Source organism: Octodon degus, unplaced genomic scaffold (genome assembly GCF_000260255.1).
Source record: "Octodon degus isolate 3935 unplaced genomic scaffold, OctDeg1.0 scaffold00090, whole genome shotgun sequence".
Classification (NCBI taxonomy): Eukaryota; Metazoa; Chordata; class Mammalia; order Rodentia; family Octodontidae; genus Octodon; species Octodon degus.
The window spans coordinates 5,198,887-5,256,219 of NW_004524666.1; the positions used below are offsets into that span (position 1 = coordinate 5,198,887).

The 57,333-nt window shown below is 42.7% G+C and overlaps 1 protein-coding gene across 3 annotated transcripts; it reads left to right on the plus strand.

Annotated features, from left to right (window-relative positions):
* Window positions 1–20,931: 20,931 nt before the first annotated feature.
* Prdm1 (PR/SET domain 1) lies at window positions 20,932–41,288 on the plus strand. 3 transcript variants are annotated; one of them, XM_004637462.2, is made up of 7 exons: window positions 20,932–21,189; window positions 22,710–22,958; window positions 29,382–29,501; window positions 32,558–32,819; window positions 37,862–38,964; window positions 39,434–39,562; window positions 39,915–41,288. In XM_004637462.2, exons 1-7 carry the CDS (start codon window positions 21,148–21,150, stop codon window positions 40,488–40,490), a joined length of 2,481 nt encoding a protein of 826 aa, XP_004637519.1. In that variant the 5' UTR covers window positions 20,932–21,147; the 3' UTR covers window positions 40,491–41,288. The 3 variants fall into 3 exon arrangements, with proteins under 3 accessions (XP_004637519.1, XP_023578118.1, XP_023578117.1); XM_023722349.1 differs by lacking the exon at window positions 20,932–21,189 and adding an exon at window positions 22,378–22,451; XM_023722350.1 differs by lacking the exon at window positions 39,434–39,562.
* Window positions 41,289–57,333: the final 16,045 nt, after the last annotated feature.

Here is a 57,333-nt window from a genome sequence, read left to right on the forward strand (position 1 = left end):
CATTCTCTCAGGCTTTCATAGAGAGCACATTAGCCAAGCAATGGCTGTGACTCATCCACATGGCTGACACTGACAAGGATCTACAATCTGAGGTACAGGGTCTCAGGATGAATCCTGAGGGGATTTGACTGACCTTATCAGATCCAAAAGCTACAACTCTTGTTGCATAGGTCTTGCTTTATCTTGGTCTTAGCCATCCAGCAGAAAAGTATAAAAACGAAGTACAAGAAGTAAAGCCATGCTGTTATGTTGAGCTGTAGGAGACTCAGGTCAACAATTTCTGACACTGCCAGTCAAGCGGAAGACTCAATACCATTATGGATTACTGGACTCTTTTGGAATATTTTGCTGAGTTTACACACCTATAATATTCAAATGACGGAACTAAAGAAAAAAAAGGGGATAAATGAATGTCCATTTTGTATCTGTGTATTAAAATAGTTAGGATGGATATATAGTTACATTCTCTTAATGAATAAAGGGATTTGTTGTAATAGTGTTTGTAGCTAGGATATCATGTCTGCATCTTGTACAGCAAATAGCCACTAGAAAGACAGTATGCAATGTGTTGATTATTGGAACTGTCCTACCAGTTTGATTTGAAACTGTCTCATTGCTATTTGTCTCTCAATAAAATTATGGGGAAAAAACCAAACAAGATAGTTAGGATAGATATACAGCTACTTTCTCTTAGTTCAATGAGTGTAAGGTTTGTACTAATAGTGTTTGGACAAAGTTTCATGTCTACATCTTGTCCTCTGAATGACAACTAGAAAGACAACAATATGAAATGTATTAATTATTATAACTGTCCTACTAACCTGTTTTTGAAACTGTTTTATTGCTCTTTTATCTTTTTTTCTCATTAAAATGAATAAAAATTTAAATAAAAAAATTTAAAAAAGAATAAAGAGGCAAGGTGTCACCAAGTTTCTCAGGCTGGGTTCAAACTTCCAAGCCTCTTGCCTCAGACTCCCAGAATGCTGGTCATTTTGCCTCTCTTATAAAATGAAGAGATCTATAGGATCCCTTCTGACATCTGGAGTCTACAGTGTTCAGTACCTTAGCATAAGATGAAATTAATTTAAAAACTTACACAGGTCTGAGAACAGGTTCAAGAGTTTCATTACATACAACTTCCAGTAGCTCAGTGGTAGAGTGTTTGCCTTAGCAAGTGTGAGGACCTGGGTTTAACGCCCAGCACCACAAAATAATTTAAAATTTGAAAATAAATGAGCAAATAAATAAAAGATTTAAAACCATAAGTGAAGATGCTAAAACTTCCATATGTTGCAAAAGTTTGTGTTTTTAGTTTATTTTTTACAACCAAGGGTTCTTTCCCTCCCTTTCAACTCTTTTTAATTTTTTCTTCCCACGTTTTTTATTAGAGCATATTGATTATACAGTTCAATAGGCTTCATTTGGACGAATTTGTACATGTACTAACATATTTTAATCATCACCCCTGTCATCACCTTCACTCTACCCTCCCCAAGTTTTACATATTTGGGTGGTGTTCAATGTGTATTATGTATTTTGATCACATTCATGGTAGATTGTTACAATTTCTAAGTGGTGTTGAGTATTAAAAAAAAAAGCATCTTTAGAATTTAGGGGACATGGACTTTTTCCTTCCAGTAGCAACAGATACCTAGACTGTCCCTACATACATAGTTGTATCAATTGTGGAAGGCAAGCTAGCTAGGAACTGTGAAAAACACTGAGCTTGTAAAGTTGGGAGATACTGTAGCTTATTACAGCGGGGAGTTTCCCTTTCCCATACTGTCAGCTCCACTGCTTGGATGGCATGGAGAAAGAGGCATCTCAGATCCTTCTAATGACACATGCCAAGCACGTGGAAAGTAAGTCCCCCAGTTCAGTGGTTCTTCCAGCATTCCCTGGCAGACAGCCAAGTGCAATGTTTCTGCTGGATAAAAAATGAAGAGCTTGCTACATCCTTCACTGGTTGCCCGACTTCAGCAGAAGGGGTTGCCTCAGTAAGAAAGGGAGTTCAGAGTGGGCTTCTCGTGCGTTATGTATATTTTTCACCTTAAAACATTTCTCTAAACTAGTTATGGGCTGTGATCAAGTTAACTTACACTAGAAGAAAGGAGAAAATTTAGAAAATAGATTTCATTCTTCCCTCTGTCCATCTACTACCTCTACATCAATTTGGCTGTAGTGATTGTCTTTTCAGATTTCCTAAGTGGTTGTCATTGTTTGTGTGCTGCATGTCTTTTAGCTAAACCAATTTCCAAAGGGTGAACTAGTTGGTCATTGGAAAGACGCAGCATAAGGACCAAGGCGTGTGTGTCAGATGGGGATTACAGTCATCTGAAGTTTATGACAGAAATGCTGACTTCATTAAGACTAATTAAAGGAATAGAATTGAGTATCAGTATTCAGATACTTCCTCTTAATTATTTCAGATTTTTTTTATTATATAAAAAGTAAGGCATTTTAGGAGTTGCAAAAAATATATATAGTATTGTAATATTTTTTAGCTCTGCTTTTCTCATGAGCATTTTCATATTACTTTTACTTCAAAACTTTCTTAACGGCTGAATAATAGTTATATCATGTGGCAATAAAATAATCTATCAAGTCTGTCTTTAGTAAATTTTAATATTAATATCATTCTTTGTTATAATTTATATAACATTGTAATAAAATATGCTAATAGAACTTAGCTCAAATTATTTTCCTATGGATATAGTTCCATCAATATAATCATGTGTGGGGCCGGGGAGATGGCTCAGTGGAATAAGTGCTTCCCTGGCAAGTGCAAGGGCTTGAGTTCAACCCCAGTTCTGGGAAAAAAAAAAATCATGTGACCCAAGGTTATGAATTATTAAGGCTTTTGAAAAGAGATAGCTAAATTTCTCTCCACAAAAATTATACCAACAAAGAATAATTTATAAATATCTGGAAATTTAAGTTAATCTTAAAATGTTAAAGAGTTAACATCTTTTTCTATGCAAATATTGATAGCATCCTTAGTCTATGGATATAATTACTGTGTAGCATTGATGGTGAACAATTAGAGCTTCCAGTGATACAAACAGCCCACTTGTGTTTTGTTTTGTTTTGTTTTGTTTTTTGCTTTTTTTGCGGAACTGGGGATTGAACTCAGGCCCCTGCACTTGCTAGGTGAGCACTTATTCTATTGAGCCATCTCCCGGGCCCCAAACAGCCCACTTGTGCCCCAGGTTCACCATCACTGCCTTATCCCATGGTGCTATCTATTGTTCATTCGAAAACATACTAGGTTCTGACCCTGTGCTAGGCATTATACCATACTCCACGGAACAGTTTTTGCTACCCTCAAATATTTTGTTCTTTTGCAGTGCTGGGGATCAAATCCATCATCTTGCATGTAAAAGGCAAGTGATCTATGCCATCCCTTTTTATTTTATGAGACAGATTCTTACCAAATTGCTAGGCTGGCCTCAAACTTGTGATCTTCCTTACTTACCTCAGCCTTTCTACTGGCTGGAATTATAGGTGCACATCTATGCTCAAAAACTTAAACACTCTTCCAGGCTGTTTCTCTGAGCAATCTATGATTTATAATGACGTGTTTGGACCATTTATATTAAAAATGCATCTTGCCAGTCAGAAAGCTCAGCAAACTAAAGCGGCTATTTAGGCAGAGCACAAGGGCCTGGTTCGATCCCCTACATGCTGTGCTGGCCCTGCCCCTGGGGCGCGCTGAGACAGTAATTGAGACTGGGCGTGGTGGCGCGCACGCCTGTAATCCTAGCACTTGGGAGGCTGAAAATAGGAGAACTATGAGTCCGATCTGTGTAACAAGACCCTGGAGACCCTGTACTAAATACAAAAAACAAAACAAAAGAATGCATCTTTTTTTTTTTTTGTATTTTAGTGAAGGGCCTACAGGGTGTTCAAGGTCTCATTACTAGATCGGACTCGTAGTGATCCGCCTGTTTACAGCCTCCCACGAGCTGAGATTACAAGTGCGCCACCATGCCCAGTCTCAATTGCTGTCTCAGCGCGCTCTGGGGGCGGGGCTGGCATGGCAGGCCCAGGGATCCCATCCCCAGCCCCTGTACCTGCTTGCAGGCGCTTTATTCTGCTGAGCTATTTGGCTGGCCCTACCCAATGTATCTTGTCATTCAGATAAAGATCAGAGTTTAAAAATGATGGCTCTATGTGTGTGTATATCTAACAAAAAAAATAATAATACATGAAGATGAAAATGCTGACCCCCTTTCAGTATCATGGAGAAGTCCAAGTTGGTTTTCTTATTTGTCCATCTGCATTTTTGGTGGTGGCTTCCTTTTCATGCCACAGTATTCGCTCACAAAAACTGAAATGAGGGGGCTGGGGAGATGGCTCAGTGGTCTAAAGCACCTACTTAGAACAAGCTTAGCAAAGCACAGGGACTGCGGTTCAATCCCCCAGCACCCCCTGGTGGGCTGAGCTGGCCACACACACACACACACACACACACACACACACACACATATAAATAAATAAAATTTTAAAAAAACAAAAAAACTGAAATGAGGAATACAGGCCATGGCCACAGACTGAGGCAAACTAAGCCTTTGAGCACAGATCCTGTGTCCTTGGTCTTATTGTCCAGTTCTCTGTTAATCTAAGAGACCGATTGTCTGCTATCAATCCAACCCATCCATTCAAGAGCTGTTCCTGTCGGTATTCCACGACCACCGTCCATTGATGGGAAGCATTTGGGAAAGGAATACTTTAAGTGTGGATGGGCATATGCTCAAGCAACACAGCGGTCCTCAAATTTGACGGCACAATAGAATCACCCAAGGATGCTTGTGTCCATATCAGGTTGGGGATTTTAGCCTTCTTAATGCTTCTTTGTGGGCAGAAAAAGAGAAGTAGGGAGTAAATTCACTTTCTAAGAGGTAGCAACTAGTTCAACCTGGAAATTATTCTGCAGGGATATTTGGGAAGTAATATGTAGGTCTTAAACAAGACTCTCAGCTGTGAATGAGTTAGCTTTGGGAATTGTGACTTTTCTTGTCTTCTGTATATTGAAGTGCAGCACATGGCATTTCATCATGAGACTAAGTCTCACCTGGAATAATATTTCTCAAACACAGTTCTCCTATTCTTTGTTACAGAAAAGAGGAGAGAGAAGGAGGGTGAAGGAGGGCTGGAGGGAGAGAAAAGAGAGGGTTTCCCTCAAGATATCTCACAGTCAGTATTTCTCTCTGACCCAGTTCTAATAAAGCCACCACCAGATAACCGGATTTCAGCATATCCCATTTAGGAGGCTTTGCCCAGGGGTGTGTGTGTGTGTGTGTGTGTGTGTGTGTGTGTGTGTGTGTTTCTCCCACCATGCATGGAGCTGGCTGTGTGAGGAGCTACAAGACAACCTTCCAAACATTTGTCTTGAGCCCCTGGTAAATGAGAACAGAAATATAGGGGGGTGGATTTAGCGCTTCTCTGGAAAGAGGATGGTTTCAATACTTCTCATCCCACACAGCCTTCCAGGGGTGCTTTGAAGGGAACCTTATGCCAGCAGGCCTTTGAGCTTTCCCGGAAGCCACAGCCTGTGTTGTGTGCAGACTTGACTCTGGTGGCTCCTGGAGAGGAAGTGATGAGGTTGCAGGGGAGGGTGAGAAGGGGGAACTTCTGCCTGCCAGCCCGTTACCAGGAGACAACCAAAGGAGACAGAATCCTGTGATAAGTGAATGCGTGTCCGTGTGCATGGAGGTTCTACACCCAGTGTCAGATGAGTTGGGTTATGGTGTTAAGTAACACAATATGGTGTAACACTCTATTATATCATATTATTTCTTCAGTTTCAAAAAGTGTTCCGAAAGGATTTTGCAGTTTTGTTGTCTGTATCCCCTGGTCAGCTTAACAATATTAAAGGAACTATTATTTCCATTTCTTGTTTTGCCTAGACAGCATGCGGCCAGGGGTTTAGACCATGTTCTTGTTCCTCGCCTACTCTGGTAGGGACAGAACCCAGATCCTTGTGCCTACTAGGCTAGGGCTGAACCTTTCCGCTCCACCCTAAGTATTTTGTTATTTAAAAGTTATCGGAAATTTTTAAGTTTGTATGAAAACAGAAGAGATTACAACTGACAGACTGACTTCAATAGGTCCTGGTCCTTGTTAGGACCAGGATCAGTCATTGTGCAGGGAACCACAGGACCCATGACCAACTGAGAAAGGAGATTTGGCACTGTGGTTGACCCTGATGCAGGTCCCAAGCCCTCAGCTGCATTCTTCAGGGTCTAGGTGTGACTCTTTGAGTTCAGAGTTTTCAGATTTTGGAAAGGGTACTGTCAGGAAGATGCCGCTCTTAGGGCTGGCCAAATAGCTCAGCAGATTAAAGTGCCTGCAAGCAGGCTCAGGGACCAGTGCCGGTCCTGCCACTAGGGCGCACTGAGAAGGCCAGTGAGACTGGGCATGGTGGTGTGCCTATAATCCCAGCACTTGCGAGGTTGTAAACAAGAGAATCACTATGAGTCCGATCTAGTGGTGAGACCCTGAACACCCTGTAGACCCTTCCCTAAAATACAGAGGAAAAAAAAAAAAAGATCAAGGAAAGCACTCTTAGCCAAACACCAGTGTTCATGCAGCAGAAGACAGTGTAAAAATGGATAGTACATAACTGAGCAGAGGCCAGGCAGCCTGGAGGAAGGAGGGAAGGGGGGGGGGGGGAACTAATTCACAGCAGCAAGTCTGGTGGCATTTGAGGGTGTTGCAAATTGCACAGAGCTTAAACTAGAATCAGAGAAAGTGATTACAAAGCCAACATATTATATTAGTATGGGACTCAATCTATGGTAATGGGAATAGAAAGTCAAACTTTCAATCTTTAAACCTTTTTCAGATTTGCAGATAAATTTACTATGAATCTATACTAGGAAGTGAGCAAGCAAAAGAAAAATTACTGTCTAGGAGTATGTTCCTCCATGAAATTAGAAAAGCAGCTACAATTTCTAGAGATTATAATTTTCCATGAGCGGAGCATTCCTGACCTTCAGACTTGGATGGCCAATTTCTCACAACCTTCTGTATAATAGTTTGTGAATACACTGGAGCTGGGGATGTAGCTTAGAGGTCAAGTGAGAGCTTCGCATGAGCAAGCCCCTGGGTTTGATCCTTAACACCATAAAAAAAAACAGTAATGTATGTTTGATCATTGATTACATAAAATATGATATATTTTACACACTTTGAAATAATTGTGGCAATTAATAATGCAGATGAGAAGATGTTCACAGTAGTGAGAAAAGTGAGTTATAAAACGTTATTTATAATGATTCCATATTATGTTATGCTACGTTACGTTGTTATATCATTAAAATACAGTCCTGCTTTATAGTTCAGGCTGGCCTAGACTGGCCTTGAAATCACACACATGCCTGGCTTTATGATTCCTCTTTAAAAATGATGTTTAGATGCTAGGACCTGTACCAGCGGTTTATAATGGCTGTTTTAAAGCTCACTTGCTAGCAAGAACTAATACCTAAATCGTCTCGGGTATGAAGCCTTCTTCTGTTGGGGATTTATGGATGGCACACATAAGATCATCTTGTAGCTATGGAAACTAGATGGAACAGAGCTGAGGTCTGAAGAGGAGTGGGAAAACCAAGAGCTGTGACATTTTTCTCTCCTACTCCAGGGCCATTGTTTGATTTTCTTTTTCTGCTTATTTCTGCCTGCCATCAGCCCTAACCCTTCTGTGGTTGAGAACTCTGAGCTCCAGGACCCCCTATAGTAGATGCTAATAGACTGCTTCTTAGTCCCAGTTCTTAGGGATCTGCAGCACCATTGCTGGCCTGAGTCTATCCAGGTGGGAATATATGAAGAAGTATTAATGAATTTCTTATTTAAATAAATTTAAATAAATTTTAGCATGAGTACCAGTTACCTGTGTTAAAGAGTAATTTATTTTCATTTAGTTAAGTTTTTGTTTTGTTTTAAATAGTGTGTTTCACTATGTAGTACAGGTTGGTCTTGAACTGAGTTATGTACCCTAGACTATCCTCAAATTCAAGGGATCCCCCTGCCTCAGCCTTCCAAGTACTGGGATTACAGTCATATGCCACTATGCCCAGTGAATAATTTATTTTTAAATGTAAGTTTTAAAACATTATAACTGTGAGCTACAACATCAACATCAACACTGATTCACCTCCCAGAGTAGAGCTTTGAAAACCTCTTGCTTGGGACCTGAGGTCGTAGCTATTTTCAATGAACGTGTCTCAGAAAATTCCATGAATGCCAAAGTCCATGTTTTTACATAATGCCCTTCTAAAGTATAGAAGTTTGTTACACCCCTTTGCCTTTCAGATAAGAATGTTTATTAATTACTGAAAATCATATTTCATAGTTCAGAAGTAATGTGTACAATAAGAAAAAATTAAACGATATTTTAAAAATCATAGTTCTTTTTGATTCTTTACATTGTCAGGTACTTCAGGACAACTTACTAACCTCCATGGAATAGCTTCTGTCACCTAGAAGAGTTTTTATTCAGCCTCTGCCTGACCAGCCTGCTGCGTATTTGCATATTTCCCAGGCCTTCCACAACATAGTGGTGATTTTTGTAAGCAAAATGCCCTCCAGTAGACACCACCTTGAGCACCTGAACGTTTCTACTTCATACTTTCTGATTCATATGTTTAACAAAAGTTGTTTATATTTGCTCCCAAATTTAGGAATGCTGATTGTAATTATATAATTGCATTAAATATTATAGAATCCAATGAAATATCAGTTAAAAATTGTTTCCAATAAAAACAAGTAGAACTCCTTTGAAAAACGTGGTGAGTACTGGTAGAAAAAAAATCTTTGAAGTTGCCAGGTATGGTGATATACACCTGTTATCCTAGCTACTTAGGGAATTAAATATTTCAGGCCAGTCTGGGCAACTTTTTTTTTCTTTCTTTTTAATTTATTTTGTACAGGGTCTCAGTTTGGACTCGTAGTGATCCTCCTGTTTCAGCCTCCCTAGCACTGGGATTATAGGTGTGTGCCACCACACCTGGTCTCAGAGGCTGGCTCAGCACATGGGGCTGGGGGGGACATGCATATGGCACCAGGTATCAAACCCTTATCCCTGTGCTTGCCTAATCAGGCATTTAGTCCGCTGAGCTGTCTTGCCCTCCCAAGTCTGGGTAACTCAATGAGACCCTATCTCAATAAAAATGGCTAGAGGGTCAGGGTTATACCTCAGTGGTACAGCACCTGCCTGGCAAACACAAGGCTGTGAGTTTGATTCCTAGTATCTAAAAAAAAAAGGGCTAAGGGTATGAGGGTTTGGTCCATTGATGTAGAGCTTAGCATGCTTAGCATGTTCAATTCTCAGTACTGAAAATATAAACTTCTAATGTAACAGTAATTGGTACAAGATGTCCTGTCTAAGATATTGGGAGACGACAAAAATACAGGAGGATTTTGTACTCAAGTTCCTGCTACTGAGTTGCAGGGCACCCTGTGTGGAGGAGGGAAGTACACTGGCTAGGCAAAGCTCCAGCCCTGTGTTAAAGGTGGGCAAATTAATATACACTGATATATAGTACAAATTTCAAGCACAGTGTTTAATGTTGGTTTGTTATAGTTAAGTCTCTGGTTTAATGATTTGTATAATTTTAAAACGATTAGTTCCAATTGAGCATGAAAGTACTGCCCATATTAATTATCAACGGGGCTGGGGAGATGGCTCAGTGGAATAAGTGCTTCCCTGGCAAGTGCAAGGACCTGAGTTCAATGCCCGGTTCTGCAAAAAAAAAAAAAAAAAAAAAAAAAAACAACGGAATTAGGAAAAAGAGTTCATTTTGACCATTGTAATGAAACTTGATTCGTGTTATCAGCATTTAAAGTATCAATATTGATACATTAAGAACTTTAAATTTTTATAAATAGTGTTATGTATTTAAAACAAAAACAGTTTGCTATTAGCTGGGTATAATTGTATGTGCCCATGAGGTCAACATTTGGGAGGTGGAGGCAGGAGGGTCACCTCAAATTTGAGACCAACATGGGCTACATAAGAATTCAAGGCCAGCCTGAACTGCATTGCAAGATGCTGTCTCTTGAAAACAAAGAATAGTTTGCTATTAAACATCAGTGGCTTCATTTCCAAAGCAATTAACATTAAAAAAAATCTTTATTTCCCTATACTAAATGAGATTTCTAAATCATGCTTTTAGCTCTCACTATTACCAGTTTTATATATTTTGAGACTATTGAGTTTCTAGTGATCAGTGTCATTCAGAATAAGATTTATAATACTTACAATAATGATTTCTTGTGATATCCAAGATATATGACCGACCAAATAGCTCAGCGGACTAAAGTGCCTGCTTAGGCAGAGGCAGGAGCCCGGGGTTCCATCCCCAGGTCTGCCGCACCGGCCAGGGCCCCACGGCACGCTGAGACTGCGACTGAGCCTGGGCGTGGTGGCACGCGTCTGTAATCCCAGCTCTTGGGAGGCTGTAAACAGACGGATCACTAGGAGTCTGATCTGGTAGTGAGACCTGTACACCCTGTAGACCTTGTCCTAAAATACAAAACAAAAAATAAAGAGCCTTATGTTAACCACAAAATGCCCCTGATTCTGATAAATCTCTTCCCTGAAACTTCAGAGGCTATTGGGGTTTTTTTTGTTGTTTTTTGGGGTTTTTTGTTTTTTTTTTCCGGAACTGGGGATTGAACTCAGGCCCTTGCGCTTGCCAGGCAAGCACTTATTCTACTGAGCTATCTCCCCGGCCCTGCTATTGTGTTTTTGTGCCAATCTGAACACACTGAGATGCCGTTCCAATGAGCTGCTCATCAAGATTTCTAGTGGAAAGGAGCCCATGCTCTTAATGAAGTGGGGCTACTCCCTTTTGAGGTGGTGGTTAGTCACTGTTTCACCCCTGGAACAAAATATTTGACACTTGCAACTTGGAGAAGAGGTGTATTTTAGCACACAGTTTCAGCGCACTCATGGGATCAGCAGGATTCATGGCCGAAGGGCAAAGAGGCCGGGAAGCAGACAGACAGGACAGAAGCCGGAGGAAGAGCACAGCCTGCCAGGCCCCGCCCCTGCCAGGCCCCGCCCCTGCCAGGCCCCGCCCCTGCCCCCACCTCCAACCTGTCTCAGCCTCCTGCAGGCAGCTCAGCTCCTAAACTCTTCAGTGATGGAGCCACTGATGAGCGTGGCACCCCAACGTTCCCATCACTGTCCAAACACATGAGTGAGACTTTTCAGCGACATTCAGACCCAAACTCAAGGTGGTGGGGTGTAATAGAACGCTGCTTTCATTCATCACTTTTTCACCAAAAGTCAAAATAAGCTGGTACAAAGCAATCATAAAACCACAACAGGGAAACACCAAATTAAAGTATTTCATCCCCAGATACCCTGTTGAAATCCTATGTGGCACTGCTATTGAATAATACACAAATGTTTAAATAGTGCAAAAACAATTTACAGTGGGAGAGACAGTGAAACATTTAGACAAATTTAGACATAGATTTATTTTTATTTATTTATTTATTTATTTATTTATTTATTTAGCAGAACCAGGGATTGAACTCAGGCCCTTGCACTTGCCAGGCAAGCACTTATTCTACTGAACCATCTCCCTGCCCCTAGACATAAATTTAGACATGACATAATAGTATTTCGTGTGGAAGGCCATCAGGAAATTAGGTGGTGGTGATAATGTTTACATCAATCTTTTGTTTAAGAAATCACATAAAAAGCTGTTACTTCACTTATTAGCATAATAAAGATATTATTATGCTAAAAGTACCTCTGAACAGCTTAACACTATGATTACAAACAGTAATCTTAGATTCATTAGATCTGAATTAATATTCTGTGAGGAAGCTTTAGTGTTTAATAAATGTAATTTTAGAATGGACCTTGTTTTCTCATCCTCAATATTGGGGATTGAACCCAGGACCACTGAACTACACCCAACCCTTTAAATTTACATATTTATTTTGAGGTTGGATCTTGGTAAGTCACCAAATTGCCAAGGCTAGGCTTAAATTTAGAATCCTTCTATCACAGCGTCCTACCATTGCATTGCTTAAGTTGTGGAACTCTGTTTCATACACATAAACAAAAGTATTATATGCAAAGTAGTTGCATAACTTATTTACCTTTGTTTAAGCTGCTCTGTACATTCTAAAACAATTTTGCAATCAGAATTATCAGCCTACTAAGCAGCAAGGAGTTTGTTTTGTTAATTGCTCCAGTTAAACCTAATTACTGTGGGGTGGAGTGGCTGTAAAGAGGGGCCACTCCACTTCTAAGACTGGCAGGTGAGATTTTTTAGAAAGAAGTCCGGAGCAGGGGTGTGCGTGTAGGTAAGTGGACAAAAGCAGATCTTATAAAAACAGTGTAAATCACTTTCGTTTGGAACGTCTGTGAGATTTTTGTTTTTAGTGAATAAACTTGTTTCCAAGTGTGCTAGTCTCCGAATTAGGCTCTTCCCTTCTGTGTAGATGCGCACATTTTTATCTGGTGACTTCTGCCCTGAACCATTTAGCCATACAGAAGGGATGAGCAGCGGTAAGAGGTCTCCGCAGAGGCTGCAGCAGCATCTCGTTCACAGGTGGGGCCAGAGACCTACTTGTAATCCATCCACTCGGGAGGCACTGACCTGATGCAGACCAGGCACTCTGCCACTCAGCAATGGCCCACAGCCCAGTAGGGAGAAGACCGCAGAGAGAGACAGGTCCTTGTTTAGTAGGATGGGTTCACCGGTAGAGCGTGAGCAAAGTTCCCTGTCCGCTAGAGGCATAGCCTGGACTGGAGGCCACACGTCAGCTTCCAGGGCTGGCACTGCGACCACCACTCTAGGAAATCTGTGTACTTTAGTGACCCGGTTTTGTCCCCTGACTTCTGCCTGTTTGGACTTCTGAATTAAAAATGCTTCCAGAAATGTCCAAAATTATATAAATGGATGTGTACGTTTAAACATTGAACAATCTAAAGAGTAATTTAACACGCTGTTTTAATTCATAGTAACATTTTGGAAAACCTCTCTTCTAGAGAAAAGGGGAACATTATCACCAGAGAAAACTTCCCAGTCTGGCACAACCTTTTTATATTAACATAAACTGGTTGCTAATGAAATACAGGTCAATAAGGAATATACTTTTAAAGTTTTTTCTTTGTACATGTTTGCGGCACATAATGACTCCGTTCACCGTGCAGACATGGTACACGCACATACCAGGTCTTGATTCTTTTTATTTCCTCTGCCCCTCCTTTCCCTTTTTTCCCTCACATTATCTCTTGGTCCTCTTCCCATTTGCAAGAGAGCCATCTCCCTGTTTCCCATTATCTGTCTTTTATTTTGCTCTTTAAATTATTTATACTTTGAGTTTCTTCTGTAAGAGAAATCCTGCAATACTGAAGCTTATGTGTCTGATTTATTTCACTTAACATTATGGTTTCAAGGTACATCCATTTTCCAGCAAAGGACTCATGTTTATACTTCCTATGACTTAGTCCTACTCCACTGAGTATAAATATCATTTCTTTATCCATTCCTTTGTTGATGGATATGCATACATTGCTGTAATCTGATGTCTTTATCTCATCTTGGGAAGATATCGAGAAGGGGAGTAGTTGGGTCAAACATTTCTGTTTTTCACATTTGTGAGGCTTTTCCATACTGGTTAATGAAATAGACTTTTGTTCTGTCTAAATGTATTCTGGGTTGGACAGCCAGAGGGGTTAGCCTCTCTCAGCGGAGGAAGTGAAAGCTTGGAGGACACTGAGCTAGGCGTGAGGTACCTGTGATTAGTTCCTTCTCGGGAGTAAATGTGTTTACTTCTTCCCACTGGTATTTATACTAGTTAATGTGTTGCCCCAGATAAATCAGCTTCCTGAGTCCATCTTTCAACTTGTTCTCCTCTCCGAGCTGACAAATGGTTGGAGTTTGACACAGTTTATCAGTGGAGCGCCCGCTGGGTCCTTGCCAGCTGCTTGCTTGCTCAGACCACTGCCGAGGAAAAGTGAGGTATCCGCAATATTTTATTCCTTCTGCCTCTGTCTGGAGGAGGATGCGCCACTCAGGCTCCATTCCCTCCACACTGCCTCGGCTTGTAAGTTTTCCAGCAAGACGGGCTTCTGATCATTTTCTAGGACAGTCGCTGTTAAGTTGCATTAAATGAGACAAAGCTTTCATTTTTATCAGAAGGACAAAATTCAGTCTACAGTGGTAACTTGGTACTTGTTGAAATTGCTTCTAGGAGGCACAAGGAGAACCAAAACCTCTAAATTGTTTGGATGGAAAGGTCACCAGTCCCAAGAGGAGTGACACTGACAAGTTCTTGTATCAAATAAGCTGGGAGTACCAAGCACCAGGACAAAATTTTTGTAACGAATCAAATACTAAAGTGAAGGAATTTCAGAAGTCAAGAACAAGGTACAACTATATTGTACTTGGAGGGCATGAAAAGTGCCTTATATTTGCCAGCTGTTCACACACACACACACACACACACACATACACACACACACAACTGGAATCTCTACGAAGAGGATTTTGCTCCTTTCTAGATTGAAAAGGAGAGCACACGCGTGCAGGCAGGCATCTGTCTAGCATTCTAAACCCTGTCATGTAGATAGAATTACATCCTTTGCTGTACTGGGTGAGAATGAGCGACCGCTTTACTGACTAGCTGGCAGTGACATAGTAATTAGTGAGCCTCGGCTACAAATAGAATCGCCGAGGCGTGAGGCGTATGCTCCACACACACGCATATTTGGCAGCTAGCAGGGATATAGCAGATCCTAAGGGTGCCCTGTGCCACTTGTGGAGTCTAACACAAAGTGCAGTGTGATCACGGAGGTGCCCATGTGCAGTGACTGGCTGTCACTGATTAGCGAACTGTCTGAGGCGCCCAGTTGTTGATCTGGATGCAGCCTCCTGCCCTACCCCTGCGTCATACACTCCCAATATCATTCCTTTTTCTCCTTCCGAACTATGAGGAAGAGGGGAGAAAGAGCAAAGAGAGTCCAGATGGGAAGAAAAGAACTCTGCATATATCCTGTAGGAAGTAGGTCAGGTACTTGGGAGATTAGAGCAGTTTGCTTCATCCCTGAATGCAAGAGCCAGGGACAAGCAGCATACAATTAGGAGGAATTAGAACAGCAACAAGTAGCTTGGATTTATCAGCTTTAATTGTCTATTGTCAGGACCAAGCTCTGCCGCAGAGGATCATGGTGGCAGCCTACACCCTAATACTGTTAATGGACCTCCGTTGTGAGATTAGCTCTCCTGAAAACAGTCCTCCTCCTTTTCAAAGGAGCCGCTGGGAGCCTGCGTGGAAAACATGGAGCTGCTACTTTCTCTGTGATGGGTCCTGTTCCAGGTGATGCAGGGTAGCCCTTCTTCAGTCCCCAGAGGGGCACCTGGAGGGGGGCAGATGCCTATTGAAAATTAATAGGCATCCTGCTTCCCCTGTGTGTACTTTGAGGAAACAATGGGCTGTAGATGGAGGCCAGATAACTCAGGCTGATGGCTTCAGGATCTCCACACTATCTTGTTAAAAGGGTTCTGGCTTATGGCCTATTCGTAGTCAACTGTGGCAGTTTTTCAAAAGATAAGGTATCTATTGAATGAGGTTTGTTATTTTAATACCTTTGCCTTCTCTTTCCTTCATCACCTCTCAGCCCCTCAGGTGGAAAAGGAGGCATTTAAGGCATGAGTCACCTTCTTCCGAACCCAGGCACTGCATTCTATTGGTTTGAATGTGTTGAATGCCATCTCAGGTTCACAGTGAGAAGGCTCGACAAGGAGTAGCCCTCCTCTCTCCCCCTTTCCAAGCCTTCTGTTGAATCTTAGAATAGTGTGCTTGAGGATCCAACTCTGAACTCCGGTTGTTAGAGTCCAGCCAGGCTGGGTTCTGCCGAGGCCTGTACAGCATGCGACCTTTGAGCCCCCCCCCCACACACACACAGGTGAAGGTCTGGGTACCAGAAGCCAGGTCAGAGGGATGCACTTCCTGCTTCCTGACCTCTGGTCCTTAATTTTCTTAGCAAGAGAATGCGGTGGTGTTTGGGATCTATGGTCCTCAACTCAGGCAGAGTAATAAATCTCCTTTGGACCAGGATGCAGGGCTAGGGTAAGCGAGAGAGAACAGTTCAGATGATTTCATTACTAACCCCTTGAAGACCTCCTCTTATCCCCCCTAACTCTTTGGCATGCAAAAAATCAAGACTGTACAGTTTTGAATCTCCTCTTAGAAAGGGCAAAAAGAAATCAGCCCCATTTTTAATTTTAAAAATTCTAATAGGACATGAATGCTGCACATCTGTAATGCCAGCACTCTGGGAGGCTGAGGTTGGAAGATTCAACAAGTTCTGGCCCTGCCTGGGCAACTTAGTGACTTTGGGAGGCCCCCATCTCAAAATAAAAAAGCCTGGGGATGCAGCTCAGTGCAAAGGCCCTAAGTTTAGCACCCAGTAAAGAGGGGTACGTTTCTTCCTCTATTCTTTGGTAGATGTTCTGTGTTTTCAGGGGAGCACCCATGATAGGCAAACCCCAGGGTCCCTGTAGAGCTCCTGGGGCTCCTGCACCTGCTGGCTCTGCCACCCCACAGATGCCCACCCTCTGTTCTTCCAGCTCATCCTTCCCATCCTCCCTGCACCTGTTGCTAAGCCTCCTAATCCAGCGAAATGCTCCTACCTGCAACCTTGCTTGTCACCAACACTGTAGGCCCTCCCTCTCTTCCAAGTGCAGCCTTTCCTCCCCTATCACACTGGTGTGGAAACTTGCCATCGAGGTCCCAAGGGTGAGGAGATAAGAGGGTGGGTCAGAATGTGCACCTGCCCTGTTGCCCTCTCTCCCTTATGGATTTGTGTTTGCTGCCTTTTAGTTAGTTTAGATTCATTCCTTTGTCCACCAAATGCCAGCTTAGAAATGTCTTCTGGCTTAGAAATGATCTCCTTCTCAGAGCCTTTCAGGAATGAAATATCTGAATGCTCACCATCACTACAACATATTTAGGAAGAAAAACAACTATTGGAAACTTGCTGTGGTTCCCTCACAAATGCTGTGGTGATAATGATGATCATTGCTAATGTTACTAAGTTGGTGAAAAGCAAACTAAATGAATAATTTCAAGATACATAGACAATCAGATCATTACCCCATTGCATACAAGAAAAGTAAAAAAACTCCTGAAGTGTGGTGGGAACACGGGTGGCTCCGGAACACTGAGCCCGTACTCGCTGTTGTGGGTTTTACAAAGGCCTCTGAGCAGCATTTATCCTGCCTCCATTCCTAGAGGGAAGAGAGTTCTCTTGGTTGTTCAATTGACTTAGTTTTTGTTTCCCTTATTTAGGAAGTCAAAACACTGACCTCATTTCAAAATATCCTGGAGTGTCCTAGGCTCACCATCCCGAAGTTGAGTCCCTGAATATGTTCGTCAAAAGTTTTGAGGAGGTGATCTGTGTGTCATAAGAAGGAAGTTTGTGCTATTTTTAAATTGATTTAATACATCACTGAAGCATATCATACACATATCATACCAGTGACACACAGGCTGCATTGTAACATAGCATGTGTCATATATACATTCTCTCTCACTCATACACACATACTTGCTCTTCTTGTCTGGCTTTTAAAAAAGAAGGCAGCCAAAAAGCCAAGCCCAGTGATTTGAGTTGAAAAGGCTGTTAAAGTTTAAAAGCAGAGTGTCCCTCTCATTCTCAGCCTGGCTTTGAGACATGTGGGAGGGCTTCAAAGCCACAGTGCCCCTCTTTTAGGCTCAGGCGTACAGTTGGTCCCCAAATGTTTACCAGCATGAAGATGCCTAACTTACAGGAAGTGGGAAATGGGTGTGGGGGGTGATGGTGGGTGGGTGGGTATGGAGTGGGGAGCAGAGGGTGGGGGTGCTCTCTTGATGTGGTTAGCCTGTCATTGACCTTGTTTGGGTATAGCAGGAGTTGAATTAGAAAATGAAAACACATTTCATCTTGAGCATATTTCATCCCATTTTTTACTTTCCTTAAGAAAAAAAAAATTTCTCCAAGTAGAGTCAGGTCTCCAGATTTGGGGCTCAATTTCCCTTCATTCTACAACAGTTCTTTTCCCCCTTCAGTTCTTTGATCACTTGTACGGCAATTCCTGACCAACCCGTGGACAGAAGGTCAGAAAACAACAATGACCAAAAAGAAAAAAGAAAAAACTGGCCCAGTAGCTGAAACTGAGCTAACACTGACTTGTTCAGCTGTTACGATGATGCCATCAAAGGGACTTGATTAGGATTTCTGAGATCAGAGCTATTTGGTTCACCATGGTTTGCTGCATTGTGAACACTCTTGCTGGGAGCACTCTGCTTAAGAAATGCTGTTAATAAAGATAACTGAAGGGTATGTGCGCATGTGTGAGTATTCTAACAGAGAAGGAAATAAAGTGACTGCTAACATTGTACAAGTTCCTACTTCGAAGCCAACATTTTGAGACCGCAGGTTCCAGACAGTGGTCATGTCAGAGCGCCCCACATGGTACTAGCGCTGACATCCCCCAGCTCCTGGCAGTCTTCCAGAAGGGCTGGGTTAAGGGCAGTAGGCCGTCCACCACCTACCCTGAACAGTGCTGTTCTGGACAATACCAACGCATCGTAATCTCAACCTGGCTTTTCCTATGTGGAGTCTGCTTCCTTACTTGTATTTCTTCTTTCTTTTCTGTGTCCTGCACTTTCAATTACATTATTTTAATTATGTTAATCCTCAACTTTGATTGCTGTAATCATAGTCAAAAGTTGGATTTTATTTTTGCCTATTACTGAAGATCTGGAGGATGTTCTATTCCAACATGCTGTCTCAAAATCTCCTTTCCTTAAAGTTCCACTTGTGGTCTTGTCCAGCTCAGCTGGAACACCTGGATCTAATTTTAGGGTTGCCTGGCTAAGCCCCACACTGGTATTTGATGTTTGCGTCCTCCCTAGACTCAAGCCCATTTCACCACCTCTGAAGGTGAGTGCAGGCTGATATTAATTAACAGTGAGTTGATTCACCGGCATCTTCCAGTCATTAAAGCAAAGATCTGGCTCAAAATAACCCTCTTCCTACCTCAAATCTCAGCTTTCTGCCTGCCTCCTCACTCCATCACGGTTGAGTCACGAGCACTTTTGTGGTGTACGCGGCTGAGAACTGAGGTAAACTGCAAGAGAAGGGGAAGCTCTCGGCCAACCTACAGGAGAGACTGTGAACAGCGTGTGGCTCCCGCATGACTACATTGTTTTTCTGTCCATTGGGGCACTGACTCAGCATCAGCTAATAAACCCTCTGGAGAAGGCTGGATTTCTCTTGTTTAATTATCATCCTGGAGCCCTCTGTGGGATTGTTCATTCAGTTTTATACCCCCAGCACATTAGCCAGCTAAAGCCTCGTTTCCTCTTGGTGCTAGCGTCTCCTCTGGCACAGTGTGCAATAACAGGTGGTCCAGCCTCCAGCAGGGAGCGTGTGCTGCTCGTGGCCCCTAGTGGGAATTTAATAGTTCTGTACTGCAGAGACTGGAGAAGGACTTTAGACTGGAGGACTTTCTGGCACTTTCTATTACATCCTACCCTCCCCCCTCCAGAAGAATTCTAGAAAAGTTTCCTGAAAGAAAATTGAAAGATAAACAGACCTATCTTTATGATTGAATTGGCTATTGCTTTGCTTTGTTTCATTTCTTCCAGTAAACAAATAACTTAAGTGTCCACTTCATTGTATGACTAAGTTGGTATCATTAGGTTGGGACTGGGTGTGTGTGCGTGGAGGTGTGTGTGTATGTGGGTGGGTGTGTATGCACACGTGTATTTAAAGTACCGTACTAGAAAAGACAGCAGACTAAGGTCACGGAGAGATGAATACAAAAAAAAAAAAAAAAAAGCCCTACCTATGGGGAGGCCAGCAGGGAAGTGGAAGACTTGTATTTCAGCGAGCTAAACAGTAATTGTAATGGGGTGCCTGCTATAAATGGACCCTTTGCATCATTGTTTCTCTGAATTAGAGGATTCCTTGCTGAAGGCGCAAGACCATTGAAGGAAGTAAAGCATCTGGTTTGTTTTGTAATGAGAAGCAGGAATGCAAGGTCCATGCTCTTAATAATAAACAAACAGGACATTGTATGCCATCATCACAGGATGTCCTTCCTTCAGCGGAGGACTGGGGCTGGAGGAAGAGCCCGCCAGGCTCAGCACGAGCCCCACTAATTACAGCCTCCAACCCCTTTCCCTTTGCCGAGGTCGGCTCAGTACCCCCCTTCCCCAGAAACGGACTCCTGCTCTTCATTTTACTTCCACTCCTCAGACGCCTGCTTGTGGCTTTGGGGAGGAGAGCACGGGAACAACAACAACCACCCCCCCTCCCCCAAAATCTGTAGGATTATGACTTTTTCCTATTTACGGAATAGCTTGAAGAAGGAAGTGAGCGCTACCAAATTTGAATGTATTTTAGTTAGCAGGAGAAAGGAAATTTTACAAGTTGAGCGAGTGCGTTTGTGTATCTCACAGACAATAATTGGAGCACGAGATCGCTACCGTGTATTACATCAGATGCAAAAACAATTCAACTTGCTCTTTCCCCCTAAATTTCGTGCGTTCTGTAACCGTGAGTTCAGGCTGAGGGCTCAAGCTGAGGGGGTACCCGCACAACGCTGAAGTCATTTTGAAGTTTCCTTCAAGGAGTGCGCACCCCCTTAGTCTGCCGCGACAGGAAGCAGGGCGAACTGGGGTGTTTAGAATACAATGCAACCCAGGCAAACGTCGAGCGTGAGCGCCTTCAAAGGGAAGTAAGACGATTCCAAGTCTGTGTTGAAACTCATTTGCGAAGAGAGGAAGCCGGGCGGCGCGCTGGGGGAAAGCCCTGCCGGCCGGCTCGCAGGTAAAGGCCACGCCCCCGGCCTGGTAGGAGTGAATCAGACGGGCGGCTCATTAGCGCTGGCGGCCGCGGGGAGGGGAAAGAGCTGCCGCTCGGGCTGACACCCGCAGTGCTGCCGGGACGCTCGGCCCTCCAGTGTCGCGGAGCGGCAAGAGCAGCAGCACCTGTCGGCGGGCGGCGGGAGCCGGGAGCCGCGCCGGGCGGCGGCCGGGAGGGAGCGCCGAGCGCGTCTGCGCCGCTCAGCCCCGCCGGGGACGCGGAGATGCGGACGGGGTCGCCGGGAGCGGGACCCATCGCAGATGTTGGATCTTTGCGTGGAAAAACGTGTGGGTGCGACCTCGGTAAGGAGCTTTATTTGATTTTGATTTTTTCAAAAATTGATCTGAAAACTTTTTATTTTCTTTCCTTTTCCTCCCTTTGATGTAGTGGCAGTAGAAACAAGAAATGCTTCTACTTTCTTGCATTTACTACTGCCCAACATTTATAAGACTTTCCTTATGAATCATTAACTCTTTAAATTCTAGACGAAATTGTCAGTTCATTGAAATTTCAGTAGTGGTTCCTGCCCAGCCCCCTGACAAAGAAAGTAACTATTCCGGGTTAACTTAAAATTTCAATTTCAGTTTATTTTAACATTTTTGGGGCATCATGACAGCATGTTGGAAATAAGTAATAATGAACTGGTTCAAGTGGTAACTATGTTAAAGAAAATTTCAAGTCTAGCTTTAAAAGAAAAAAGCATATCTGAAAAGAAATGGAAGAAAATAAAAAACCTCCCACAGTCTGTTTATATTTGAACAAGCACACATTCTTACATGGAAATGGTACCCTTATTTCTACTCAGTCCTGCACATCTATATGGGAATACGTTGCAGAACTGTTTATCCTTTTCTCTTGGGTAAGCACCTTTCCTGAGTGTGAGGGTAGATTTTTCAGGAATACCCTAAATTCAGAGGAAGCGGCGCCTGTACTCTTGAACCTTCTATATTTGTTATAACTTTAGTTACAGTAAACTGCAGCACATCAGTGACTTCTGGGAATCCATACACTTTCAGATTTAAATGGAAAGTGCTATTTGTAGCTGAGGGCTCCTAAAGGAATTCTCCTCAGGGATTGCTATTGACTGGTTTTATGTTTTGTTTTTGCTTTTTCGTTTTGGCGTGCAGTGCCCCCAGATCCAAACTGCAGGGCGAGTCCCCCCCCCCCCATTACCCATTTTTCTTCCTCTCTTCCCGTGGTCTGAAAGGTCTCAGAAGGGGTGCAGTTCAGTGATGCTAGCAGGATACATCCTTTTTCGGTCTTCCATGGAAAGCTCGAGCAAGCGGGATAGGGGAGCCGGTTGTTTTGAAAGTTGTTTTGTGTTGGGAGCTGGTGGGAAAGTTCAGCCTTCCCCATTTGGAAAAGGCAGGCTGGGTTCCGCTCCTGCACCACACGCGCTTTCCATTTTTAGCTTCATTCAGAAGCAGACAGAGCTCCTTCCTCTTCCTCTCCTTGTTTGTGACACTTTTCTGAGGCAGCTTTTCCACAGCGCTGAGGGTCTGGCGGCCATGACCCCAGGCGTTCTGGGACACAGGACGTCGCCCACATTTTTCTGCCCTGAGTGGTAAAGCCAGGGATAGTTTAAAGGTGTTCATTTTTCTCCCAGTGTGACTGCCACTTTTTAAAAAACTACGAGCAGCATTTTAAAACTGTAAATAAAGGCAATCTCCTTTAATATGTGTTTTTGGCTCTTCCTCAATTGTACCAAGCACTCCCCATCTGCTTTTCAAGTCTTCAGACTACTGTATTAGTCATTGCCTCTTGGAGCAAGCCGCAGGAATGGCAGGACAGTGGGCATCAAGGCCTTTCCCTTCTCTTCCAGGCTGCCCCCAAGTGTAGCTCCGGCTCTGTGAAGATTCACGGGTTGGCAGGGACGACTGAGGAGACCATGAAAATGGACATGGAGGACGCAGATATGACTCAGTTGACAGAGGCTGAGTTTGAAGAGAAATGTACATACATTGTGCACGACCACCCCTGGGATTCTGGTGCCGATGGGGGGACCTCAGTTCAGGCAGAAGCATCCTTACCAAGGAATCTGCTTTTCAAATGTGCCACCAACAGCAAAGAGGTAAGCTTCTGGTTTATTATGGAAGAAAAAGTTGGTACCCTGCTTGCTTTCATAACTTCATATACAACTTCTTATAAGAACTAGGAGAATCTGTTAATATCAAATAATTGATCGCGCTCTTAACTTCTTCTATGGCTTTCTCTTTCCTTGAGTCAGTTCCTTCTCATTTCCTCCAGCCTTCAAACTGTTCCATACTAATTAGTAAACAGTTAAATCTTTTGGCAAACTGACATGTCTTGGAAAAACTCTTGTTAGGTGGGCAGTGCTGTCAGTGCGCTTGGGGAAAACTGCACGACCTGCCCTCCGTTCTTTCAAGTGAGGAAACCTTTTCTTAGAAAAAAATTTAATGTTTCTTTTGCTTCCATTTGGTCATTAGATGGCTTTATTCTTTTTAATGAGCCAGCTTTATTAGCTGGGTTCTAAAATTATTCTCAAAACCTTGAGGTGTTTATGAACTGAAGTGATGGCATAAATTGAGAAAAGGGTCACGTAAAAGTGTCCTCTGTCCGATGACTTCACCAACCACTGTTTATCTGTGGCAGCTCCTTTGCTCTGGCTGGGTTGGCAAGCCAATTCCTTATTGGCCTCTGAAGTGGGTACGCTCTTTGTTGTTTCAAAGGGGCTGAAATCCTCAACTTGGAATGAGCAACTGATTTGTGTTTACCCTTTTATATAACAATTATAGCTAGGCGTGATGTGTAGCTGTGAAATAACTGGCAGAACCACCTCTTGTTTTGAGAATTTGGCTACTACAGTTGCTCTCTCTAGTTACTGCTGGCCTACGTTGAAGCAATCTACCCCTCAGCAACTTCCCACCATCGTTGTCAGCTCTGTGCTTTCAGAAAGTAGTAGAAAGGGGATCATTTGTTTAAAGTTCAGGATTTGCCACTGGGACTGTTCTTTACAGCCCTGCCCAGTCACTTTCCCCCTTTCCCTAAGGAAAAGCATTTGAAGGAATCCGGGAGCCTGTTTGGGAAACACTTTGTCGCTTTCCTGTTTGTGTGTCTGAGTTCAATGTTTTTAGTGAGGGGGTAGACACAGCTGTCTAAAATTAAATAGAGCAATTCCGCTTTGAGCTTCATTAAACTTTTTTTTTCTGCTGGGAGAGTGGTGGCAGGTTTTATAAAAAGAAAAATTTAAATTGTATTTGTACATGAATGTTAACCAAAAATTTAACCCCAGAGGTCAGCCTTAATTATACCTCTTCCTGAAAGTAATGCTCTTCTCATAGAAAGTCTCTTTAATATGTGGCTCTCAGCATCAATGTAGCATTTGTTTGGGTACTTAAAGTTGGCTGTGGCTTTAAAAGGTGTAGTGTCCTTTTTGCCCATAACAGATTTGACCAAATATTGTCTATTCCCAAGGTTCATTTGTGTTAGATTGTCCTTTCCAGCCCACTGAGACTTAAATAAAGATCTCCATTCTGGGTCATCTTTGCTTTTTTAATCATATATCATGTTCTTTTCCTTGGTTTAGTTCTTAGCTGATGGTTTTTTTTTTCAATTTTTGTTATTCTACTGAAAATCATGGAAAATTATGGATGATTTGTTATGCTCTTAGATCATTCAGTCCAAGGTTCAGAGAGATAGTCACTTACCCAGAGGCTAGAACTGGAGCCAGATGCAGGACTTGGAGCAAAGTTCTCCTGACTCCTCCAGCAAGTGATTCTGGATTATGTTACACTGCCCCTCTTGGTGTCACTGTGGTTTTATTTATCGTCTTAACATATTTCAGACTGATCCCTTACTAAGCTTGCTTGTTTTTTTTTTTTTCCTCTGAATGTATAACTTCCTATTTCAGTATGTTAAGCAACCAAGATCCTTAAAAATTAACATGAAAGGCAGAGTTCTTAGGTCCTAGTCCCTATATTTTACTTAACTGAAACTCTTGAATAGAAATTGCTGCATCTTTAGTTGCTAATCACAAAAGCAACTGGAAAACTATGACCTAGTGTCCAAGCTTGCTCTGGAATTTGTACCTGTTTTTCCTTTTGAACTTTGGGAAAGGACAGCTCCCTTTTGGTGGTGAAAGAGAATGGTAGAATTGAGCCATTGATGGTATGATAGCTTACAAAACAGTTCCAGGGCAGAAACATTCTGGATTGATGACATGTTTACGTTAGGATTCTTCATTTAGTTCTTTTTAGTCCCACAAGCCTTGGAAATGGGGGGAAAGCCTTTTGACATGTAGGTTTTACCTGGCTGATTTATCATGCCCTTTTAAAACTGTTTTCATTTAAATAACAGAAGATGTGATGTTATGTACTGTTGTGCTGACAGGCCGGGGATTTTTTTTTTAACAAGATCATTTTTCATTATGAATTTGTGCTATGCGTCAGCACCTTTTTTTTCTTAGTTTAAAAACAAAACATACAAATCATATTTCTGAACTTGACCTTCATTTTTAGATTTGGTTTAGAATCGTTTTGCACTTTTAATGAGGCTGTTCTTACTTCCTATTTCCAGAATGTAGAACTAAATATAGATATCTTATTCAAAACTTCTAAAACTTTTTAAACTGATGGGTTATTCTTTTATGGGGATTTTCCCCCATCCTCCTAAAATATTAATCTATGAATACCTGTCTACAGAAAAACCAATCTCAACATTAATAAGTAGAAGCAGCAGTCTGCGCAAGCTTCCCCCTCAGCCAGGTTGCTGCCTTCCTGAGGCGCTGTGGCTCCTCTGAGAGGCTGACCTGAAGGAAGGCTGATCTGCAGGAGTCACGTCAGTGTCCATGGCAACTGAAGCCCGTGGTTAACTCAAGCCACCTGTAAAAGTGTCCCATCATAGCTTGCAATTCCCTCCTCCAACTCCTGTTTGGGAGGTGATGCACAGAGGCATTACCATGTTTCCTTCCATATGCAGATAATAAGAGAGGAAACCTTTCCCCCAAATCTGTTCCATTCACTCCTTTTTAAAGTCATTGCATGCATGCATGTGGTGCTGTTAGATTAGTATTTTTCCACTGAGCTATCCCAAGCCTACTCTGTTTCTTTTAAAAGTGGGGTGAATTATATGTTGAAGTCTTGGTCCACTGTAGAGTTCTAGTCCTGTCAGGGCAATATCCTTATAATCAAAATAGAATTTTATTTTATTTTTTGGCAGAACTGGGAATTGAACTCAGACCCTTGCGCTTGCCAGGGAAGCGCTTATTCCACTGAGCCATCTCCCCAGCCCCTCAAAATAGAATTTTAATCAGAGTCATTTTTGTGGGTTGGGATTCAGGGACTAGGAAGACATAGCTAGTTATTAAAATGACTTTATTTTAGTTTGAGGTGAGGGTGTTCAGATCACATTTAGACCTGAATGTTTCTGCTTAAGATTCACTGCTCTGTGTATGTTTGTATACCCTCTGAAGGAGTGATTTGCTTTTCAAACAAACAAAAAACTATTGTCCTTACCATTAAACTTTCCCAGTACGAACTAGTTAACCAATCTTGAATGGCAGAGTCTCCTTTGCCTTACAAAATATTGAGAAGAAGCCTTGGTTTTTGTCTGGAGGTTCCTTACATCTGCATATGTTCCATACTCAGGCCTCTGACAGGGACAGAATGTACCCAGGTGACAGCTCAGCACAGAAAGCATGCGTGAAGGCTCGTGTGGGGCCAATGAAGCATGGCTGTAAGGAAGCCCCATGTCTTCTCTTGGTGGGTTTTTAGAAACCACACAACAGTCTGTCCCCAACAGTAATTCTTTAGGACCCTGGTCAGTTCCACTGAAGTTTCTTTTCTGAGCTAGGTGAACACATTCTTAATTAACTTTCTTTAGTACTCCGATCCATGGCACTGACAGGTTTCCTCATGATATTTGCTTGCTCCAGGGTAGACTGTTAAGTGATGGGTCAAGGAGATGAGGTTGACTAAAACACACACTTAAGTCTCCCAGAGGAACAACTAGGACTTGTTTTAATTCAGGTTCCTATCCCCTCTCCAAACTTATTTTGCCAAGCACCATAAAATTTACAGCTTTTACATTGCCTTGGAATAATATCTTAGACATGGATTTAAAAAGGTGTTTATTGTGTACTTATTAGAGTGTTGAACTTGGAATACATATAGTTGGGTTATAAGCTACAGGAGGGCTTTCAACCTCAAAATTCTGTGATTTAGTGCTCTATTTATCTCTAGTTGTTAGTTTACACTGTACAGCTTTGTATGTACTAGGAATTTAGGGTTCTGTCCCATTGTAAAGCTCGCGCCTCTCTTCCCTAGTGACTAATCCACCATTGTGCTTAGTAGGTGTTAGTGGCTCGTGACTTCTCCAGATTCCTTTGTTGTGGAAGCAAGAGTCTAGTTGACTTTTTAGCCACAAGAAAATGTGTGTTTTCTTAGTATCACATTGGTGACCAAAACCCAAAAGAACCATTCTACAGAAGAATGGCAATTGAAAGAAAGACCATGGCCTCAATATAGTGCTCTTTGTTGATAATCAAGCTCTTACTCCCATGACACTGTCTGCAGGAGACTATAATTTAAAGCAAAGTTGATGGACCAGTCGAGTGCCTTTCTTAAAATTACTGCTTTAAGGTGGATATGTTGAAAATATCAACTACTAATTATTGGCTCGCCAACAAATGGCATTATTTGTTTTTCCTGTTTGTCATTCTAATATGGAATATCAAATGTGAATGTCTACTGGTTTTGTATAATAGATGTCAATTCCATGATTTTTCCTAACTAGATCCATTAATATGTCCAAAGCAATGAGCCACAAAATAATTAAATCTGTTTAAGCTTTAAATATTTTATCTCGAGATTTCTCTTGAGCTGCTCTGTCCACCATAGTTGTACTGCTAAGAAGTACCAATTGAACTCTTCTGGAAAGGTTAGATGTAAATGAAGGCATAGGAAGAGAATGAAATGAACATCTGCTTTTTTCAGCTCTCTGCCAGAAATTCATAAAGGACCAAAAATAACACTGTAGCTCACCAACCTTGTTTCAACTTTTAGTAGAGGTAGGAAAATTTTTGGTCCTTTCTAGTCTTGAGTTGTGCCATTGACTTGTATATCGAATACTAAATTATTTATGAAAAAAATCATTTGCTGATAAGAAACATACTTGAGAAAGACTGGTCTCTCACAACCATGTAGGTGTATATTATTCCTTATTTATTTGTTTATTTATTTATTTATTTATTTATTGGCAGAACTGGGGATTGAACTCAGGCCCTTGCACTTGCCAGGGAAGCTATTATTCTAATGAGCCATCTCCCTGGCCCCTTCCTTATCTATTTAAACAGTGGTTAAATTCCTGATGAGATGCACAGTGGTACCTGGGTGCTGTGTATCATAACCAGTGTCTTAGGTTCTACTCTGAGCCAGCAGAACATTCGTTGATTCACAGATTTGCACCTACCATTTTAGGAATACATTGACACAAGAGACACCAGGGATAGTAAAAGCTGGAAATAAACACTTACCTTTTTAACCTCACCCTCCCCCCATACACACTTTGTTCCATTCAGTAAGGTATTTAGTAACCAATTTGTAGACTATTTTGAGCCAAAAGAAAATAAAAATGGGCAAGTGAGAAAATAAAAAACAAAGCTGTAATTGCCAAATGTTAGAAAGGACTGCTCACAGAGTTCTTTTGAATAGTGATGCATTACTTCCTGATTCATGATTGGTGATTTTTTTTAAAGCCAGGCAAGAGAAATTTACGATCAAGGAGGAACTGACATAGCTAACATGTTTCTTCAGCCCCACAAAATCAAAATGCATGATGCAGGATGAGAAAGTCATTTCCTCAGATCTTAGAACCCACAGCTCTTAGAACCCCCACTCACCTCAGTATAAATTCCGTTTCAAAGGACGACTTGTGACCACAGTGAGTAGAAGATGGTAGAGAAGACCAGTGACTTGAAAGGTTTTTCTCCTATTAAAGAGAATTTACAAGCAGTTGGGGATTGGGGTAGGACCGCATCTGAAATGAAAAAAAGTGTTTGGTTTTTGGTTCCCTCTGTCCTTGTGGAACAACTAAAGGCATTATTTTGGTTTCCAAGATTAAAACTATTTTATTCCCCTAAAGGACACTGTGATTATGGTTTGAGGGAGAGTGAGAAATAGGAAAATGGGAGTACCACCGAAATGGCCTTGAGTTTAACCTTCCTGTTCTACAGCGTCTTATTCTTCTGAAACAGAACAGTTATCCTCTCTGGTATAACCTAAAAAATAATAAAGATGAAGAGCCTTCAGTCATAATTCTCTAGGCTATTTGAATGCTTGGTGGAGTATTTGCTCCTCATGATCTTGGACTTTCAGATATTCTTTCTCCAAGGTGAAATTTACTGTTAATTATGTGGGCATCTCTCTGTCAGGTATACACAGTTGATTGTATTACCACGTGAGGATTCAATTGAAATAACAACATTGGCTCACACCTTACAATAGATTAATTGTTTTATATGTTTTACCCATTTTAGGTTATCGGCGTGCTGAGTAAAGAATACATACCAAAGGGAACACGATTTGGGCCCCTAATAGGTGAAATCTACACCAGCGATACAGTTCCCAAGAATGCCAACAGGAAATATTTTTGGCGGGTAAGTCAGGAAAATTTTTCAAGACTTTCAGTATTAGGAAAAACTGGAGCTAGACGAAGAAGATGATATTCTTTTTCAACCTGTGCTGACAAACTCTGGGATTCACCAGTGTGGTTCACCTGAAAGTATTCGGGGTCCCCATGGAAACAGGGCCTGCCAAGCAAGGATGATAAAACTGGTTAGATGTTCATCCCTGGAAATACAGCCTGTAGGTGGTTAGCGGAAGAGAGAGATGGATGATATGTGAGTCTTTTTTTTTTTTTTTTTTTTGCAGCCCTTTATAGAGCTTTGTGAGGAAAGGAAACAGTTTGTTACTTGCTTCGAGGCTGGTAGGTTCATTTGCATATCTCTGCAAGGAAGTAGTAATGAGTCACTGAGCCTTAGACTTCACCCCTTCTTGATTTCTTGCTGAGTTAACTTCAGTTGAATGGAAGAGTTATCATAAATGAATCTGTCTTCAAAAGAAACGTCATTAAGCAAGGATGGCTAATGGATGGGCTAGGGGAATTGAAAAATACCACAGCACTGGCCTTACTTAAATCTATCTGTAGCATGAAATGATTGAATTTGACAGTATGTAAGTTACTTCCATATATGAGAAAATGGTTACCATCATTCAAGATTGAGATACTGTTTTTTGGTATTAGGAATTGAATGTAAGACTTTGCACTTACCAGGCAAATGATGTGCCACTGAGCTATATCCCTGGGCCGAGCAGCTTTTCTATAATGTCCAGCCAGAAGATCTGACCTAAACAATCTCCTTTGGAATTATTTCCCAAGCTAAAAAGAACAGTTATAGACTTGCTATTAATTTATTTAGTAATATTAATAATTACTCATGCTGAAAATACATCCATTCAGTGACTTATAATGGAAAAGTAGGAGTGTATTTTTACCTTAATTGCCAATAAATGCTTCTCATATATGAGCCACAGAGGTGTAGAAATCCAGGACTCAGGTCTGAATTAAGACAATCCAGCATAAATGTCATGAATATGGGGTCCCTTAGGAAAAAACATAAGGAGCAACTAAGAATCTCTCATCACTGTCCCAGTCTCTGTTGCCTTTAATGATTCACCACAAGCGACTGAAAGGCTTTCCTTGAGGATTTATTTGAATACATTGTCCTTCCTATGGCAAAGAACATGGTAGGAGATAACTTCTCACATGTTATTAAAAACATCCCAATTTTGCTGGCAGAGATGTGAACATCTGTTGTGGGGAAAGAAAAAGTCTCATGAAAATGACACAGTCCAAGAGAAAGAATGTTCAAGTTGAGAAACGAGTGACATTTCTTGTAACTGTACTGTGAGTCAGCATGTTTTAATCTTCTTGATAATAGATGGAAATGCAGTGAAGTGAAAGGCAGCAGCGGCATTCATTTTCCGCATGCGATGTTTTATTTTCTTGCGTGTGCGTGTGTGACTTCATGGCATCGGACAGTTCTGTTTTTAAGTGAGGATACAGTAAACTGTAGTCCATGGAAGGCTGACTGGAATCGACATACCCATAGCTTTAGAAAGCAGTTTCCGTGCCTACGAAGAGTGCAAGAGTGATGGAACCCCATGTTCCTGGAAGTTTGCACATCAGAGTAAACAAACTTGAAAACCCCTCTTGATAGCTGAATTCACCCAGCCTTGTTCCATTTTCTCTTAACAAAACACACCGCAAAAGCTCTCACAAGCTGCTTTGATGAGGCCACATGTATTTCCCCCTTCACAATTTACAGGAAGTTACTCTTAAAAGAAAGTGATTCTGGTGTTTACTGCCCGTGTTAAAGGGGCAGAGTTCCTTTTTATTTCTGATAACATTGGAGTGAAACACAGAAACAACTTGTAGACTGGGACAGTCAGTGTGTGACTAAGGGTAAAGCAATAATAACCCACTGTCCTGTGAGCAAAATCTCTGCTATGAGAGATTCCTTACCTTCACTTGGGGACAGCTGCCGTTGGCCAGGTACTAATTATGTATGCATAAGGGATGAGCTTTGGTCTGAAGAAAAGGTGGTACAGCTCTTCCTAGGAAGGAGAGAAAGAAGCTTTCTGTGGAAAAAGGACCGTGTTTACCCGTAGTTTGGTTGTGTGTTTTCATTGTTCCTCCTCTTACCTCCGCCTTTTTATCAAGTTCCCTGAGCTTGTCTGTTAATCAGAAGTAGTGTTACTCGAGGACAAACTCACTTCTCCTTTCTGCTCTGCACTGCTAACAACAAACACTTCTCTTCCTATTCCTTTTCCAAAACTTCCAAAAGGCAGGCATTGGTGTCTTGGCCAGCCTCTTCCCAGATAAAGGGAATCTGGCTTTCTGCCTCTTGCCTAAAAGAAAAGTGCAAGGCTGAACTTGTTCATCAAGAGGAAAAGTGGCCTCTCAGTACCCAGACTGTCAAACTCTGGCCTCTGTCCCGGGGCTCACTTTGTTATGGCAGGTGAAGCTCACCTTTGCCCCACCCAGTGTTTCCACAAAAAGGCAGGGTTCCAAGTATTTATATGAACAAGTGTTACTTTAGGACTCGAGGGTTGGGGGTGGAGGATGTTTGCATAGTCTAAGCCTTGGGCGGGGGTGTAGGAAACAGCAAGTACAGAGGCCATAGAAAAAGCTGAGACTCAGTTTGACGTAGTCTGCCGGCTTGCTCTTCTACCCAGTGACTCAAAGCACTAAAAGTCAGCACAATCGGAACTGAAGTTAGTAGCGACGCCCATTTGCCAGTCAATGCCAAAGCAAAAGTTAGTACTCTGTGGTAGCTTAATCAGTTTGAGGCTACTCCTTAAATGAAATTTTGTTTCAGCCTTCTGTTCTTTTTCCCCGAATATTAAAAGATGACAAAACTGAAATGGAAAAGGTAACCGACAAGAATGTGCCTGAGCTGTTTCCGCCCTCATTTCTGCTGATTCAAGACTACTGTGGCCTAATTGATTTGATTCTTTGCTAGCTAGGTAATAGGGAAGCAGAAATCTCACGTTCTGCTCGGCTGTGTTTACTCTGAGAGGTACTGGCAAAGCTTTCCGTCGCTCTGGGCTGGTTTTCTTTGACACCCCGCCTGTCTTCTCTCTTGGACAGATCTATTCCAGAGGGGAACTTCATCACTTCATTGATGGTTTTAATGAGGAGAAAAGCAACTGGATGCGCTACGTGAATCCAGCACATCCAGCACATTCTGCCCGGGAGCAAAACCTGGCTGCGTGTCAGAACGGGATGAACATCTACTTCTACACCATTAAGCCCATCCCCGCCAACCAGGAGCTTCTTGTGTGGTATTGTCGGGACTTTGCAGAAAGGCTTCACTACCCTTATCCTGGAGAGCTCACGATGCTTAATCTCAGTAAGTGGATTACAGAACAAAAAATGTTTAAATGCCAGGAATGTCAGTTCTGCCCCTATGAGCTAATAACATGTTGGTTAATTATATGGCTTCATCATCTGTTACACTAAGTAGGTGGCTTAAAGAGGGACTAGGAAGAGGAAAAAAGTTTTAGTCCTTCTTCCCTATTATGAAACTGGACCATTAAAAAACAAAAATAGAGGGGGAGAGCTGCTTTGAGTGTTGAATTCAGAAGAAAATACCAGAAGAAAACATGTCCAATTTAATTTATCCAGAAAAGGAAGTCACTGGGAGTACAGTAGAGATTGGTCCAGACATGTCCCAAATGTAGAATATTCCCCTTGTTGGTGCTAGTTTGTGGGTGTTTAAAATGTACATTTCAATACTACAGTGATGTACATTTGACCATAGTCATGGTCTGACGTGGAATATTCTAAGATTGTCTCTAGAGAAACTCTGTCATGGTTTTTCAAATATTCTAAATGAATAACCCTAAAGATGTCATATCTTTGCTTCCTTCCTTATGGTAAAGCTAATTAATCTGATCTCCTCATCTGTATTACAGTAACCACCTATCACTTTATCTTGACAAATTCTCAGTTCCTTAAGGTTTATAAGCTTTTACTTTTTTATCTGGTTACAATTGCTGTCATGACCTCTCGCTGTAAAGAACTCCCTCACTTTAATCATCCTCAAGTGACTTCTATGAATAATTTAAGTATTAATGTAAAATTCTTACCTCCATTGTAAATGTGATTATGTGTTTTTGATTAGACAGCTTCATTTTATGAAAGTTTTTAAAGTGAATTACTTTCAGGTCAAAAGTTAACTAAATGCTGAAAGATTTGTAACTTTATCTTGCCAGTCTTTCAGACTTAAAAGATTCCCAGTTATCCTTTGCTCAGACCCACCAATTTTTCCTGTGCTGTCACACTTCCTTTTTCTGAAGGCTAAATTATTTTAGTTCACATTTTCACCTTTGAGACATTTGGGATAATTAATTTTAACATGAGTTGGAGTTTTGATTTCAACTTTAGAACCAGTTAACAAACCAACTATTTATCCAGTCATATGTGATTCAGCCATCCGGCTATAGGGTGTTCACTTAGGCGCTTAAGACTCTATTTATAGTTTTCTGAAAATCTACAGAGGTCAGGACCGCCCCAGGAGAATCACATAGGATTGTGCCCATGGCCCTTAACACACCTACAGTGCACCCTTATACTTCTGGAACGATCTTGGGGTAGATTGGAACAAGCCAAACCGGCTTTCTACACAAGCATGCTATGAGTGTGCTGTGACCCCCAAGGGATCAGTTCTTCTCTGCCTGTCTTCAGCACTCCTGAGGCTCTGGGACATCTCTAGGCCTGAGCACCCCAGGAACTGTCCTGCTGTTTTGGCATCTGTGTGTGCCCAGCCCATTGCTAAGGGCCTGCTGGTAGAAGGCCCCATCGAGTTTTTCTGTGGCGCTCACGTTCTATCCTGGCATCATGGACAGAGGTGCTGCTTCCCCCTAACATTTCAGCTTAGCAAGCCACTTCCTAAGGAAGGTCTCCTTTCATGAATTTCAATGAATTTCATCATTTAGGCATTCAGAACATCTTGGGGTTTTTTTTGTGTTTTGTTTTGTTTGTAAAAACAGTTAAGTCCACTGGGTGAACCTCCCAACCCCAGTGCCTTCCCAACAGCCACAAAGGAACTTTTGCACACTTCCTGTTCCTTGTTCCAATCAAAGAAGGTTTTAAAGGCCTCTTTTTTTATTCCCAGTGAGAGGCTTTACATTGTATTTTATGATCCAAGTATTCTTTGTCATAAGAAGCAACTTTCATATAGTGTGAAATGACACCCTTGTTGCTTCAAATAGTACCTTTTACTTATGCAGAATTTTTCTAGGAGGTAGCTTAGCTTTTTCAGGTATCCTTTCATTATCCAATATTCATGATTAGAGAAAAAAAAAAAGGAGTTAACAATAACCAGTACATTACAACAGGACTCCTGCTGATTGTGAAACCAGTCATCTTAGGTGTGGCAACTGATGATTGAGACTCTGATCAGGAAAATTTCCACTGTTTCATCAGGCCTAATAGGCAGATTGTGCCTTCAAATAAATACGTTGTGTTGTTGGCCGCCTGTGTTTACAGTACAGTGGAGACTTAGGCCAAGCTCTCTGCAAAGGCTTCCATCATAGTGTGGACTCCATGGGTGCAAACAGAGTGAAAGGCAGAGATGGGAAGCAAACGGAAGTCAAGAAAAGCAAGTGGCGCTGGGGAGATAGCTCAGTGGCAAAAGAGCTAGCCTGGCAAGTCCAAGGTCCTGAATTATACCCAGTACCGAAAGAAAGAAAGAAAGAAAGAAAGAAAGAAAGAAAGAAAGAAAGAAAGAAAGAAAGAAAGAAAGAAAGAAGAAAGAAGAAAGAAAAGCAAGTGACTAGAAATCACAGATGGCAAATTTTTAAATAAAAGGAGTTAAAGAACTATTTAAGCCCCTACCCTCCAAATTTGGTGGGTTTTTTTTTCCTTGCTATCTAATTAACCCATCTAGAAAACAGTTGACCAAATTATAGACTTCTCAATGTTAATCTGCTTTCTCAGTTTCAGTTGAAAACAGACTTTGTTTTGCCTACTGCAGAACTTCTAGGTTCTTTCTTGTAGTCTTGGGGATCTTATTATAGATCGAAAATGTGAGTCGGCATAATTAAGCCATTCAGAGCCTTCAGAAGCAGTTCACTCTTGAAATGACTCCATCCGCCTACAGCCACTGAAGATTTAAGAACAAAAACAGATCTTGATTTTCTTTTTCATGTTAACTCAAGCTGCTGCTGAGTGGGAGAGTCAGAAATGACACGAGCTTCCCTGATTACTCAGCTGCTAAAGGATAACTTTTTAAAAATTATCTTCATGTAAACTCCATGATTTTTACCTGTAGGACATGTTGGAGAGGCTAATGTTTGGCACTGGATGTTCTTTTAGAATAAGATACAGAACTGTTTCTGAAGCTATCAGAGATAGCAAACATGTATTGTGTGTGGATTTACTCTTGACCAAGCGCTGCTACGTAAATAATCTTAAACTGACTTTTTTGTGGAGCTGAGGATTGAACTCAGACCCATACGCTTGCCAGGGAAGCACTTATTCTACTGAGCCATCTCCCTGGCCCTAACTCTGACATTTTATTGGCCCAATCATTAGCTTTATATCAGTTCCATAACTGACTAATAACGTGCTTAAAAAGGCAAGGCCAAATATGGCAACAGTCATGTGAATAGGCGTAAGCGTATGCTTATGGTTTCATGTGTTGAGTTTTAGGACTGCAGGACTATTGAGCCCAATTTTTAAAAATGAGATTTAGATGTAATTTTCCATATAAATGACACAAAATTTTGAGGTAAAGGTCCTGTGCTTCCAGGTGGTATCCGTTTCCTTCCCACCTGAGAATGCTTCTAAATCACTCTTCCCCCACCTGCCTCAGAATTCCTCCCTCTGGCCCTAAAATGCCTTGCCTTTCAGGCTTCAGCTTAGTTGTCTTTCCTTTACCATTTCAGCTTTAAAAAACAAAAGTGACAATTTGAACTTCCTGCCTGCTGGGTCTCACTGAAAGACTGATATTGGCCCGATAAGGGGATATTTATTTTGGTTTAGTGGCTTCAGAAATCTCTCTCTCTCAACAAGCTTTCCATCACTGTTCCATCAGCATCTTCCCTGAGAGTGTTGTTCCAGTGTTTATTCTGGAACTCCTGGCTCGCCCAGGAGTAACTGATAACAGCTAGCAGGAGATAACATTCTCTGAGGGGCTCTCCAACTGGAATTGAATCCCTCAAGCCTGTCAGCCTGGATAATGAATTCGAAGGGCTTATTCTGGAGTTCCACACAGTTCATCTCTAGACCTGTCAGGTAGGAAGCCTGGAGTTCTTTCTCAGTTAAGCCAAGCAGGGACGTCCTATACAATGAGGAAGGTACTTGTACAGAGGTTTCCACATCCTTTGGAACCCAGGCCACACAAAGCACCTCCATCCCTGAGCAGCCAGTGCTGCCCACATCCTAAGAAAGGAAGGTGTATTAGCTCAAGTGACCACCCTCCAGGGGCCAGAGCTCATCAGATGCTATACTTTGGTTGCTAGGAAGGCTGAGCGGGGAGGTTCTGGTTTTCTCCGCTGACTGGTGTTTCCATATAGGCTTCCTTTGCTCTGCTGGGCCTGGCAGTGACATGGATAGTCAGGAACTATCCTTGCTGCTCCTGTTCCTAAGTAGTCTGTTTACCAAGGAAGACATGCCATCTTCAGGACTAAATGCTTTCCTCTTAGCTGCCTGTGTTTTCTTTAGTGCTGTAAGTAATTGAACTGGCTCAGGAAGTACCTGTTGTGGTTTGGCAGAAGTGACTGTCATGCCTCATGATTTCAGGGGACAGCATTGCTGGGAGCCTGGTTAGACGAGAACCTTGCTGAAATGTTTGTGATGCCTGGCCAATCAGGCAGAAGGGGTGGCATCCATAGCCATAATTTGTTTGGCATAAGTGGTTTGAACAGGGCTCTATCAAATTCATATTAAATGAGAATCAAGTTGAAAATTGATGACTGTTTATTACTTGAAATGAGTCTTAATCTTTCAAAGTCTTAATCTTTCACATCTAGTTTGCAGGGTGTGCTGATTTCCTTTAGGCACGTTGTGAACATCAGAATGACTTACTAACCTGCGACAAACCCCCAACCCCAGTATTTTTCCACCTTATTTTAATAAATGCCATCTTTTCTACCTTGAACAGCACTTTTTCTGTCCTCTAAATTGTACTAATGGAAACAAGATCATCCCGCTGGCACAGTTCGCTCCAGCCGGCCATGCTGCCATTGTCTCCCTTTTGCTGAGGAGGAAATGGAGCAGCACGTCCTGAGTGGGTGGCTCACAGCCCTCCAGGAGTGAGAGGTGTTAGGAGCCAGGTGGCCGCAGTTTGTGTGGCCAGCTGGGGCTCAGGTTTTCTCTAGAGCCGCTTTGGTGATTTCACTTCCGTTGTCTGTCACCCTCTGAGTGATCACCTTTTCTTTATTTCAGCTCAAACACAGAACAGCAACCCAAAGCAGCCAAGTGCTGAAAAAACTGAACTTTGTCCAAAGAATGCTCCAAAGAGAGAGTACAGTGTGAAAGAAATCCTGAAATTGGACTCCAACCCCTCCAAAGGGAAGGACTTCTACTGTTCTAACATTTCACCCCTGGGTTCAGAGAAGGACACGGATGACTTTAGGAAAAATGGGAGCCCTGATATGCCCTTTTATCCTCGGGTTGTGTACCCCATTCGGGCTCCTCTGCCAGAAGACTTTCTGAAAGCCTATGGGATGGAGAGACCGACTTATCTCACTCACTCCCCCATTCCATCCTCCACCACTCCAAGTCCCTCGGCAGGAAGCAGCCCAGACCAAAGCCTGAAAAGCTGCAGCCCTCATCGCAGCCCAGGGGACACAGTGTCACCACTGGCTCCTGGCTGTCAAGAACACCGGGACTCCTACACTTACTTGAATGCACCCTATGGCACTGAAGGTCTGGGCTCTTACTCTGCATACCCACCCCCGCCCCACCTCCCACCAGCTTTCATCCCCTCCTACAATGCTCACTACCCCAAACTCCTGTTACCCCCCTATGGCATGAATTGCAATGGCTTGGGTGCTGTGAGCAACGTCAATGGCATCAACAACTTTGGCCTCTTCCCTCGGTTGTACCCGGTCTACAGTAACCTCCTAGGTGGGGGCAGCCTGCCTCACCCTGTCCTCAGCCCAGCTGCATTCCCGAGCTCGCTGCCCTCAGATGGAGCCCGGAGGTTGCTTCCTCCTGAGCATCCCAGAGACGCATTTGTGCCAGCCCTCCGCAGTGCCTTTTCTCCCACCGGGGCAGCGGCCAGCATGAAGGACAAGGCGTGTAGCCCCACGAGTGGGTCTCCAACGGCGGGAACAGCTGCCACAGCAGATCATGTGGTACAACCCAATGCTACCTCAGCAGCAATGGCCACCCCCAGCGGCGATGAAGCCATGAATCTCATTAAAAACAAAAGAAACATGACCGGCTACAAGACACTTCCCTATCCGCTAAAGAAGCAGAATGGCAAGATTAAATACGAGTGCAACGTGTGTGCCAAGACCTTCGGCCAGCTCTCGAATCTGAAGGTAGGCCTCTAGGAGAGCCCCCGGGCCATCCGGTAGTGCCTGTGCCCATGAGTGTCTATTGTATTTGTACAGCTCCCTTCGCACAGAGTACAAATGCATTTACAGCAGTAAGAGGACTGGCTGGGCTCAGCTGATGTGGGTACTGCCTTGCTTTTGCCACTGCTAGCTCTGTGGCTTTAGACAAGGTAGCCTGCCTCTCCAGAGTTTCTTCTGCATAATTTAAAAAAAAAAAAAAAGTGTGGGGTATGGGTTTAGACAGTCAACAAAAGTCCCCACTAGCCAGCAGTTTTTCTCTCTTAGTTCAAGCGAAACATGGCATTTTGAAAACCCTGGAGCTTTGTTCTCTTTAAGACTTTGTCATGATGCTTTTCTTGAGACATTTGTGTCAGAAACATCTGAGTCTTTGCGCAGACGCACAAGGTCTCGGAGCAGCTTGCGAGTAAAGCTAACACACGTGGCTTCTTCCCAGGTCCACCTCAGAGTGCACAGTGGAGAGCGGCCTTTCAAATGTCAGACTTGCAACAAGGGCTTTACACAGCTTGCCCACCTGCAGAAACACTACCTGGTACACACGGGAGAGAAGCCACATGAGTGCCAGGTGGGCAGTACTTTCTGAGTAGAACTTGTGCTCTTTGTAGAAAATGTGGAGTTGCTTTCTCATGGCAGGGAGCCCTGGTTTAAACTAACATAGCCACCTTCCTTGGCTGTGGGCCACTGCCACCTTGGGGCTGCCCCATAGTTTGTGACCACTGACAGGCTTCAGTGTTTGACACGGCCAGCTTCCAGTGGGCGGGAAAATGGTGGGGGAAATAAAGCGTACCTGCCCACATCCCCTTTGCTTAATAAGGCCATGTGGGTTGCTGGGAGTTGACCTGTTGCTTGCCCCCCTCCATGTGGCAACTCTTAATCTTCTGGTCTTTTCTGTCTGTCTTCTTGGCCCCACACCACAGGTCTGCCACAAGCGATTTAGCAGCACCAGCAATCTCAAGACCCACCTTCGACTCCACTCAGGAGAGAAACCTTACCAGTGCAAGGTGTGCCCTGCCAAGTTCACCCAATTTGTGCATCTGAAGCTGCACAAGCGACTCCACACCCGGGAGCGGCCCCACAAGTGTGCCCAGTGCCACAAGAGCTACATCCATCTCTGTAGCCTCAAGGTCCACCTGAAGGGGAACTGCCCAGTGGCTCCCGCCAGTGGGCTGTCCTTGGAGGACCTGACCCGAATCAATGAAGAAATTGAGAAGTTTGACATTAGTGACAATGCCGACCGGCTTGAGGACATGGAGGACAACATGGATGTGACCTCAGTGGTGGAGAAAGACATTCTGGCCATGGTCAGAAAAGAGAAAGAAGAGAGTGGCCTGAAAGTATCTTTGCAAAGAAACATGGGAAATGGACTCCTCTCCTCAGGCTGCAGCCTTTATGAGTCATCAGACCTGTCCCTCATGAAGTTGCCTCATAGCAACCCACTACCTCTGGTACCTGTCAAGGTCAAGCAAGAGACAGTCGAACCCATGGATCCTTAAGAGTTTCACAAAACACAGTGTTTTTTAAGTTATGACTTGGCAAGTCAGGGTGCCTGTAGCAAATTGCTTGTACATAATTCCAGTTCTGCAAAGGGCTTCCAATGGCAGGGGTTTCCCTCACCTCTCTGGAATTGAAGGACTCCAAAGTTACTAGAATCTCAGGGTATAAATGAAACAAAAACTCACTCTCTTGATATACATATATATATATACATATATACATATTATATATACTTATTTACACCCATGTCTATATATTTGAACCTGTGTATTTTGAATATTTGTGTGGATATGTTTGCATAGCCTCCCCATTACTAAGACTATTGACTAACCATAATTATTTTTTCAATGATAATCCTTCATAATTTATTATACAATTTATCATTCAAAAAGCAATAATTAAGAAAGTTTACAATGACTGGAAAGATTCCTTGTAATTTGAATAGAAGTGTATTTTTGTCTTGTGGCCATTCTTTGTAGATAATTTCTGCACATCTTTTTTAAGCACCTAAGATTTAGTAGACAGACACATTATTTCACTCCACTACTCTATAATAATGGTTTAAAGTAAGATTTTGGTATTGCCAAAGTTAAACAGTTGATGTGTTCATTTATAGGATTGTATCATTTGAACAGTGTTGTATAACTTGAGGGTTTGTGTGCAGAATTACCCAATAATTTGAGTAGAAGGAACAAGGAAAGGGATCTTAAGTGTTTATGTTAATAGCTTTTTTTTCCCCAGCCACAATTTTATCAGGTGACAGGAAGGCTTTGCCAACTTGTTTCTCAAAAAAAAAAGTAGGGTCCTTCACACCACCCCCAAAGTTGTAGGACCTTCTGAGTGGCCACATGACTTTTGAATCCTGATGTATTATCTGAAAATGTGAATGTGACAAAATGCCATGTTTAAAACCACTGCGAAATCTTCCCAAAGCACAGGTGGTTTTGTATGTATGCAGTTTGGGGGCTTGAGTTCTGAATGGGGTTTTTTTGGGGGGTTAGTTTTTTTGTATTTTTATGTCAAAATTGCACGGATGTGGTGCTCTCCCAGGAAGGATTTGAAGTAGGCTCGGGCCACAACTTAAAAAAGTAAATAGAAAAACGGGTATTCTGGGCATGTTAAGGTGAAAGCGGGTGATAAACATTCCTATCCCAAACACATCAATCGTATTTTTTTCTGTAAAACTCAGATTTTCCTCAGTATTTTGTGTTTTTACATTTTATGGTTAATTTAATTGAAGATGAATGGGCATTGCAGAATTGTTCAGCAACACTTACCTCATTCAGTATGTCCACTAGTGCCAGGAGTGATGTCTTACCTAGTGATTTGCTACTCTAGAGGGGAGACCAGTGTGCCCCAGAAAGGTACACTGTTATTCCATCTTTTACTCTGCTAAGCCCAAAGATTACCTGTTGGCATTCAAGGTGTAGCAAAGGATGATGTATATTTATAAATGTATTTATACCACTATACCATGTGTATATATAATATATTTATAACCACTGAAATTGTGAGCCAAGCCATGTAAAAGAACCTACTTTTCCTAAAAGAAAAAAAAAAGTAAACAAATGACTCTCTTTCTGGGACTTTGCTTGAGGAACTCTTGATGACCTCATAATCACATCAGTGCTTGGGGACCTCCTTGTCTCTTGCCAGAGACCCTGCAGGGGCAAGGGCCACGTCACAGCCAAGGAGAAAGGGATGCATCCGTGTTCGTTCTGGAGGGTCGTCTGAGAGGGCTGTGTCTTTGTTCTGCCATACTATGATTCCGTGCCCACAGTCAAGCCACAGAAACACAGCCCTATTTCTTTACCATTCCACTTCCTTTTTCTCTTGCCTTCCTACGCACTGGCACAGCACTATTCAGTCTATTTTATATATTCAATGTTTTGTTCACAACATCTGATGTCAACTTACAGCAAGAACAACAAATTTGAATCATGCAGGGAAACACAAGAGCCTTACTTCTTTGTTCCTGTAACTAGCAAGACCGACAGTCTCCGCCAGCCCTTCCTGGGGCTCAGCCCCAGCGCCTCTCCTGCTAGGCCAGCACTCTGCCACTGAGCTGCAGCCCAGCCTGAGAGATGAGTTTCCATGTATCAGTGTTTGACATAGTTCTTAATTATAAGTAAACCCAAACATCACACTGATACCAAATTCTTTTTACTCCCATGTGTCCTTGTTTTCCTTTTGTACTTCCTTGAATCACCTGAGAGTTTTTCCAAAGACTGTATTTCTCTTACCATCTGTCTTTCCTAGGCCTCTTACATGTGAATGTTGCGCCCACAATCGACAGTGGTTTTATTGTTTTCCTCTACTCAAAGTTAAAACTGACCAAAGTTACTGGCTTTTTACTTTGCTAGACCAACAAACTATCTTATGTTTACGTACTGGTTTACATTGTTATTTATGTGCTCATTGTCAAAATGTAAATTAAATATAAATGGTCATGCTTTACCAATATTTGTCTAGTGTCTTGCATGAAGGTGGGTGTCATCTTCTCTGTACTGGGGATGGCCCCAGACCACATTTTGAGCAGAACAAACAGAATTTGCTGCTTTGTGCAGCCACCCCTATTCTGTGTGCAGGAGCCCCCACCAGGATGCCCTCATCTTTGCCTCAGGGACTGTTCTAGAGTGTGATCTGATGACAGATTGGGATCTCATAGCTCAGTAGTGGAAGATACTTTTAAGAGCTGTCACGTCTTTTAAGAAAAGCATTTCAGGCTCTAGCAAATAGGGGAAGACTTGTGATTGTTTTATTTTGTGGATGGACATGAATAGGTAGTAGAGATGACTCAGTTGCAGAAATTCCTTCCTAGTTTGTGCCTCTGGGGTGTGTGTGTGCCTGTGTGTGTGTGTACTCAGCCTTCAGGTGGGGTGGGTGAGACCCTGGAAGGTAGTGTCCAGGAATACCGTCCATTGATGGCACCCGATTTACTCCATTAGCTAACAGCGTGCCATAGGGATGCCCGCATCCCACTCCCAGCCCCCTGCCAGATCAGAACCCAGGAGGCAGGCTTGCTACGCAAGCATTTAAAACGAACTTAGCAGAACCTGGGCACTGTGAGTGTGAAATGCAGGGTGGTGCTGGCATAACCGAGGACCCCAAGAGTCACGTGGTGAGAATGAGTCTGCTTGTTCATCCGTGGATGTTCCAGAAGCTGACCCATCTCTAGGGGAAAGGCAAAATGAATTGGACCTCATTTGGTGGCCGTGAGCAGGAAGCGCATCCAGAAATGCGACGGTGCCCTCGGCGAGGCGGTCTGAAAGCCCTTTGCGAGTGGTTTGCACGCTTCCCACTTCATCCATTACCAAATCCAGGGTTCCACGCTAACTGCATGTTAAGAAAATAACGTTCCTTCTTAAACTTGGACACTTAAAATTGCCTGATACTTCGTTTTTAGTGTTTCTTCTTTAAATTCACTTAAACATCTGTGCCAAAAATTTGAAGCGCTGCCAACATGTAACTGTGGAGTTAAGAAAACCAGAACCCTATTGTCATAAATGTGCCAGATTGTGCTGCTTAGGCTCCTAAATTCGACAGAACCATTGTGGAAATAATTTTTCAAAACAAAGCCCAGTAAGATCCAGAGTATAACAGTTACTACTATAAATCATAGTTTGTTCCTTTGCCAATGATGTCTTCAAAGTTACATATCTTGAGAAAGCTCAGTGGACTTAGCCTGTTTAATGAAGCATTATGAGGAAAGCGAGTGTCTGCTACGAGCCCAAGTCCACTGATCAAGGTCCACGCTACTAGCCTAGGGCTTAGCACAGTTGTTTGAGGAGCAGAAAGACTGAAGAAGTCACCTTTTACTGGCATTTTCCTCAGTTAAATAAAAGCGCTACACAGAAGTACTGCCTAAAATTCCCCACCATAGGTCAATATCTAGACTACACAGCACCATAGGAATTTGTGGGCACATTTCTAGATTTTTTTTTTTCTTGGAGGAAATAAAATTTTCAGGCCCGTGGATAGGTGTGAGCTAATTGGGGTGTGTGTGTGTGTGTGTGTGTGTGTGTGTGTGTGTGTGTGTGTGTGTGTGTGTGATGCCTTCTCTAAAGAAAGATGAGAAAAGGCCAGCACAGGGGAATGAAAGTAATTAGAGGCATATGGCAAAAGACTTCTAATGTAAAATGAGGCTTCTAGGGTAATAATCTGCTCTAGAAAGGAAGGCTGTACCCCAGAGCAGGGGGCTATAAGAACTGATGAAAGGAGAAAAGTTAGATCAAATGTCACTGAACTAGTCCAGAAGACACTGAAATTTTCTTTGAGAAGCTATAAAGACTTTTGTCCGTAGTGTGTTTCATTACTAACTTCTGGCCAGAAGATCATTCAGAGCATCAGCTACTTTTTTAGAGTTCCCTTCTCAGCAGACAGCAGTAGCCAGAAATGTTCCAGGACCCGCAGCTATGCCTCCCATCACAGCCTTTCTCAAGCTTGAAGGCCTAAGAAACCCCAAGTCCATCTGCTCAAAGTGCTGCTGAAGCAACTCCTTAAATAAATGAGAAGTGATTTAAATCTCAATACAGCCTTAATCGTGTAATTCAGGCAAAAACTATAGCTAGCCAGATTCCAAAAGTTATTTTTAACAAGATTTATGCAAATATTCTGTTGCTCAGTTGCACACAATATTATAAGCAAACAAACCCTCTTCTAGTTTTCTAGATACTGAACGAGAGTTGGCTGTTTATATATTTCCTTCTTTCTGAATTTTGGATCGTTTTATTCAGCATAAATGTGAATTCAGGAGGAGGGGGAAGCGAGAGGATTGAAATGGTATATAAATTTTTTAAAAATCTTTTATTTATTTTGGTACAGAGTCTTACTTGTAGTGATCCTCCTGTCTCAGCCTCCCCAGCACTGGGATTACAGGTATGTACCTTCATGCTCGGTTTCGGAGCCAGCATGCATGCAGTACCAGGGATCAAACTTGAGTCCTTGTGCTTGCCAGGCAGGCACTTAGACCAGTGAGCTATCTCCCCAGCCCTAAAACTTTTTTAAAAATAAAAACAAAAGTAAACATGAATGTAGTTACCTTGCAGCTTTCTTCTCCCTCTACCAAGAAAGACAAAGGAAATGACAGCTAGTACCCGTGAATAATTTTGGTGAGAAATTCTTCAGTGTGTTAACAAAAGTGTTTTATCCTCATGGAATTATGGCAAAACTCCACATCTGCAGGCATCCGGAGGACTCGCCTGTGGACGGTGGTAAGTAGCTGTTCTCTGTTGCCAGCAGGGAGCACAGCAAATGAACAAAATGAAACCACAGCAGTAGGAACTAGAGTTGAGAGTGAAAGGACTACCTTGGAGACATTCACACACTGTTCCTTCCTAAGGAAGGGGTCGATTTCCTTGCTTGGAGGCAGCTTGTTTGAATGCAGGGAAGGGGAGCTAATAAGCACTTTGTAGGCCTACAACTCAGACATTGCTATCCATTTGCTCTGTGATCATGTACCTTGAATGAAAGAGATAAAAGCTTTGGAACCTAAGTTTTGAAAAATTGTTCCTCAGGCCTCCTAAGAGATGTTAATATGGATATTTAGACAAATTAGGAAGCCTGCCCAATTCCTAGGAAGAGCCCGTGATACTATGAGATGAATTTTACCGGGGTTTTAAGAAATATTTTAAAAGTTATTCCACACTGGAGATTCCAAAGGGGGATGAGAAATGAGATAAAGTGTCCTTCTCTCCTAGCGCTGTCCCTGGAGCACACCTGAGGCCAGTCATCTCCCAGAGCTGTTATTTCTTGAAAAGAGAAGAGACCATCTCTGCTTCTGCTCTCACCATGAAAACTGCATTCCTTGAGTGGTAGCTCACGTCCACACAGGTAAAGAAGGCGATCCACAACTTGGTCCCCCTGCCTGAGCCTTTTTTTGCCTCCTCAGTTTTAGTACACTAACCTGAGAGTGATGTGCTGTGCAGTTCAAAAATGGAGTCGCTTGACTCTTTCTTCTATGGCTTCTGGGGCCAGCGAATAAGAATACACAAAGGTGGGAGGTGGTATTAGGAGGCGCTCCTACTCCTGCGGGAAATTTGGTGACCCAGGAAATTACAGGTTCAGTTCCAGTCCGGGTGCAGCCCTTGGTCGGCCGTGTGCTCTTAAGAAAGTCCTGAAACTTCACTGGGCCTCCACTTCCTGATCTTCGAAATGAAGACTCATTCTCTTCCTACATTATCTTCCTGCTCTGTTGGAGGTAGGACGCGTTTGCTACGTGAAGGGTCAATTGTTTTCTCCTGTTTCCTTCGTGTTGTCTTCGGAACTCTGATGGCAGGATAGGCAGCTATCAATAATTCAGAGAGCAGAAGTCAAAGAAGATGGAAACAAAGAGAAAGCTTATGTGGAAACAACTGCTGTGGCTTCTTTTGGTAAAAGAGAGTGAGTTTAAAAAGTCCTGCTGACTGGTGAGAGCTGTGCGCTTTCCCTGGGAACTAACGTGTTCACTTGAAAGGAGCTGAGGTTCTCTCAATGGAAACATGAATTATAGTTGAATCAAACTGTGCTAGACTTAAGTCCAGTGGATTCTAAGATATTTAATTTAATGAGTTTTTGTTTTTTTTCTTGTCTTTTTTTTTTTTTTTAAAGTAAAGTCACACTTGTAGGACAAACAAAAAAGACTTGCTGCCACAAAAATAGTAGGGGACAGAAACACTCGCAGCTAATGAAGAGAAGAAGAACCCAATAAGTAGACCCTAAAGGAGATGCTGAATGGAAACATTTCAGTTAGTAAAATAATCAAGGGCCACAAAACCGTTTTAACAGTTTTAAGTTTTAAAAAGGGAATAAAGAAACATTAAACAGAGAGAGGGAGGAGAAGAGAGGGAAAGGTTAGGCCAAGATAGAAACTGTGAGTAGATAGATGTGAAAGGGGCTGAAAATAAGTGAAAAGTGAAAAATTGCTTTATGAATAAACCGTTAAAAAATAGTGAGTGAAAAAGCGATTGTGCTTCCAGTTATTACTGAATCACAAGCTTGTGGAAGCTAGAGGTTGACCCGCGCAGCGACTCCGTGCTTAACCTACATTGCAGCAGTTGGTGGCAGCAGTTCCTGTGGGCGGACCCTGTTTTCTACTTGAGTGTTCAGTTTCATTGTGATTTCCCTCCACTGCAGACGGCGTGGCCATTTTACCACTCTGAGCACACAAAGAACATGACTTAGTGGTCTCTCAGACCTGCTGAGGGTAGGTGACAGGTTCTGCAGGACACGCAGGGCACTGAGCTCACGTGAAGGTGAGGGGCAGGGTACGTCCTTCAGAGAGAAGCTTTGGGAAAGCTGGTGAGGCTTGAAGCTATTGCCTGCCCTTGTCTTTTCCTGAAAGTGACAAGGTCATTTCACACTCAGCGTTTCTTGTCATTCCTGGTGTTGTGTTCCCACAAGGTAATGGTGGCCCAGGCCCAAGTGTCTCCTGGACTGAGAGTTGAGGAATCATCCTTCTCAGGAACATACTGGGTCTCAGGCTTGTTAGATGAGATGCCAAACATAGACACTCCAGCAGCAGCAGCAGCAGCAGCAGCAGCAGCAGCAGCAGCAGCAGCAGCAGCAGCAGCAGCAGCAGCAGCAGCCCCAGCCGCCTTGCATACTTGAGGAAGCACGGGGAGTAGTACCAGGAAGTGAACCGGTTCTTCCAGTTGACTCTAACCCTCCTCCCAGAGCCTCCAGAAAGAGGCCAATAAGGAAGGAGCAGAAGTGCTCAGGTACTCACGGGAAGTCAGGACCTGTGACAGGCAGAGCGTCTGGTGCCAAGTGGTATGAGCCAGTCCCTGAGCTACAGGGCTGCTTCCATTCACATTCTGAGTATAGAACACATTTGTTGTTTGCCCACACATCTAACTTTTGATAGCTGGTCCAATGCAAAGAAGGTAAGAAACAGGGGTCACAAATCCCGAGACAAATTGTATAGAAGTGCTTTCTAGGTGTGATACTGGTACCACCCTCCTTAAGCCCACCCTCTCCTCTTCAACAGACTCAGATGGCTCTCCAGTGTCCTAGGGGCTCAGGAAGCCAGCCGAGGCAAACTTTGCTCCTAATAACCTAGGCAGATGCTAACCCATGCACGCAGTGGGGTGTACAGTCCAAGAAAGAATCCAGTCCTGATGAACCAAGGCCATTTGTAATCACCTGGGTCAAACTTCGGTTTTGCCCCTTGGTCCAAGGGGCTGAGGTTTTCCTGAAAGCCCCACAGTAGCTGCTTTTACTGTTGCCACAGGAGGTTCCTGGCCTTTTGCTGGTGGGAAAGTTAAAGACAGTATGCTTTCCTCCTTGAGCTTCTTTGTGCAGGAGCAGAGAGGATTAGGCTTTGAGTACCTCCAGCCCAGAAATGAGCCAGTCAAGGCACAGAAGGCCAAGGGAAATGCCCCAAACACCTAACAAGTTCCTGCCAGATTTGGTATATATGCTTCTGAAGCAAGCCCGTCACACCAGGTTTGGAAACCAACTCTGCTTTCTACATTAGCAAATTAGACAATGCTTCTATTGCCCAGCTGGGAGGACCCAAAGGAGTTGCTTCTTATTGTTTGTACTTAGGACAGGCTTGCCAAAACAGCACATTTTTAAAAAATTTTATTCATTTATTTTGGCAGAACCAGGGATTGAACTCAGGCCCTTGTGCTTGCCAGGCAAGTGCTTATTCTACTAAGCCACTCCTCCAACTAAAAAAACAGCACAATTTTATAGCATTAAATTACTCTGTTTTGCTTGTAAGGAGCTTGACTTCTATCTAATTCTATATCCTATCCGGAAGGAGGAGATGGGGAGTCAGAGCACCATGGCTACCACTATTCTGAATATAGTACATTCTTAACACCCCACCACAACTTACATCTCTGAAGTAAGCTGAGCTCAGTTCAGATTCCCCCATTTATTAAAAGTTCCATGTCTCTGGGGGTGGTCAGTTCCCCTGAACAGTGCCAGAGTGATTCTTTTCTTTCTGGTGCTGAGAAGACTAGGTGTCAGGCTTCAGTAGTGTGATGTCAACCTCAAGCTAACAGGATTTCAAAATGAAGCAGAGGCAGCGAGCTAATCCCACCCCATCAAAGAATGCCTCAGAGGCCTGGAAACTGTGGGTGATGGGCATGGTGATCCTCAGGTAGAAGGAACTGGGAGACTGCAAGAGTTCGGCTGCCATTTGGATTAACCTAGCCTTACAGTTTATTCCATTTGAGAGTATGGGGGTCTGTGTTTTCTCTACAAAGAAGAGGAAACATGGAAATGGATGTATTCTTTGTTTCAAGTTCACATTATAAAAAAACAAAACTGGCTCCTGAGTTTAGGGAGGTATGCTGTCCATTTTAAATATTGCCATATATAGTTAACCAATAGACCTAGAGGCAGAGATGAAAGTGAGAGAGAGCGGTCTGGTCTACGTTTTTGTTCCTAGGCAATGGAATCTCAACAGGCCTGACTCCTCTAAGGATTATCTGAAGAGTTTCTGTGTGCCCACCTGCTGTACAGCTTTTGCAGCCAACAGAAATCCTTGAAGATTTATAGTCATATTGCTTCAAATTGGTAGTTTTTGTCTCCTCTAGTTTTGACCTACACATGGATTCCAGACTAAAAATTACATTATCTGAAGCAAGTCATTCAGCCCATCTTAGATAGGTTACAGCTGTTTCAACCCTGCCTCCAACTTGAGTGTAGTAACATATTATTGCTCGTCTATGGCCTGAAGAATTATGTGGTCTTAAAAGGACTGGCTGAAAAGAAAGAAAAGGAAGGAAGGAATCCTCTAAAACTGGTGATGCACCACAATTTAGAGATGAGAGAAGCATCTTTTAAATCCGGGTCTGAATCTTATTCTTGTCAGAGAAAAAGCCTCAAAAAGCAGTGGAGGGCAATGGCCACTTGCTAGCGGGGCCTCTTTCAGTGAGTTCTACTGAGGGCCAGTGGGTGCCTGTTGCGCTTCTCCAAAACACCAACAGCTATTTCTGAAAGATTTAAAATACTTCTGAAAGATTTTAAAAGAAAAAGAAAAAAGCGGGGTAATGTCTGTGCTGAAGGTACACAGACTTCCTTCCGTACTTGGTTTTTCTCCCTTCTAAGGGCTGTTTGAAAGTTTTTCCTGTGCTTCTAACTGAGCAGAAACCACATCACGTCTTTTGTCACCATCTTTGCTCACCACTGGAGACCCTGGTGGTTAGAGAGGGAAAGTCCCTTTCAATGGTGCTTGTGGGGTAGAAGGTGTTGGAGGCCGGGAAGAAGAGAGGAGAGGGCCTTCAGCTCACCTCTGGCCCGGACAGGTTCTTGGGTGCTCAGAGCAGCAGAGTGTGCCTTTTGAGTGGTCCACAGAACACTGATCATCCTGGTGTGAGGAGAGTAGATCACTAAGCAAAAGAAAGAATATTTACTTCAAGAGCCCAGTGGCTCTGGGAAGCCTAAAAGGCAGCCACAGTGACCTCTGGGCAGCCTCGGAATAAGGTGTGTGCCTCCTTACACCGGACACCCAGGGGCCTGTAAAGAGTAAGAGCCGCTTAGAGTACAACTGTGCGTTTGGTTTAAACTGTTTTAAGGCAGACTCTGTAACATTTCTTTTCTCTTTCTTTTTATTGTGGCAAAACACACACACTAACATAAACTGCACCATCTTATTTTTAAGTGTACAGTACAGTAATGGTAATACATGCACCTTGCTGTGAACAGATCTCTAGAACTCCATCTTACAAAACTGAAACTGTACATTCATTGAACAAGGATTCCCACTTCCGCTTCCCCTCAGCTCCTAGGTAGTGGCATTTCTTGGTCATGAGACTAATCACACGTGCTGTTCTTCGGTTAAACCTTGATCTCCATGCGAAGACCTGTTTTGAGTTCACACACAAGCCAACCTGGTTGGGGAGAAGCTCAGATTCACTGTCATGAATATTCATCACTCACAGTAGATCACAGTCACAAATGCATGTCCTCAGCACTCTGTCCAGGCTTCAGCTGTTTATGGAGTGGTTATTTGCACCACCAAACCAGTCAGGAATGAAAATAACAATCAACTCTTTACATGTTTGCAAGCCTCCTGGGCTGTCGCACATATAATTTAGAGCCGCCATCTTGTCTCCTCTCTCTCAGTGGAACGGAATGTCCTCTACAGCGTTTTGATGGCTCTAGGCATCTTGGGAGGAGGATTTTGTAGTCTACCTTGGTTGAAGTCCACTTTAGTGGCAGCTTGTTTGTGCTCTGGTTGCTCTGCGACACTTCCTCATACAAGCCACTCTGAAGCAAACCCTAGCTGCAGGTTTTCCCCAGGAACCAGAGCAGGGGGCAGGTAGATACGCTCACCCAATCAGAGCCATCAATTTATCATTGCCTGAAAATAGAGCTGTCCCTCCAGTCTGTCCTGCTCCCACCCCCAGCACATTCGGTCAGTAGGGATGGAAAGGAAGGCTGCCTGCCTTTGAGCAACGCCACATTCCAGGGGAGTGGTTCCTCCACATTCACCACACACTGGGGCGTGTTGTGCCTCGTGCCTGCAGCCACCCTTGAAGTGTTGTTGTTACACAACAGTCATGAACTCTGGAATGTCTCTAGTCATTTACAGCGTGACTGTGTCACTGTAAATGACACTGAGCTTCAGGACTCATAGTGCAGTTGGCTTGTTTTTCAAAAGCTCATAGGCCTGCCCAGAACAGAACAAAGCTCCCAGGCTTTGAAAAACTCTGAGACTCCTAAGGTTGCTGAGTGCCAGGGAAACAAGATACAGGAATAGGTTCCAAATCACACTCCAGCAGTCTTACAGACCCATTAAGCACACTGAACTGCATGACCATGGTATTTGTAGATAAGCTTTCTAGAAATTAGCTGGGCACTTCTTAGAGTGACATTTTGTCTCCTCTCACTTTTGCCTTGGTCTTTCCTTCTTTGGCTCATTTCCTTCATGAGAGAAATTAAGAGAGCAAGAGATTAAGGTTCCAAGAACATATGATTTATGAGTCATGTCTATTTTTCCTCTGTAGTATTCATTTAAAATGGCATCGTTCCAGAAGAAACAGAAAGTAAAAATGAATGTAAATGCTGCTTCTAGTGCTTCTGTAATTTGACAATGATTATGAAGATAATGCCTCACATTTTATTCTGTATAAGCCACTAGGCCTGTTCAGATCATCTCAGTTTTATCCTCACAAATTCCCTTTGAGATAAATTTATTTTTCTCATGTTACCTATAAGGTAAAAAGAAGCCCAGAAAATGAGATAAATTAGATAACTTGAAGAACACTATTCCAGGGCACAAAGAAAATATTCTTAACTTGTTTCACCTCACATAGTCACTATCAACAGAGCTGTCACTTTTCCAAGTCATGGCCACATCAGCCAAGCAGTCTTTGTTCACAAAAAATACAGGTCTTTAAAGACAGATGTAGTTTTAAACATGAAGTCTACACTTTATTGTATACTAGCTGACAGGTTAGAAATTTGGGGTAAGATGCATGAAATGTAACTCACGTGGTCTTGTACTCTTGACCCACTTCCTTCGAGGAGGGAAATGCTTAGAAAATCTTCCCTACTGGCCATTGTATTTTTATTATTCATTTATTTTCGGTACCAGAGATTGAACCCAGAACCTTGTGCTTGTCATGCAGGGGCTTATGCTGCTGAGCTATATCCCTGGCCCCTGGCCATGGTATCTTTAAATCTTTCCATTAGATAGGTTGACCCAATATGTGAACCCTAAGATTCTTTCATTTATTTGTTTGTTTTCCTCAAGCTGTAGATTTGTTATCCTAATAATGAAAGATAAATCCAGCAGTTTTATTCACTCATTCATTCATTTGTTCATTCAAGGAAATGTATCCCCTGCCTGTTATACCACACATAACAAGCCAACCTGGGTTGAGGGTCAGTTATGAACTGAATCTTGAGCTTAAAGAATTACTTGGAAAAAAAAAAGAATGACTTGCCCCAGGAGGGAGAGGGCAACATGAATTTGATCAATGTATTGTCCCTTTCTAAATAAATTGTACTATATATGCTAAGAAAGAACAAATTTGGAAACACAAACATCCCGCTTTATGTTTTGTAACCTTTAATTGTATAGGTGTTTAAAGTTTCTTTCACATATGCTCCTCTTTAGTTTTGAAAGACTGAGTAAGAATAGTGAACATTCTATGTTTGTGCTCAGACGTCTGATAAAAAATTCCGTATTCCACTTTTTATATTGGTGCTAGCTCACACAGGACAATGCTACAACAGAACAACAATAACAATTGTTAAGTCTGGCTATGCCCCCAAATAAAATTTGAGTAAATATCACTACAGATTTGCTTCTATGTAGCTTTTCTGAAGCAGGAATTTCTGATTAGGACCATAAACAAAGATATAAATTGCTTTTGTCTTTTAAAATAATATATAAAACGGTCTCTGCTGAGATGTCCTAGATTTTACCTTCAACTGTCCTAGCATCTCGTCAAGATGCATAAAATCATTTTAGCCAGCCTTTACTTTTTTCAAAAGAATGTGCTGTAGAACTATAGTAATAATGGGGATGTTTGTGGCGGGGAGAATGTTGGTGTCATGAAACAAAACAGCATTATGGGAGTGGGGTGGGGAGCACATGATCAAAAGACCAGGCTTTTGCTCCTGGTTTGGCCAGCCGGTTGGCTTTAGTGAGGCATGCAACCTCTCCACATCTTTTTCCACATCTGTAAAACACAGCAGTTAACCTAGATGACCTCCAAGTCCACTTCAACAAATTAGTAAGTGTAAAGTACATTGCTCATTTTAATAAAGTTATATTCACATTTAAAAGTCTTGTTGAAACATTAGCTGGTGGCGCTCCCTCCTAGCCACTCTGCTTGGCACTGTTTTGGTCCAGGAGGCAAAGGAAAACAGGGAGGCCTTGCTCAGTAGCTCTTGGCTCAGAGTGCTGGGAGGAACTGATGACTCAGCAAGTGGCTGGCTGCCCTGTAGGTCAGGGCCTCATGTGCCCAGGTGGGCCTGGTTGTGAGAGAGCTGCCGGCACCCTGGGGTGAGGCAGGAACTTGAAATGTTGACTATTTCAGTAGCTAAATAGGATTCCAGGGCACTTCACTCAGGCTTAGGAGTGCCAGCCTCCATCCCTCCTCACACTGTCACCTTGGCCAATTATGTTCGGCAAATTACTCTTGTGTTTCAGGGCTGTGTGGCATCCACGCTTCCTAGTCCGCAGCATTGTAGAGTTTGCTTGTTGTTCTCCAGTCTGTAAGGCTGATGACAAGGTTTTATTAGTTGAGGTTGGGGTAAAAGAATGAATTTGGATACTCTGCTTCCACAACATGGGTCTGCTTCCTCCTTTGTGTCACTGCAGGGAAAAGAGAAAAGGAACAAAGAAAACAAGCAATCCAGCACTCTTCACCCTTCCCTTTCCTTTGAGGGCAAAAGAAATGTAGTGGGCCAGAGAGATAGCTCATGGGACTAAGTGCCTGCTTAGTCAAGCTCAGGGATTGGGGTTTGATCCCCAGCATCACATGCTGTGCTGGCCCCGCTCCCAGGCTCACTGAGCTGGCCACCAATTTCCGGCGTGGTGATGCACGCCTGCAATCCCAGTGCTGGAGAGGCTAAAAACAAGTAGATCTCTATGAGTTGTGAGACCCTGAACCAAATACATGGGGAAAAAAATCAAAAACAAAAACAACTTAGTACCTGAAAAAGAAAAAAAAGAAATCCTTGGTGTCAACACTAGAGTTACTCTAAGTGGAGGGCTGGAAAATCCTAGAAAATATTCATAAATATTAACACATTTCAGTGTATGAAAACTATTTTTGTTTTGAAGGGATAATGGGTTGCAAAACTACAGAGCTCTATGATCTTTAAGCTATGGGATGTCGACATAATTGTTTTGAGGCCAGCCAATTGGACCACACATTTCGTACTACCCAATTATAATGAGTGTTCATTAAGCATCATGATAACAACACCCTCCTTGTTTGTTAACAAAGGCACATTCTCTTCTGTATCACCAATGACAGCTGATGCAGAACAATTAAAGGCATCTACTCATTCTCTTTTTCCAGAGTTATTCCAGAGTTGTCCTGTGTCAGAGTGAGCTTTTCCTCCTCCTGATTTATCCTCCTTCTTGTCTCTTCCTTCTCTTTTCCAACTCTTCCCCTATGTATCAGGTACTCTGGGCAATGCTTACCTTTAACTTTACTAGGTCACTGGGGCATTGTTTTGTGAACAGATGCCAACACTACTAAATGGAATTCCAAGAGCTAGAGACATCTACCTTCTGCCCAAGATGACAGATTTTTTTCCCCCAGAGGAATTGTTTATGCCTTTTGCCAGGCCAGCCAATGGGGTTATCTGTTCTAAGTGTGCATGTAAACATTGGGGAAGTGTTCTACTTTTACAACATATTCTAAACACCTGCTTTATTTTTATCTGTTGTACTTTATGCTACTGGTGTTCCCATTGGCTGGTTCTCTGTGATCCATGCATGTCATTTAAAATTTCAAACTATTTTTTATTTGCTTTAAAAAATAAAAAAATATTTTTAAAAACATTTCAAATATTATTTGCTACTCTCCAAAGTATCAGAAGCACAAATGAGGAGTTTAATTCATTCATCCAATAGTTGTCTGAGACTCGACCTCTATGCAAAATGCCGTTTTGTTTTGAGGGTCACAGGGTAGCACGATGTCTGCCCCAGTTCTTTGGGGGTACTTGAAATCTCATCGAAAAAGTGGACATTTACACATGAGAATAAAACTAACAGCACAAGGCAGTGCATGACAGGACACTGCAGTATGCTCAAGGATGGTCACTGCAGAATTATTTTATATAGCAACACTATATCTATTAATAAAAGACATAAAATATGATCATCTATATAATGGAATGCTGCTATTTAAAAAGAATGGGGGCTGAGGAGGCAGACAGCTTGCTTAACACGTGTGAGGCCCCGGGTTCAATCTCTAGCGCCAATAATAATAATAATAATAATAATAACAACAACAACAACTGGGTGTTGTGGCACATACGTGTAATCCCAGCATTTGGGAGGCTGAGGGAACAGGGTTATTGAAAGTTTGAGGCCAGCCTAAACCTCACACGTAGTGAGTTCAAAACAAGCCTGAATTGCATGTTGAGACTCTGACTAAAAAAAATCAAAAATAAAAAAATAATGACAGCAATGACAGTGAGGCAGTTTTATGTGTGTTAAAATGGAAACACTCCAAATACAGCTTTAAAACAAAACAGCAATTATGTAATACTGTGTCTTGAGCTTCTACTAATAAAAGGGAAAAATAGAAACATGTTCATAGTCTTTTCTATTCTCCAGTACATGGGACTGAACATAGAGCCTTTGCACTGAACTATATCTCAGCCCTTTGTGAAACAAAATTTTTGAAGCTGGGTCTTGCTAAATCACTAAATTGTCCCGGCTGAGCACCTGCCTCAGCTTCCTAGAGCGCTGGGGCTGCAGGTGTGCGCAGCCTTGCCTGCTGCAAAGTTTTATTGAGTGTCTCTTGTTTTTCATGGCTAGAGGACAAAGTGAGGGCCTCGTGCATGCCAGGGAGGAGTTCTTCCACGAGCTGCACCCCACGCCGCACTGAGGAGCTTTGAGAAGATACACAAGAATCCAGAAAACACGGATGTCTCCAGGGAAGACAAAGGCTAGGGCATGGGGTGAAGAAAGACTTACTCTACCTTGGATATTCATTTGCGTTCTTTGAATTTTGTGCCGGGGAAATGTATTGTCAAAATTTTTCCACAATATTTATAATATAGGGGCTGGAGAGATGGCTCAGTGGTCTAAAGCACCTACTTGGAACTAGCTTGGCAAAGCATCAGGGACTGCGGTTCAATCCCCCAGCACCACATGCCAGCCAGCCCCGCCCCCTGGTGGGCTGAGCTGGCCACACACACACACACACACAC

Coding starts and splice junctions, on each gene's coding strand:
- Prdm1 (XM_004637462.2), top strand. CDS start 21,148: ATGTTGGATCTTTGCGTGGAAAAACGTGTGGGTGCGACCTCG. Junction 22,959..29,381: donor GTGCCACCAACAGCAAAGAG/GTAAGCTTCTGG, acceptor TACCCATTTTAG/GTTATCGGCGTGCTGAGTAA. Junction 29,502..32,557: donor ACAGGAAATATTTTTGGCGG/GTAAGTCAGGAA, acceptor TCTCTTGGACAG/ATCTATTCCAGAGGGGAACT.